Source organism: Myzus persicae, unplaced genomic scaffold (genome assembly GCF_001856785.1).
Source record: "Myzus persicae strain clone G006 unplaced genomic scaffold, MPER_G0061.0, whole genome shotgun sequence".
Taxonomy (NCBI): domain Eukaryota; kingdom Metazoa; phylum Arthropoda; class Insecta; order Hemiptera; family Aphididae; genus Myzus; species Myzus persicae.
Genome location: NW_019103792.1, coordinates 173,615 through 245,703, shown reverse-complemented (window position 1 = coordinate 245,703; position 72,089 = coordinate 173,615). Strand labels below are relative to the sequence as shown.

Below are 72,089 nucleotides of genomic sequence, written 5' to 3'. Positions count from 1 at the left end.
AAGTTTTTTTTTGTGAGTAATATTTTTTTCTAAGTACCTATAACAAATTTAGTTCAATTTACAATCTCTCGAGATACCCCCCATTCAATTCGTTAACATTTTTAACGGTAGAAAATATATTATTTTTTTATTTTTTTAACGCGCTTACCTTTACATGGAAAATAAAAGCACACACATCATTATAAAACCAATAGTTCCGCTCCACTCAGAATATAAAAAAAAGAAACGTCGATATGTGTCGGTCACAGAACATTTACAGACCTTGAGCTCGCAGCGTAAATTGGTTATCGTACATTGGAAATAAATATATGAAACTTAAAACTAGTATTAGCGCATAACGCGTGCCTAACAAGTATACGCAAACTACCTATATGCACTGAGAAAATCATACGTTTTAAAATAGAATTGCTCATTTTTTACAAGCTTTACTCAAAACGAATAATTGTACAATGTCAGTGACTTATTTTTTATAGTTATATACGTATAATATAAAATTGTACTTCAATCCTGAAATTCAATCACGAATTCTGAGTTTCAACTAGTCGCTATTAAAATACGATTTAAATTATTGCTATACGATCAAACGTAATATTATGCATGATTTTAAACTGGTTGAATATAACGCAGTTTTGGTCTTATTGATATTCGTTTTTCGTGTGAAAAACTGTAATTGATAAAACGTACGTTGATTAGGTTTTCAAGGTACATATTATATTATTTCGAGATTAGTTTTTATTTTTATGACAAAACGCTTACTACCCTTCAATCACGCTCACGGAAGTAATGAAATAATATTTATTATTTATTATTATTTATTGTATAATTATACATCCTATAAGTTATTGGATATTTTTCCTATATAATTCCTTTATTATAAATAATTTCATATAATGTGTTCAATAAAAATCACACTTACTGCTACCTACTGTAACAACCGTAACAATCGTAAAAAAAACAACCTACCATACCAACCTTAACCCTACCACAGTTCATAACCTAACAATTCATAATAAAAAAAAAAATATATATAATATTTAACTGAACTATCTCATCGTGTGTAATTTATAATTATAGATAGATTCTATTACCCCGTTGTTTTGCGCTTTCAGTAGTAAATACTTCATATTATTTTTATGCCTAAAATACATATTGTTTTTATAATATTATAAACCTTAACACTATTATCGTACACAATCTATTATGCAATGTGTATTGTTCATTTGACACATCATTAAACCATTTATTGACTGTCGGTCTGTACTTATGATTCTAATGATTTGAGTCTATATAAGTAGCCAAGTATAAACTGGAAATTAATTGGAAATTCAGTGTGGTTGTGATTTGAAATAATATGCAAATATAATAATTGTAGTGCAGTTTTCTCAGTGTAATAATATATTATGACTATTTTGCCTCTTTTACCATGGTAGAGTGGTCTACAAAAAAAATTTCAAAACAAGCATTTTATTTTATTTTTAAAAATTAGAAAATAGCTATTTTTAATTACTTGTGTTTATAATTGATAAAATTGTAGAAAAAACAAGTTGGTTTCTTGTGCCCTGCGGATGTAACAAAATGGGTTTTTTAAATGCGCACCCAATATAGTTAAGTGTAATATAATTTCAGATTTGGACTGCGATTCAAAATCATTTACTTAATAATGTTGAATTATAATTATATACCATAGTATAATTCATGTAATTAAAACCTCTGCATTTTAAGCTCGACTGGCTAGAGAGTAGGGATTACAGCTTGAGCAATCATTTCTCAGAAAAATGAATTGGCGAGCGTGATCTCGATACTTGTCTTGACTCCTAGACATTTTTTTTTCGTATGGCTGCCTTAAAAAATTGTGAATCCTCATATAAAAATTTCGAGAACTGTTATTGAACATGTTTTATGAAATATTACCAACGACACATGAATTTCTTTGCAAAGATCTAGGGCAGCAGGGCCAACAAAATTAACTTGTATACACAGTAGTAAAGTTCATGTGTGGGGATATTTTAAACAATAATTTTTATAATCATACAACTATTATTGTATGAATAAATAAAAGATATTACTAACAGTATAGCTATATATAGCTAGTGTCGTCCTATTATTACCTGTTGGGTCTAAATAGGCAACTGTCTATTAAAAAGTGTGAAAACCCGTTCAATTCTACAATATGTTATATTTTCTAAAATATAAACTGCAATCATTAATTTGACATTTTTTTTCATATTATCAACAAGACTTAACTCGATAAAATGGTTATTTTCCGTTGTTTTTAAAAAAGTATTTTTTTTGACCAAAAAAAAAAAATGTAAGTGTTTTGATTATTAGTCATATATTACATTAAAAAATTGAGCTACAATACCTGCATTATATTTCAAATTAGAGCTTCTGACTTTCCAATTAATTAAAATACATAATATACATAATATCACTGCACAGGAAAATCAATCCGACAAAATCGATCATAATTTAATGAAACCGTTCGCAATAATGAATATTGTTTATTAAAATGTTAAACTTTTAAAATCGCCATCGAACGATATTAATATAGTATATACTATAGTTCGTTGAAGCATAATACATAATATAATATTCTATTAATAATCGTTACAATAACACGTCATATTATAGTTACAGAGTGGGTTCCTGCAGCAGTATTTTCCTGTTTATCTGTGTTGCTAAAAAAACGGTGACTCAGTTCTGAGTACAGCTGTGAAGCATGAAGGTAACTTTATTTTTTATTTGGTATTATATCGACAAAATATTATACTTCTCTTAGCGGGTACTCCGCGAAATCAATATAATATGATACGTCTGCGTTTATGTTTATAATTCTATATTATATTATTAAAGGTATATATGTAATATATTTATACATTATATAAATATTATCGGTAATGTATATTACTTAACGATTTATTATGGGCGAGTGTGTTAGAGCTTACACGGAAATCGGAGACGATTATTAATCGGTCATTGAAATTTGAAACTTTAGTCGGCGCGGGTTCACTCAAATACGTTTTTAGTAAGTCGTCAATTTTTTATATTAAATTCGATTATATTTCTCCCTTGAGGGGACTTTCAAACTTATTTTTTTTAATATTTGTTTTCCGTATACCCGTGCTATAATATTGTAATATAGTATTATATTATATACCAGTTTTCATATTAAACACAAAATATTAGCTGGAATTTAAATCGTGTTGGTTTTTACTTTTTAATTAAAACCGACTTAATTTTTCATCATGAGGTACGATTTGCCGTGGATTATATTTTTTCAGTTGCTGCGAAAACGTTCTAACGGTGTTACGCGTTTAATTATTCCTTGTGTGTAGAGTTTTAAATCAAAATATTATATCTTACTAAATCGTTCAAGAAGATTCCTATTTCCTGTTATTATAATTTTAAGATTATCGCCGAGACCGCATAAAATAAGAATAAAATATGACTGAATACCCCCACCGTATAAAATCATCGCTGCGGCAACTTCATTGCGGTGTGATGGTTGGTTTTTTTTTACATATTTCAGATCATTGTTAAAATTTGTTGGAAATATACACAGAATGTTTTATCAATAAAATAATTTCGGTATAAGTTCAAAAATTAAATATTGTAATTTATTACAGTATTATGCCAAAGCATATTATAATTATTCTTCAATTTTATTGTTTTGAAACTTTTTTTTGTAATAAGTAGATACCACTGTTATCGGATTTCTGATTGGAAAAATAATTCAAATCTTTCAAACTTCGATACAAATATACAATATGTATAAAAAATTGAAAAAACATCAAAATAATTATCATGACTTATTTTTAAATTATTTCAATTGTACTAAGTTGCTAATCTTGTGTACATTATTTTATTATCGATCATAAATATTATACGGTGTTTACAAAATATTAAACGCCTCTTGCAGACCGAGTCTTCTGACCGGATTGCTGGTTTATTTTTTATCATTATATTAGGTATCACCCAATAATGAATATCTTTGAAAGCGTCCTATACATTTTCGAGTTAAAATTTTAAATTAAATTCGAATCGTGGATGAAACAGAGAAGAGGCTATAAATGGTCGAGCGTATAAAATCGATAAATAAACCACATTAATTTTATTTTTCAATTTATCAGCTTCAGCGACAGGTTATTAGCTTTACACATTATATTTTATTTATTATATTATAATATTATAGACCTGACGACGAATATACATTTTTCTGTCCCTCGCAACGGACTTTTACGAAAAAGTTGTAAAACGTGTACATTTAATAATGAAGCTTTTGTATACTCGTAACTCTACCCACACATACGAAAAGTATAACCCTTTAGTGAAAATGAAACAGTATGATTGCAAATCACGCGACATATGTTGCTGCAAATAATGTAATAATATGTTTCCGGAACTGGGCGCAGAGAAGTTTTAACAAGCTCGCAAAACTATATTACGGTACACAATAATATGCACGGAGGACAGTAATAATAATTACAGTTGTTAATAACGATGATTATTATTATTATTATTCTGCAACAGATTAAACTGCAATCGTTGTCGAAGTTTGTTATTCGAAACAACTAAAACGCCATTAACGCCATCATATCGACGCGTGCACACGCATAGACTTGGCCGGTTCGATAATAATATTATAACGCAATAATAGTCTCGACACTCGAGTCCCTTTTGATTGTCGTCTGCTGCAGTTTTACTACGTAACAGACTTCAGTGGCCTAGGAAATCATTTACTGATGGCAAGTTATAACTAGTATGACTAAAACTTTTTTATTTAAATGGCGTTTTAATATCATCACTTATTTAAAGGTTTTTATAATATAATATCACATTTTTACATAAATATTTAACATATTATGCTTATATCGTATTATTATCATGCACAGTCGGTCGAGGTCGAGATATCGACGACTCTATCGCTGACAACGAGCCGACAGTCAAATTAATATTTTTTATTTAAAATACATCTACTGAAACTTCAAAGCCGTTGGATTTAAAATAGTTTGTTAACAGCAGAAAAGCAAAACAATACATGGCTACAACATTGTATTTTTTCAGGTTGTGTCTCGAAATATAGCACCTAATTATAATGGCATGTGTAATGTGTATACTTGTGTAGTTGTCTTTTCCGCAAAAAAATATAACTCTCTACTAACCACTTCGCCTATGCTCTATGTACAATAGTATATACCTAGTGTGACCATAATTGTTTGTCTAAAAGTAGGACACTGTCTGCACTTACAGATAAATACTTATTATAAATGCAATGTTAATACACATTAACATATTTCATTTTTGTATAATATTGGAAAAACAATATTTGAAGTATAATAGGAATTATTAGTGGAACAGTAGGGAATATACCTAATATTAATAATAACAATATAATAATGTAAAAAATAATATGTATATTGATTTAATGTATTTATATTTATTTAGTTTTAACAGTTATATTAATAAATTAATACGTGCTATGAATATTATTAAATTATCATATTTTTGCTGTCCCAGAAATAGGTATCCTAGTACCCAGAACGTCCTCAACGAAAAACTTGCAGAGGTAGATTCAGTGTAGATTTTAGCGCAGGATATTGGCAAGTTGCATTACATCCAGAGGTTCGGAAATTTATTTGTGTTTGCTCGTCATAGTTAATATTTAAGCAATCTTTAATTATTAATTTTAGCAATTACTTATGCATAAAACTGTAAAAGGGTTTCAGTATCTGAGTGATGAGTATTGTATTGGTATGCAAATACTTTTTTTTCTTAATTTAAATGGTTAACGAGACATAACTAAGTTGTATGGTTATACCTTATTACTTCGGTACTTATTACAGTATCATATAGATTATACCTACTTAATATTTTTAAATATACTCCGCAGACGAGGTTCTTATTGGATTATCAAATAAGAAACGACGTTTGGAATTTTTCTTGTGGTTGTTTGCGCCGGAATAGTTCATACGAATTTTTAGTCGACTGCTCCGACTCGCATTACTAGTTTCGAGATGAGTGACCAAATAACGTATAAAACAATTCGTTATTAATGCGCAGTGCGCAGAATGCGTATAATAATAATATAGTTCTCTAGAACAGCGTTTCCCAAAGTGTGTTCCGCGGAACCTTAGGGTTCCGTGGGACAATGTCAAGGGTTCCGTTAGATGTATGAGATTATTGAGAAAATTATGTTTATTTAATGTTTGTTGTTTAAAAAATGTTTGATTGAAAATTTTTTTTTAAATTAAGTTTAATAATGAAAAGTCATTAACAATATCATTAAAATATTATTTGGACTTGAGAGTTTAAGGAATTGATTTTCCTTTTTTAATTTACAAAAATTATAGTTGAGTTGGATTAGGCATTAGGGTTCCGCGAAACACAAACAATTTTTTAAGGGTGCCGTGGTCGTAAAAGTTTGGGAACCGCTGCTCTAGAATAATAAAATACGCAAAGAAAATAATTACTATAGAAATCCTTAATAATAAAATTATTGATAAATAATAATTAAGGCTCTCCCGGTTATGCAATCCGACAAACATATGCATATAATATTATTTAACCACCTCCCCTCCCCCATAATGCGATTGAATGTACGCCACTACGTATACCTATAAAGTAGTGATAAAATACAAATCGTATTTTATGTTACCTACTCTAAAACATCGACGAGCTTGTTTTGATTTGATGACGTTTTTCGAATGAAATACCACTGTAATGAATAATATGATATCGGTGAGTACTCGAATCGGATTGTAGAGTAGGTTCAGTGGTTTCATTCGTGTTCGGCCCATTATGACTACATCGTGGTCAGCTAATATAATATTATGTGGGGTACGACGCGCATGATACATGACATAACATAAAATTCGATTATTGAATTATTATAATCTAAATTCATGTGTTAATTACTAGAACAATGGAACGCTCACCGCGTATTCTATAGGTGCATGATACACATGTACTATTGGAGTAAGTACGGTATATGCTGTGGTAGTGTATAGTGGAGAAGAGTCGATAAATTATTGTACGGTAAACGTGTAAAATATCCTGAAATTGTTGATTCTCAATATCATTATACATTCGCAATGTGCAGCTGCAGCAGCGAACGTTTGTAATAAATAGCACTTTTTATATATCGGTGGCTTAAAGGCCAAATAACATATGTCGCAAATACTAAAATGTGCAAGAAAGCCATTTAAAGTTTTATATTTTTCAAATACCTATAGTTTTTTTTAAATTTAATTTCTTAACTTATGTGTAAACTTGATATGGGGTATAACTTAGTGTAAGACATTAATTTAGTAGCCTAACTCTTTATTTTTTTTTTAAATAATTTTTGAGTTACACTAGAATGGATTTATTGTAAATGCTGCAATTGTTATTATATCTTAGTGCGGACAAACAAATATTTTATGGATATATCTATTAAGTAAAAAAAAAAATATTAAATTGCATTTATCAGTTTAGCCAGGTATTGTATGTTCGGGCAATTTACATTTGTCTGCTTAAAATAAGCACCATTGTTATATATTTACTTCAAATAATTGTCTCTCAGATTTTTTTTGGACTTATAGTTTTGTGCATTCAAAAATATGAACATCTAGAAAAATGTCAAATAATATTAAAGTAAAAATGTGTGGTGCACAATTTGTGGACTCTTGATATTTGATCGTATTTCCCGATATTTGGTCGTAAGGAGCATCTAGTTTTCTTGACTGGACAATTTTTAAAAAAGTGGACATATTAGATATGAGGAATCTTGGAGCTCTTAATCGTGTGCGATGTACATTGTATGGTACATTTACGGTACGAATAGCTATTTTATGAGGCCGCCGCCTCGTGTAAAATGGGGATGGGTTAGTGGGTATTCCAATGACTCCAGTCTCCGGGACCTAGACGGCTAGACTAGTTTATCATTTATAGTATTTTATACCCATATAGTCACATACGACCTGTATTTGAAATGTGTGAAAAGTTAAGTTTAAAGTGTGAACAAATTAGAGGTGGATAGTGGATACCAATTTAAGGTACTTAGTTGTTCATGAGGAAAAAAAGCTCACTCCGCCACATAATATTTAATGCATTTGGTACATATTACAGAAATGACGCATGTCGCAGTGATACATTGTACGTAAGTTTTGTGACTACGCTGCAGTCACTTTGTTTCATATTATTAATTATTATTATTGTGTTTGGATGTAGGCACATTGATGTCCATTCGATATGCCACATCAATAAATGAGCAGTTAAACAGATATCTATAATACCGCTGTAACCGGCTCGAACCTTTCATCGACATCTATTAGATTATCCAGTCTAGACTCTGGACTGTACTTTTATATTATATGGTACACTAAAACTATCGATAAAAAAAATATTATCAAACCTAATAAATGTCGTCTATCAATATAATATACCTATTGGAGAGTTTGAAATACAATTGTTGAACGTGCATTGAAGAAAATATTGTTGTATTGTTTTTAAAAAACAAAAAAATAACCGACTTTATTTTTTATCTTTACAATTGACTGGTTTACATAACTTTTACATTCCATATTATACTATTTTAAAATAAATGTAATACCTGTGTGTATAACACTATACAATATAATATTTATTATACTATTATATTGCCTATCTTAATTGAAAGTATGAGATGCTGTCGGAAAAATCGATTAAAAATATAAAGGCGTTTAGGAAATAAAAAAAGAGTTTCGAGAGACACACAATATCTGTAGGTATATCAACTTCTGCGAAGTGAATTTATGAATATATTTTACGTCCATAACTTTCTATGGACTTAAACTATAATGCTATTCGTGCATTACTCCGACGAGATTAACTTAGTTCAGAAAACTCTCAGTGTATAGCAAAAAAGGTTTATTTTTGAATAAATACAAACGGAATTTAATATTAGGTATATGTAGACCTAGCGACGTAGTTTAGCATAAAAAAAATGACGTTTCCCTGAAGTGGAACACACCCAAACCGAAGTGAACCGGATATCGTCAATTCCGTAATATTTTAGTACTCGAATACCATTATAATTATATTTGAATTTTTTAACAGTCTTGTGGCACATGTCCGTCTATGATATTTTCGTTGAACTCTTCTGTTTTAGACAACGAGTCGACAATGATATTATTATTATACGTCTTTAAACAAGCAACATATTAAATTATTATTATTTTGTGCACTGTTTAATGCCCGAATAATTATTACAGTTTTCAGTGGTATATAATGACGTGTAATGCGTTATTTGTACAAAAACAATTAGAGGAGCAATACGAACCAAGGGTGCTATTCAAAAGTAAAATATTACACCTGCCAATGATTATTTAAAGTTACACGAACAATTAATATATTATTTTATCGTGGTCATAATAGTTGAGACATAATTAAAACAGAACCGTGCCCCGCCTAATCCTCCTGCTCGGGCAAAGTTGCTTAAGTTTATTGTTAAGTGATTCGGATTTATACCTTATAAATAATGTAATATTATAATTAATGTCATATATTATTTACATTCTATTGTGCGTGCATCTGTATCTAAGGATAATACGCAATATATACTGTGGACCCAGAAACGTCTTAGTCGGTGCTTGTTGTTTCTCGTGACACAGGCATAGAATGACATGAATGAACAATGCCCTTGAATTTATTTATTAATTATCAGCGATATTCTTCTTACGGTGCCATAAATGCATATGCTTACACAAATATTATTGACATCTATTATAAGCCACACGGATAATAATTTCATATTGTTTTTATATTGTTTAGTAAACTACCATGTCCAAGCTCTACGCGTACGTTCACAATAATATTACGTACAATACATTTTATTTTACAAATGCAATAAATTGTATTTAAAACCTCGAGTATCATGAACTACCATTCAAATTCAACTCGCAACCGATTCCTGTGTGTGTAGAATATATTTTCTTTTACAGATTATTAACAAGCCGGTTATTATTATTATTATTATTTTTAATTGTATTATTTAAAGTTTTCCTAATCAATTCATCTAACTTTTTGATATTTACAGTATTTAGCAAGCCGGTTATAGAAAACAATGTAAAAGCGGTGAACTGAATACGCTCGGATTTTTGCGTTTTTTTATAAAAATCATTTAAATCAAAACGTTCTACTCGTATAGCATCTAATAAAGTATAATAATAATATCTATTATTATAGTGTGTATTATGGAGATGATTTTCGTTATCTTCGAAAGCCTCTCTTAATGTGCCCATTACGCGTTACGCCTACGGCGATGTTTCGGCGATAAAAAATAATAATAGTATTACTTTGTTACCTACCAGGTTTTTGGGCCATTTAAGCTATTATTACTGAGGACCAAAAAAAAAAATTACAAAAGTGAGAAGTTATTGATTTCTATTGCTCGTCTCGCGTCTGGAGGACTCGGTTTCTATATGAACATGTTATTATTATCTCAAACTGCGCTTTTACTCTGCAACAGGTCACTCTTGCACAATAACAACGTGCAAGAGTTGTGTAGCTGATGGTCGTCAAACAAACAATATTAATTTACATTTTAACATTTGACGCGTGATATACCTAGTCGGTTATATATATATATATATATATACACATGATATATGTACCGTACACCCCCGACGACCTTATGTTCAAGACATGACGGCGGCGGCGAGTTCATAATATTATACAGAGACGGTGCAGGTGGTGCTGGTGGTGGTGGTGGAATTTTCCTTTTACACTTTGAGCGCTTATTACACCCCTATGAGTTACCTACGCATACGTCTTGTGCGTCATAATATTTCCTCGGTCGGTCGGCCGCCACCTTCGTGGGGTGTAAACGCGTATAAATAATGCGCCCTATTAGATGTGTGTGTGTGTAGTGTGTACACAGCAGACGTATAGCTACTGTGCAGGATGTGTGGGTGTACATGACGCGTCTCTCTTTTTATTATTCCTCTAAAAAGTATTATTTATCGCGCGTTTTTCTGGCGACCGAGCACACATTACACGCTCATATTATATTCATATAAATATATATATATATATACACACGCCAACACGCGCGAGTATAGGCATTAATACCTGTTGCATAATGGATCAACCACACATGCCCACGCGATAACGCGGTCGATAACGATGACGACGACGACGACGATTTAATAAACCGCGTGAACTCATAAACCACCAACCTTTGGGTGAATGTAAATAATATATTATTTTCTCGCGATACGAGGGGCGTAATTTTTTCCATCACCCAGTCATATGGTGTAATTGAATTTTAGAAGACTGTACACCACTCAGAGTGGTTGTATAATACAATATTATATTATCTGCAGAAACAACACATAAACCGATATCTTGAGGCCGGTGTCATAGGATTCTATTAACCTCAATAATTTTTACTAACTTCCCTCCCCCCCCCTCCCAGGTAACTTCCAGAGGGGATAAATATCGCCTATTACACCGGGAAGCGCAACAACCCGGCACAATCAATCGCTCTCCATACGCTATTCTCGACACTGTAGTCGGTGCAAACTCGAAATTATTATTTGTTTCCTAGTCTATTATTATCATGATGTACCTACTGATGGAAGCCTCCAATATTATCACACTCTCGTGGTTTTTAGATTTTTAGATAAATTTGGTTAATTTATTCTCAAACTTTGTTTGAATAACATACATTTTTCGTAAATATTATTATTACTGTGGACATAATTGTAATAACTACAGATTTATTAATTTTTTTAATTATTACCTAGACCATTGCCGATACTGTTTTCATTGGTTTTGACCGAAGGTGATTGCTGATTAACGATGATTACCTATACAACATCTAAATCCATAAAATTGTACGTCGTATAATTTTACGGAAAAAATAATACACATTACAATGAACACTCTGAAAATATAGCAATCATCATTCAGCCAACACTCCTCATAATCGAGATATAACAATGCAAACACACAGTATTTTATTACTAGGATAAATGTACACTTTTGTCCCGTTTATAAGTGCCGTTGATTAATTTACGTATGTTTTATTCATTATTGTTTGTGAATTAGTTATATTTTAAAATATCATTATATGTCATAATAAAAAATATTTGTTATTATTTTTACACCACTATACGTCCGTTTTAAGCATACTAATTTGTCAAGGACTCCCGATATCTGATATAATATATCAGCTGAACTTATAAAATATTGTTGAAAAAAACTGCATCAATTGATTAATAGAATATGGGCAGAATGGATAGATAATCGTATACCAATTAGCTACAATGAAACCGTCTCATAAAAAAAGAGACAACTAATGGAGACTGGAGAGTAAAAAATCTTTATAGAGGTGTCCTCTTATATGTGAAATCGGCTTACGAAATTTGTCTAGAATACAACGTCGAAATGTCTCATAACATATTTTGTAACATTTTTCAGATTGCTTGAAGATATTATACATTAAAAAAAAAATTAACTGTTGATAAATTTGTATACCAATATCTATTGTGAGTTCTGTCGATGAGCTCAGTAAATTTGTAAAGAACAAGGATTATAATACATATTATACAAATATTATTATATGTATTATAGTTTTGCATTGATTGTATTTTGTGTTCCCTTCTCGAAACGATAATATTTTATAGCGAGATTAAAGATTAATAAAGATAAATGGACAACTTGATGATAGACGGAGAGAACGAATTGATTTTTTGAGAGCTCCGCATGATCTATAAAAAAACGTCTAAGTTATCTACAACAATAAAAACCTCACGAATGGCGTTTATTACATTTTGAAGTGTATATACACCAAAATGCCAACAAAATAAATCCATAATAAAAAATAAGGTCCCCAGAGGATCGTGTACATAACATGAACATATCTTCGGAACACATACAAAGAGGTACATTTAAGACGCTACATTCGTATTATCTCAATTTTAGTGATATTGAAAAATAAAATGTTTTTGTTTAGTCTGAAAGTCTTATTAAAAGTTATATAGCTCATAAAACTATATTTTTTGTGAAAGATTCTGATGTTTTTATTTCATTTTTTTTTTTTTTTATTATTCTAGTCGTTTTTAGATATTTATACTTACTTGACAGCAGCCAGCTAAAATAATATTTAAAACGGAATATTTTTTTTAAAAATTTTGAAGTATTTGTGTAGTACGTATATGTATATAGTGCATACGTCGAACACATTGGGTTAATAGTTTCTTATATTTTATAGACATTTCAAGTTCAGATAAGGGAGTGGCGACTTTAGTTTAAACTTTAAAAGTTCATAAATACATAGTTTTCAATCTCACAAAAAATTGACAGAGTGCGTTAAAATAGTTGATTCTATTTAATACAATATTATTATACCTACATTATAAATATTATTATACATATACTGTAAACATAGCAGTAATATTATGAGGTGTATTGGTGCATAGCGTGTACATATTGTTGTGACGCAGTAACGACGGCTCGGAGAGGTATATCGCACGCTTAATTTCCGCATAAACGTAATAATAACAATACAACGTGTACGTTTTATGCGAAGAGCACTTTGAAATTATTACTTTTACAGCGGCGACGACGTATTATTGATCACAAGGGAACCCCTCAAAGCAATATTTATAATTTACTCACATTTAATAATTTAAAACGATGACGCGTGTATATAGATGTCATTAGTGGCTAAAAGCTTTCCAATGCTCCGGTGGTTTCTGTTCACGCCTTGATTATAATGAGTATTAATAAAATATGTATATGTGACAACGCCGCGAAAATAAGATTATAAGCTCGTGCGCGAATGATTTCGACAGCGACTCGACTGCACAATTGATACGCACCCGCTACGAGTGAATACGCCATAATTTAGTATGGCAAGTTCGGTGCGTCTTATTATTGCTGTTAAATTGTCTTCCTCTCTTGGCGTAGCTACTCTCTAAAAGCCTAGGCCAATACCGTCAATGTCGCGAAACCTATCAAACGTATGTCAGTTTCTTTCGAATTATAGGTGTACCGTCAGTCCATCTCGGCCTGCAACGTGATCGTTCCCATTTGAGGTAACCATTCAAATGCTGCTAGTCCACATTTTTTTTTCGCCACGAAATATGGACTAGCCAACAAATCAGTTGCCCTTTGTTAAAAATATTGTTACCCGTCCCATTATATCCGTCAACTCGTGCAAGCCCCTTGTATCACATTTACCGACAAACCGCAGCTGTATATCGAGAGCTGGTCCACAGATTTTTCTTCAAACTTTGTTTACAAAAGTCCTGAACTTCTTTTTCCAAACGCTCGTCGTTGTCCAGGCTTCACACCCATAACGTTAGGGTCGGTCTTATTATAGAAACATCCGGTATAATTTTTTTTCAATAGAAAACATTTAAGAATTGAGGAATTACACTAACTCGACGTTCAACGTTTTCTTAGCTTCATTCAATCAGATGTTTATTTCTTATGGCTAGTCATTTTTCAGTTCTTAGAATTATGGCCAAATATTTGAAACATTTTCAAGTGTTAACCCTTCTCTTACTCCAGTGCCATCCTCGCTGTTGATGAGTTCTATCATTTTGGTTTTAATTGCATTGATCTATATTCCTACCTTCCCCGCTTTAGTTTTCAGTTCTATCTCTACATTAGCCATATAGTTAGTCCAGTTTCTCTCTTCAATGAATGCAATAAGTACTAAAGTTAATCATCGATACGTGACCCACAAAGGCCACAATGTGCTGTAATTATCTTCAGTAGCACACACAGGTATTTTTTCAGAAAAGGTTGTGCTAACAACATTTTTCTCAAAATTACATGCTACTAATATTAGTGGGAAAGATTTAGAGGGGAGTGGGATAGATTTCTTGAAATCTATCAATAATAATTACCAGTCACCACATATTTTTTTGATACTCATTTATCAATATCGATATATTTGATAATCTGCTCAATGATCAATTATTCCCACTATTGTTGATGATCTCTCTCTCTCTCTCTCTCTCTCAAACCACACAGATACTCCTTCACATATTCTTCCACATTCAATACAAACGTGGATTTATCTATAAAGTTATTTTTTATACTCGGAATTAAAGACCTGTGGTCGTACATAATATTGTATAGTGTATTTAACATTTTTTTTAATTAATTCAGATTTTTAATCGAATACGTATTGAAAAGTTGATAATGGGCACTTTTGACGACAGTCAGACCTCGGATGTAATTAAATTAAATATTATGAAACGTGAATAAAATTGTACAACATAATGATTTCCCTAATTGGCCTCTCAACTCTTAATTTAATTTTACACCGGTCTGTTAATACCCTTATAATACTGTCGATTTCGACTCACATTTATAATTAAACATTTTTTACTTTACTTTTGCCATGAAAACTGAGGTTTAATGGTAAAAGTCCGTCAAAATAAGTATACTTAATCATACGATTAAGTGAGATATTCGTTTTAATTAAATCATATAGATTTACGTTGTCAAAAATTTGATTAATATATTAGCGTCCAGAATAAAATTTAATTTATATAATTGTGACGATAATAAATGTTAGACCTACTTTTTAGGCATGAACAATTTTTTAAGACTACCTACCATATTGTAATATTTATGCCAAAACAAACCATAAATTTAGTATGAATAGAAATAATAGTATAGGTACGCGATAATGATACTATTTTCATCTTTTTTCAAATCATAGAATATTTTCTAACTTTTAAAAATAATTAACACATTTGAGATTCTTTCAACAAACTTAAAATATGTTTTAATCATTTTTTATATGTATAATTTATTTTCTTATGTAATAAGCTTATGAATTGCCATTAAAAATCTGTAGTCAATGCTACTTAAATTTGTTTATTTATCACAATATGTTATCAACTAAAATAAATAAACCAAGTTCAAAATAATTACCAGTGTATTTTTCAAACCGAAGGATACCGTTTCGACCATTCGTGGTCACCTACACCTCAATGTACCCAAATTGCCTGTACATTGCGCCGACGAACCAATAGAACGTAACATTATGTATTACTTTTTATTATTAATTTGTTTATTAGAAAGCTCGAGAACAACAAATGTTGTCTACTGCATTCCTTTCACTATAGTTGCACGTTTAATGATCGAAACCAATGGAGGATTTTCGTATCAGCTTATTCATATTTTTAGTTTAAATACAAATTAACTTGTACCTATTTCTAATAAAAAATAAATAAAAAATAGATAGAAAATAATTTTTAAATCAAAAATTTCAGGGAGACAAAACGTAAATTAATTAAAATCTATCTTTTTCTTCAAAGTGTATAATAATTATATTATCAAATTCTCAGTTGTATCACCTTCAAATGTTAGATGAGGGTAGGTCTAACCATCATTAGTATACGAAAAAAACGCAGTATTGTCTCCGAGTGATTACTGATTGTCCTGTGTGGAAACGATATTTCATTAACTAGATCATTTTATAGAATTATAACTGTGTGATATATTTTTTAGTGGATAAAGTTTATTATTTAAGACAATCTTTATGAAGAATAATAATATTATTATTATTTATTAGACCTATATATTTTGACAAGCGTTATTCGAAAGAACACTTTATTGTTACATATTATTAACTTCAATAATTTTCTCTGTGTTAATATTCGTTTGATAGAAATTTAACAAAAAATAAATAAATATTATTTTATATTAATTATTTCACTCGAGTCAAATTTTGATGCCATCAACTTTTTTATCCTCTGAAATAAAAAATACTTAGCAAACATTTCCACACCACCGCTATACGCGTGTGGTATAGTTAAGTCGTACGTCTCTGTTGGACCCCTATAAACTGATAAAATGTATGTGTATTACCATGATATGGCGTGCAAAATGTATAATATGACGTATATTATTCAAAACTACGTAATTAAAACGGGTGATACCATCATGATTAATCAATTGTATTATTAATATTTAACTACCAAACCCGCCAGGTTTATAATGGTTTTTTTTTTGTTTCTCGGCCGCAAGTAGATCAAAACGTCAAGACAATAATACAATTATATCGAATAAAAAATAAGTTTTTTTCGTCTACACATTTATTATTTGTCAGATGATTTTTTTTGTTTTGAAACCCAACTGTTCGTTATTAACTATTAGTCCTTCTCTCCGCATCGGGTCGATATCCAATAATAATAATAATAATAATAATAACAACAGAATAGAATTATACGCTGTCGCGTCGTAACACACATATATCAATTTAAAGCCTGTCGATGTCGGCGGCGTTTTGGGACCGCGGGACATAGCGTATTATATAGCATGGTATATATCCGATTTCGCGCGCCCTCGAGCCCGCCTACCGCAGCAGCTGGGGACGCTACAAAGACGAGCACAATAAATCTTGATATTGTAATAATAATAATAATGATAACGAGTACAAAGTCGAATTTCAATATAGAATTCCGAGTTCTTGTAATACAATATTATATTATAATAGTATAGTTATACACGAAAAATAGCGAATCTTCTAAATAAATTGGACATTATATAATAATATAATATAACAGTGACATAGGTACCTTATTGTATCTTTAGAATTATTATAATTATAATATTATGTAATCAATAACTTAATAATGTGAAATGTTAATTGGAATCAGTTCCACGACGACCATGGCCTATGGGTGTGCACTGTTCAAGGAGTGTCTAATTTTGAAGGGGGGGGGTGGGCAGTTGCCCCTGTCTAATTTTAAAAGCAGCTCGATGGGCCGATGCTCTGTTGTTTTCGTTTAACCATTATTATATTTTAATAGCACAAAAACATGTTTATTTTTATAATATTTTGAAAAAATTTCGTTTCGTCAGTACGGCCACTTTCAAATTTGAATACCAAACCCTGGCACTGCAATGGAAAAACAAATCTAATATGCGAACTATGCGTTTTATCAAAGTCATCAAATTTTCTTCTATGCATGTTATAACTAAAACACTCTACAGTATGACCAAAATAAAGTGACAAAAGATTAATAATATCGATTAACTGAGTTTACAGCTGGTGATGATTAAAATTACTTCACCCCTCACTACGCCTTTTCATTGCATATGGTAACGTTTCACACCTGTGCAAACATAATTTTATAATACATGTATAAATAATACACACAGTTTACAAAATTCCAAGTCATTCAAAAACAATGTTTAAAAAAAAAATAAACATATTTTTTCTATTTTATATTGTTATTGTTTACGTTAGTTTTAATTTTTTAATGACTACCAAATACATTTTTAATTTAATTTTTCGAAGCAGAATATTAGAATACGAATTCCAATAAATTTTACTGCTGCTATTCAAAGAAGTAAAATTTAAAAAATTATGACGATGAAAATATTGAAAAATATAATTTTCAAAACTATTGATTTATACATAGTGATATAAAATTATATGTAAAAAAATATATAAAAAAAGCTTTGAACAATTTTAAAAGTTTTAGAACTATAGTGGTTTACCTTTAAATTATGCTAGACCACGTGGAATCTCATGGTGTGTCTATTGTCTAGGTGAGTTGAACCGTTCTTGAGTCCTTCAAAATATTAGCTGCAGTGTATAATATAAGAATTCAATAAACGTCGTTTTATGATATGTTGTACTCACGTTTTTGTTTTTTCAAACAATTCAAATTGTTATTTTTTTTCATTTCGTGACAATTAAAAATAATATCGGATATAATGTAAATAAAGTCGTACAATAGCTGTACCTACATGTAATGAATAACAAGCTCTACGCAGGCGAAGTACTTTTAAGTGCATTATACAACCTCAGCTGTAGTAAACATAATATGCAATATTAGATCTTCTACACACAGGGTACCTATTAAAAAAAGACCTGACAAATAAAATGGAAACATTTGTACAAGTTAAAAACACAAAAATAAAATATTATGAAAATTCTATAGACTGTAAATAATTTAACAACATTATCAAAAATAATATTTTAAAAAGAGCTAGACATTTTGAATTAATTTACTCCAAAAAAATATTGATATTTTAAAAAATTGCAAAAAAATGAACTATTTAAATAAGCGTTGTTATACCATCAAATATTTGATTTGCAAACTGGCTATTTTTTAATTTTCTCAAAAAAATTTAATACATTAAAATTTTTTTATTTTCTGTATTAAAAAATAAAAATATTTAGGTAATGACGGAAATGTACTTTTAGCACAAGCTTCTATAAATTATATATGTATAATGTATATATATAAAATTATAAACCAAATGTTAAATACTGATTAGAACAAAAGTTATTCAATTCAAAAAAAGATGTATTTATATTTTAAATTGTGAACTCATGGGCCCCCACACGAACATGTTCAGTGGGGCCCATTATCTTCTTGAAGAATAAAATTAAAATAAATAAAATAAAAATTTACCATGTCATTATATTACACCTTGCAGAATTAATGCAGATGCAGTCTTGTAAAGCACTTGAGTAAAAGAGTTCTAATACTTTTTTAGTATCCAAATACGTCGTTTTAATACTTTCTCAAAGTATCTGTATTTAAAATCAAATACTAACTTTCAAATACTTACCTATTTGTTTGAATTTATAATACATTTTATATTTTAATTTTAAATTTAATAGCATTAGAAAATCAAATACAGAATATATTTAGTTTTTTTTTTACTGTGAATTTTGCTCAACTCAAAATTGTAATACTATGACAAAAAAATCAGATGAGTATATTTTGATAGTTACACCTAATGATATACTTTGATGTAAAATGTTCTATACAAATAACGTAAAACATGAAAATCAGGTTCAGTTGATTTATAGAGTAAAAAAATTTATAGTAAGTATTTTAATATATCAAAAAATACTTTTTGTAAATATTTGTATTCGCACTTCAATATTTTTTTTTACTGAGTATTCGAATACATGATTTGAATACTTTTCGAAATAAGCATCTGTGTCTGTACTCAAATACTTTTAAAAACTGTCTCGTACAAGATTTATAATTGTAGTATACCAGTGATATTGCTCTGAAGTCTAAATGAATAAATGTTGTACACCAGCTACCTATACGTCATGAATTTATACACCCGCGCGTTATATCAATGTAATGTACATAGTATACATACCTCGGTGTACCTTCTGTACATACGCAACTTTGACTAGGCCCTGGGTAATAATATTATAAGGCACACGTGTGATTTGGTACTGTTGTATGCGGTATACCAATAGTTTTCCCAAAGGCGTCTTCTTAATCCGCGCATCACACTCTCTGCGGCGGTCCATAACGATGAGCATGACGTGTTGCTTATTGTGTGCGTTAGCACACGCGCGCGCACACACACACATGTATTATCCAATGCGTGATTTTTTTAAAAGCCAAAACTTTTTCAATCAGTCGTTTTGCCTAAATAAGTGTATAGACATGTATGGGGGGATATTAAATCGGTTAGAAAAATATATTTAAATAAAAAATTATATTTTTTTAAATATTATTGCGGTGTCGTGCACATCATCTAAAATTTGAAAACACTAATAAGTCGTGGCTTTCAATTTACTAGTTTGAAATTACATTTTTATGTTATACTTAATTGTAGGTATATCAATTGTTAAGGGGACTCTATATCTATATTATATATTACACCGACAATTGTATCCAGATAACATGAAGTTAGTTAACCATGGTATAAATAATCAATATACAAATATACGATATCTACATAGGCAGTGACAATCGCCTGAGGCCTGTCACCGCCACGGCCTCATCACGGGAGCAATGTACCAATATACATTATGTTTCACTTTGACGTCCACTATAACGTGATATATAACCATTAACCATCGATACAACTATATAAATGGATTAACAGTAACCTCTAGAGCAGTGTTTCACAACCATTCTGATTTGGTGACCCACAAATTCGCTATTTTTTGGGTAGGTAATCCCCCCCCCCCCTAAAAAAAATCATAATATAGTAATTTTTATTATAAGCAATTTCAATATAATGCAATACTGAACAATAAATACTTGACTTTGATAAATATTATAAATATTTTCATCACATCATCATCAGATTATATAAAATTGTAATAATCACCTTCAAAGTGTTTAAAAAACTCTTACAATATGTTATATAAACATACATTGTAGAATTATGCAACAAAAATTTTGTTTGAACAAGTAAGATGTTGTTTCTTATTTTTCGTATTGTTGGGGACGATTGTATTTATTTCAACAGAATAATAGCCCATAAAGAATATTGATCAACAATTTGTTTGTTACGTACCAAATCTCAATAAAATATATTGAATGTCTTGGCAACGTGAAAGTATATTAAGTTCACCGTTGTGGAGAGATTTATTCTACCCCAAAATGTAATAACAGACAGAAAAAAACAATTTAAAAACACACACACATCATTGTAAAATCAATGCATTAATTGCTCGGCTCAGCATCTAAAATAATTATAATACCTATAATAACTATTGTTTTTATTGTTGTTGTATGAACACCACATTGTGTTTACCTTTACTTAAAAGTACAGGATCTATGCTGACCCCTCACAAGAGTCTGATGATCAAATCCGCACAATTGTCTTGATGATGACGATAATACATGTTAAAACATTAGACTAATATAGTAATACATTTAAAAAAAAATAAAAACCATACTACAGTAACAGATATATATTTAAATTAAACTCAGGACCGCTATTGAAATACTGAAATAAGCAGTCATTGGTCATTACTAGGGTCTAGGGAACGGATTTATATGTAAATGCATATTTTTATTAAAACAAGATATTTAAGAATCGATAAGAAATGTTCATGATTTAAATCATTCCTATTAAAATGATGCTACTTTTATTTTACATATTTTGGTATAATTACATATTTTTACATATTTCACTAATTTGTAAATATTTTTAAACATATTTTATCATTTCATTGTTTATACGTTTTCAAGCCATTAAAAACAGCCATTATGAACTGTGACGATCCACGTGGAGCAAATATTTAGTATTTTTTATAGTCGTTATCTTATAATAATTTTCATATAGATATAATAGATATCTTAATATAGTATACATTTATATACGATTGACAATCGATAGCAGACGGGTTGACAGGCGATAGCAATAGGTTTTTATAGTTAGTGTTTGGCTGTAACCGTAATCGTACGTACCTACACAAATTTCAAAAATGCCAAAAAGTAGTAAAACTATTTCGCCCAAAGTTCGTCAGTACGTTAATGAATTTCCAAACGAGACATTTAAAAGAGATGGTCAAGTTCTACTGTGTGTCGCGTGTGAAAAACCAGTATCAACAGCTCAGCGGTCTTTAGTTATACAACACATTGCAACACGAAAACATAAAGAAAGCATACAACGTAAAGAAAAATTTAAACAAAGCTTTTACTCGTCAACACCTACATCTAGTAATAGTAAGTCCGTTTTTTATACTGACCTTTATCTTGCACTTATTCGTTCAGATATACCATTATTTAAATTACAAAATCATGATTTCAAAATGTTTTTGGAAAAATATACCGGTCAAAATATTCTAGATGAAAGCACATTGCGAAAAAACTATATTCGAGATATTTATCTAGAAAAACTTTCTTCAATTCGAGGTGAGATTCAAGATGGGCCCATTTGGGTGTCCATCGATGAAACGACAGACGTAGAGGGGAGGTACATTGGGAATGTAGTTATAGGCAAATTGTGCGATGAGCCTACTAATTCAATACTATTTAACTGTGAAAAACTTGAAAAATCAAATCATCAGACAATAGCAAAACTGTTTAATTACTCTATGAGTTTTCTTTGGCCAAGTGGAGTAAAACACGAAAATGTACTTTTGTTCGTTAAAGATCCTTATATGGTGAAGGCAGGGAAAGCATTAAATATTTTTTATCCAAAATTAATACATCTTACATGTTTAGCGCATGGTCTTCATCGTGTGGCAGAGACAATCAGAGCAGAATACCCTATCGTCGATTCTCTCATAGCTAATGTAAAAAAATTGTTTTGAAAGCTCCTAACCGTACCACAATTTTTAAAGAATTATACCCTGATCTTTCTCTACCACCCGAGCCCATAATTACCAGGTGGGACACATGGTTGCTAGCTGCTCAATATTATTGTGAAAACTTTTCGAAAATACAAGAAATTATTTCAAAATTAGATTCAGAAACTTCTTCGCTATTGGAAAAGCTCAAAATATTATGCAAAATGAAACATTGAAAAATAATTTTATTTTCATCTCAGTGAATTTTAGTTTTATTGCACATACAATTACAAAATTAGAAACAAAAAATACGTCCTTAAATGATAGTATGCAAATTGTTGAATCAGCGATTGAAAAATTAAAACTCGTAAGCGGACCAATAGGAGATGTTGTAAAAAAGAAAATTCATGCAGTTACAGAAAAAAATCCAGGCTATATTGATTTTAAAACAATCAACGACATAATGAGTGGCAGACACACTTCTAAAAATTTGGAATTATCGCCTTCTGATATTATGCGCTTCAAATATTCTCCAATTACATTTGGTTGACGTGGAACGATCATTTAGCCGTTTTAAAAATATTTTGAGACCTAATAGGCGACATTTAACATTCGAACATTTAAAAGAAATTGTAATAATTCAATGCAATAAATCATTTTGATAATTTAATAATTTTAATAATTTCAATAATTTTAATTGTATTTTTTTTTAAATTTAATTAAATTTTTTTCCCACATATTTGGATGTTATTAGCACATATTTTATAAATTATACTTCCATATATATGTATATATTTTTATATTTTTATTACATATAAATCCGTTCCCTAGTCATTACCTACTCGATATTGTCCACTGTTATTATTATTAAAATGCAAATTAAACTAATATAGCTTAATAAAATTTGTTGGTTTGGCTGTAACAAGACAAAAAAGTTGTCTGTATTTGTAACGCCAAAAGATCAAAGTGAAAAGGAAGAATGGTTGAATACTTTAAAGTTTAAATATTGAACACTTGGACAATGGACACAAATGATGTTATTTGCGCACAACATTTTCCAGTTGATGCCATTACAAAACAAAATGATTTAATAGTGAATAAAGTAGGAAATATTGTATAGTACTATTATACTATTATACTTACTCAGTAAGTAAAATAATAATTTATCAATTTAACAATCGATGTTCTTTTTAAAATTATTGAATTACTCAAATAACCCATCAACATTCCTTTAAAATGTAAAATACATGACTTACAATGCAATTGAAATGAATTTCAAGCTTACTTAGCTATTAATGATCAGTAGCCGCTAGTGAGTTTATATTCTGGAGAGACTTAAATTGTATAACAGACATTTTTCGGTATTTTTGCATTTTTAAAATAAGAACAAATATTTTAAAAAATGTCAAAAAGAAAAAAAAATTAGATAGATAAATATATAATAGTTATTAAATAATGATTAAACAGCTATAAGCAGCGGTACGGCAATGAAAGTCAGAATGTGGTGAACCCAGAGTCAATAGCGTCTACAATACGCGGCTTATTCCTTCCCCCCGACCACCACCGTCCAACCAACCATTCCATTACATGTTACGATTAAAACTGTCGGGCTTCTGTTTCACTGAACCGGCGACCGTCGTAGAAATGACTAAAATAGTATTTCCGTCGATATAACTATTAATAGGTTTTCGATTTTGTGACCTTCAATCTCTAATAATAAACAATGAAAACGATAACATTTATTTTCAATTCAAATAAAAATATTTCTATTTATACATTATACGTTATTATTTACAAATAGCTGGTTTTTTTTCAAGGGGAAATGCAGTCTCAAAGTCTCCCCTGACGAGCCGCCCCTGTAAAATAATAGCTCAAACAAAAAAAAAACATGAAAATGAAACAACTTCCGGATCTGTAACTTCATATACCAGTATGTATTGTTTATACTATATGTCTATATTATATACTATATGTCTATGTTATATACTATAATGTAACATAATGTAATATTGTTCTGTAATTTTAAGTTTTAACCTAATCTTAAATACGTTTAACTGGCAGCGCTCAATTGTACAACATTTCGAGCATATTTGCATAATTGAGCGGAACACTGATAAGGTAGTTTTCCGACATTATCTTCCAAGACCGTGCTGCAGATGTTGCCTGGTAGTGGTACGACAACGTCAACAACAACTGCGACAAACACGGTAACCACGAGCCACGATTTAAGATAATGGTAATTCGCGTCATGATAACGCCATTATCGTGAAATAACCAAGTACGATCGTCGTATGAGCTTACAAAACCTTTTTTTTGCTGAGATCCGCGCACAAGACGTCTGGTGCCAGCCTATATAATATTACCAATGATTAAATAAATAAATAATGCAATTATTTAGTCATGATATTACCTATTAAGGTTCGCGTCACGAAAAGTGGCGGCTGGCCGCCGTCGTACCCCGAACTTCACCCATCGCGTAGACAGTGGTTCTCAATTCACATTCTATTTTTGTGTTCCGGAACGGAAGCGGCGCAGCACAAACTATTGGCGCTTTGATAACCACTACAACAAATAGTCCGCTTGGATCGTGGCGGACAGCCACCACTTTTCGTGACGCGGAGTATAGTAACGTGATTTTGAATTAAGTCTCACGTCACGCCCTACCGAAAGCTCAGACCCTTCAAATCATGCCGTGTCGATGTGGTTTATAATGGTCAAGCTATGTTCGTATTTGATGACAAAATTCAACGCTGCGATTGGCTGAATATGGTGGTTAGTATGCGATATGCTACCGTGTTACCGTAGTATTTCTCACATACCGGAGTGAAGAGTCATGATAACATTATCTATTCTGTAATCTATAGTGGAATTATAGTAGATAGTAGAATCCAATTTTACTCATGGCATAATATTATATTATGTTATACCAGCAGTGGTTACGGGAAGTTGTTGACTACATTTTTTGTTTACACTTTACACCACGGCCATGGTTTATTTTTTATAACACCTACGCTATTTGCTACTGTTATTGTTTAGTAGTATTATAGTAGTATCGTGGCTATTGGAGTTTGATATTAGGAATTCGAAGTCCCGTCCACTGGATAAGGAGCATTGTTGATCCGTTTCGACGTTTGTTCAGTAGTCCAGTCCACAGATTAGTACACACTCTCCAGTCGTCTACGGTCCGTTCGTAGGTCACCACCCACCTAGTGCTATTTCATATTTTTCGGTCAGAGGTCTCGCGGTCTCGAACTTCTAGAACGAGTGATCTGCTACGACAACTCGTAAGACCTTCTTTTATAGGTAATATCGTTGTGGAAAAATCGGCCATGTACAACACTAGGAGTTCAAGTACGGAAAATCGATTTTTGTTACTTAATTTTTAATCTTTTGCTGCCCTGGTGACAGACAGGTTTCTTTGTTGTAGGGTCCAGGGGGTCGTGGCCCTATCTAACCTACAACTAAAGTGATTTTTTTTCATCTTATAACGACTGAAATATTGTTCTTCTATTTCTTTTTACTTCTAAAATATCTACCATTGCTATGGCCTATTAGTTCATGCACTAAAAAAATTCTTCAATATATTGTATGTACCTCAGCGCCTGTGCTAAAATATGAAGTAAAAACCCTTTGACTACTTGATAATGACTTCTAAATATTGTGTATAAAAAAAAATCATATTCATTTATCTAAATTTTATAAGTTAATACATTTTTTCAACTTACAGAATAAACTTTTAAGATCTTATAATTTCTTATGAGTAAGTACCTTATTTTTGAACAGTAAATATTATGTAGGTACCTAACCATATTCTTATTTGATCCAGTTTTAAGCTGAAAAAATTTTAAAAAAATGGTAGGTAGGTAGGTAATATTGGCTTCTTTATTTCAATATATTTTATTTAGGCCCCTACCTAAAGTAATGCATTGAATTATTATAAATGCTTTTTTAATATTTTCAAGATTGAATGAATAACGGTTGTTGGTGATTAAATTCTCATTAAAGAGATCTCCCTGTCGGCAGAGCTAATATTATATTATCATGTTAAGCATTGATCAATGACAAGTTAATATTTTGAAGTAATAAATACTTAATATTCTATTTTTGTGTATACAACATACCTATAATTGATGGTTTTAATAAATTAATAATTAGTTAGGTACATTTTGTATTAAGATAATATATATAAGGACATTAAGTTTGACTCAATAAATTGTAAGAATCATCTAAAATAAAGTATTTATTTTTCTCTGATTAATTTAGTTTATTAAACAAAACAGGTATGAAAAACACATAACGATAACAATAACAATATACTGAAAATAATAATATCTCATTAATATTTATCATGTACCTAATATATGTAAATTGTAAATTTAATTAATTTTGTTTAAATATTGAAAATAAAGAGAAAAAAATATTGAAATTATTGATAGAATTATGATGGGATTATTTTCTACTTGTGATTTGGTTGAAAAATTATGTTCTTAAAAAATATAAACTATTGCCTAGTCTGGTGAGAGTAAAACTAGCGACTATTGCTATAGTCCAGTTATGTATAATGATTGAGTAAAATATGATAATTGTTTAGCTATAGCTGATTAAAATAAGGTTCCATACAATTTGATGATACATCCTATTATTTTAAAATTATTTTTCTACTATCTGTACTAAAATTGGTAAATAGACTTCTTGTAATATACAAACTGTGAATGATAGTTTAATTTCATTTTAATGCTTCCTAATAAATGACTAATATTATTTTTGTTATTTTTTAGGTGGTGGTAGTCCCGGTAATCAGTATAATATCAGAAAGATTGAAACTTACAGACAACCACAGCAACAACCACAGCAACAACAACAACAACAACATCAAAATCCAACAATGACTCATGTGGCAAATTGTGTTACACCAGTAAGCTTTTAGATTTTAAAATTTAGTTTCATTGTTATTATCACTATTTTATTTTGTTAACTATTTAATATTAACTATCTACCAATCTATACTTTGTGATATACATACAATATTAGTCTTGTTAAGATGTATAATGTGTACTTTTTATAAATTGAAACTTGCCTATTTTTACACAGTTTATATTGATCACAGTTTTAATTCTAAAATAAATAAATGGTTAAATATTATCATAATGTATAGGATTAACATTTGTAAAGCTCGTGTGTTATTCATTGAGGGTAGGTTATTTGCAATTTCGTTAAAAACTAATCCTACATTTTTACCTCTGTAAAGTAGGTACAAATACACCATACAAATGATAACTATTTAGTATGTTAACCTTTTATATACTTATATAAAACAAATCCTGCATAATTGAAATGGAAATTATTGAAATAAATGTATGACTTGTGTGTATGTGTATACCTTACAAAAAAATATTTAGATCAGTAAATCAAATTAAAATATGATAAGACATTTTACTCCCTGATAAAAATAATTAGTACCTAACCATAATAATATTGAGAATTTTAATTTATTTATGAGTAAATTAATATAAGTTAAGCTGCTACGTTTGCTGTCAAATTTTTAATAATTGGGTCTTCCAAAAACTGCAATAAATATGGACTGAAATAATAAGCAATTTATATACATTTACTCACAATATTATATTTATTTAACTTAAATATTCTAAATGCTTATTGATATTAAATGTATAATGTTTTATTCATATAGTTGACACTTGGTTATCCACTATCTATTAATTAGCTTTTTGTTTTCTTGCTTCAAAAATGGTTGTGATGATAATAACATATATACTATTTATTTCATTGTATCTTATATTATAGTTACTAAACTTGCTTTTATTTTTAGAAACCAACTAGTTCAATGAAAAGTCAAATTCAACCACCTATGCCCCTGCATGATACACCATCAGCATGTCCTAAACCAGTTATTGAACCTCAAATACCAACAACCTCGGTTACTCAGACGTCTCCAGTAAAAGATTTTGAGGTATATATGGTTTTACATTTAACTATTGCAATAGTCACAAGCTCATACTTAATATACCTATACATCAAATCACTATCATTACCAGTCTTAAAAACTTATTCTATGTACATTTATTTACCATTGCCTTGAGTAATATAAAATTGCTTATAGTGTATACTAATTACATTTACGAATTTAAAATTAAAGGTTTATGTAATATGAATGACACCAAATCATTAATACTTGTATTGATTTAAAATCAAATTACTATAACATTGAAAAAGAACATGTCTATATATTCTGACAGATTTAAGTTTCCCACTCATTTTAAAATTACAGTACATCTATTTCAGAGTCGTAGTGCGGATTTGGTCAATCCATATCATTTTTGGATTAAGGATTGCAAATTTAATTCCTGGGGCATCTTGCATAAACTTGAGACAGCTAAGCTTAAAATTTGTTGCGGCGATGTAAATTCAGTATGGTTGAAGCTATTACTTGTTGCCAATACTTATTCTTTTCATATAAATATAACTTTTTTAATATGATTACCTAATATCAATATAATTAAATTTTTCAAAACAAAAAAAAATTGAGTATTTATAAGTTTATTAGATCAGTAATTTTACAAATTAATCATGTTTTTATAATTAAATAACCTATATTAAACCATTTTATAATTTAAATTTATTGTGATTGGCAACTTGTAAACCCTACCATTAATTTGATGGTATTTATCATATCATCTGACAAGTAGGATTCTATATATACACAAATGTTGTGTTTATTTAAAATCCAAGTCAGTGATATTTTGTCATCATTTGTGATGGATTGTGTCATAGCTTTTTTGGTAACTACATAGACCTTGGCAGATCAAACGCTGTCCTCTTATAATAATAATAATGATAATTATAGTTAATACAATTAAAATATTATTATTATTATTATTATTATTATTTATGCTAAACTATTTTGATGTATCATCTGCTAAAGTATATGTGTCTTGTGCTAACTGAAAATACTTCCTCGCCACGTTTATTAAAATTGCTTATGTTGTCTCATTGTCTATATAGAATAAACGGATAAAACTTGAAGAAGAAAAATCCATTAATGAGAAACCAGAAGTAAAATGGCCGGTCAAACGAAGTGTGTAATTCTTTTTAAATTAAGTTATTGTCATTTTTATTAATTGATTTTTTAAAATGTATAAAAAAAATTTTGTTAGAAATTAATAAGAAAGAACGAAAAAAGCGCCTGAATGCTCGAATGCGTCGTTTAGTATCTCCCAAAAGTCCATTAATGGTATTTTCTGAGTTGTTTAAAGATGTACCAATTCAGTTACAAGAGCACTCAATAAATAATGTTATGGGTTACACTGCTACACTTGAGGTAAGATAAATGTTGAGATATAATTGAATTAGAAATTCATTTCTTCATTTTTTAGAGTTTTTTTCTTGCTTATTATAATAATTAATAATGTATTCTTTAAAAAAAAAATGTAGATTGATGGACATATGTATACCGCAAATCACGTTTCCAAGACTCAAGCCAAACAAAAGGCATGTGAAAATTTCTTGCGCATAATGTTGGCAAAAAAAATTAGTGAGCGATCTGGTAGGTTACAGGTGTTAAACTACTTAACTTTTAACATTGCGTCTATAGTATACACGTATAAATGAATACTGTTATATTATATTTAATTAGAAAAAAAAGAAGAATCTCCCATGGAAACCGAAGTCGAAGATGGAGAAAATGGTATTGTTTCAAAACCTAAAGGACCCCCACAGGAGGATTTTCCATGGCCACATTTTGCTTCATTAGCTATGCATAACTTAATACATCAATGGGAACTGCAACCTGTTTCTAAAGCCATTAATTTACAAGAAGAACTACCAAATGTCATAAAATCACCACCAAAAGTGAAGGTGAATAATCATTTATTTGCTATTTACAATTTATTTTTAAATTAACTGTAGTTACAGGCCCAATTGTGTATCTTTAACAAGGGGCAATGTTTAGGTAATTTGCAATTTAGTTGCTGTTGTCCATGGTGTTTGTCTTAGTTGTCAATGATGATTAGTGCTTATGAGATTGTCTGTGCCCTGTGGGTACCGAGGTATCTAAGCATACGTGTCAACAACACCACTGACCAAAAATTAAAAGCGTGATTTTTGGTTAAAAACACTCAAAAACTCACAGATTGTAATGTGGTCTGATTTGATTATTAATTATATCATTAGAAAGACTAATTTTTTACATATCCTGATATTTTAATTCATTGCTCAAAACAAACACAGTAAAAATAACAAAAGCTTTTGAAAATTGGTCACTTTTACGATCGTAAACATGGTTTAGAAACAGAATTTTGAAAAAACCAAGTCCTGTGTGCCTGTAAGAAGTAGTATCTTTTTTCAAAAAAAAAATTGAAATTGGATCACTTTACACAGCTTAAGAGTTTTTCCTGTAAGACATGTTTTTGAGCAAGCCCTTTAATTCAAAATGATTAAATTTGGTAGAATTGAAAGAAGTATGTTAAAATTAGGACTTTTAATCAGTCAACTTGATGGACTCTTAAATTTATTTAACTGTATATTTTATGGGCATGGATAAAAAAACCAACATTTTTTTTTACATTCATTTTTAGTGACTTAATAAGTAGATAATATACAAGTGTACAGTAGCGTACCCTGAAATGTCCAATAAGAGGGGGGTTAATATGTAATAATATATTTAAATGATTTGTGGTGGTTGTACCAAAGCCACAAATAATGGGATTTATGAAACAATGAGGAGTGGGATACCACTACTCTACGTCTTCTACTTTTACCAAGGAATAAGCTTATTTAATAAAAATAGTAAATGGGATATTATGATGTATACTCTAAAACAACTTTATCAAATATTTGATATTACAACATTAATGGTTGTACTTATTAGTATGTTAAAATATATTTAAAATGAATATTACTTAAATATTGAATAAAGAAAGGCTGTGTCTGGAGTCTAGACTCCATGTTCAGTGATGTATAGAAGGACTGACAAGTGTCAACAACTTACATACATAAATTACTGAATACAATTATATATTTTTGTTGTATAAGGTATATTATCTATACTATAATATAAAATGGTAAGGGGTTTTCTACGACCGCGCTAACCGAGAAAACTACTGAACCTATTTGGCTGAAATTTTTTACTGTTATACCCGACACTGCTCAGAGTTTTAGTACCACTTTTGTCTATTAAAAATAAGTATAAAGTTATTATTAATTAAAATAAACGTGTAAATTACCTATACCTTTTTAGTAAGAAATAGTCACTGGCTGAAAATAAATAACAATCAAAATCTCTTGCATTACCCGGCACGAGCATGAAGGTTTTATTGGGTATGCTTATAGAGTTAAATTTTGGGTAAGTTGCCAATTCATCATCATGCCGAGAGCGCCAAAAGCACAGATTGGCAGAATAACTGCCAATGCTACTCGAATGTATAACAGAAGGCAATAAGATAACACACCAGAACGTTCTCATACATGTGCACAGCTTTGTGTCGCTTTGAGTCTGAAATCAGTGTTTAAATATCAATCAGTGATTGATTATTTAAATATTACAGTGCTTCAAATAGGACCAATGGCTACATTATGTCCGAAGTGCAATGCAAAAAAATGGAAAAATGAAACCCATGGACTTTGCTGCCCTGACAGTAAAGTTGTTTTACACCAGTTTGAGGATCCTCCAGACTTAATTAAAAACTCAATTAATAATTCTCACCCTCTATCAAAACATTTCTTGTGCTCATTTCACAGTGGAATCAATCTGAAGATTAATAAATATTTATGTTGATTTTTTGATAAGTGTTAGTTCATCAGGTTAGTTTAAGCAATCACGCTTAAAATATTAAACAAACTTAAGTCACCCGTGGGCCGCCGTGCCATACTATATGTGTATAGGTATATAATTTGCATGTATATTTTAATTAATAATTAATTTTTCAGTATAAATTGGTTTTTTTTTTAATTTTTTGGTTGCCATTGGTTAATCGGGCAGATCAGGTTTAAGTATGCATCAAATTGAATTTTAGTTCATTGTCTAACAATGTTGTCAACTGAGTTACACTTATAGCCGCTCATCGCCGTGTACACAATCAAAATAATTAACTACAAATTATAGTTATAACTATAAAATCATTTTTTGAAAGGATTTTTCAAAATTAGACCTCTAAGGTGTTAAAGGGAGATTTTTTGTATAACTATATAATATACGGGCAATGCCATGGCAGGACAGCTATTACTTATATATTTGATTTTGTGGTATCAACTTATAACTAAATGATTATTTATTCAAAATTCACTAGTTGTTATTGTGGTTCAATATTTTATGTAGTGGAACCATTTTCATTTTTAATTTTTAATTATATTGTTACAACTAAAAAGTTCATATCACAAAATTAAATAAATAATTGGCCAAAATAATATATAATTGTATTCTGTTAATTTGTAAAGTTGTAGTCACAGGTCAGGTATCTAGACAGTAATAAAGAAATATAATAACATATATTTCCTAAAACTGTTAAGGTTCAAAAGTGAGTAAAAATATGTAGTATTTAGTAACTTATTCATATTTTGTATTACCTTTGATTTTTTTAGTTAATATACACAAGTAAACTACACCATATTATAATTTTATTACTTAAGCCTTTTTATTGTAGGCTGGTGCTATGAGAAAGTTCCCCGAAGACCCAAGAAACTGCAATCCAATACAGTTGATAAATCAAATGAAGCCCGGTGTCAAATTTATAGAAACTATTATTAGTTCAAAAACGCCATCAGTTTTCCAAGTGAAATGTGAAATAGACAGCATTCCATTTACTGGACAAGGTAATATTTCTTGTAACAATATTATATTGCTGTTTTACTTGTTAAACTTATTTTTAATTGAAAATAGATTTCCAAATACCTACCTATGCAAATTCTTACAGTATGATATTATGATTTTTTATATAATTGTTTTACCATATAAAACAAATATAAATAGAATTATCAGTCGATAGCATACATAAAAAAACTTAAATAAATTATAATAAATATTGTATATTTATACTATAATTATTTCTTCTATTAATTTATATTTTATAGGATCAACAAAAAAAGCCGCTAAGAAGGAATGTTGTATTGCAGCAATCAAATATTTCTGGCAATTCGATTTCCATGCTATAGAAGATGATTTACTCACTAAGAAATAAACATATTTGTAATAATATACGTTTGTGTACTAGACAACTTTATTAGTCAACTGTAACTATTTTGTTTTAATAACGTTTAAGGATATTTAGTGGTTATTATTGTACGAACATAGTATTAATTGTAATATAGATATTTGTTTTCGTTATAAAAATATCAACTTTTATAGTATACTTAATATATTATAATTGATCAGAACCCCCAATCCGATAATAATTTAAACCTAAAATAAATAGGTTATGCATGTATTATATGTCAAAATAAACATTTTGGCAATTAATTCTCTTTAAAAAAAAAAACAACTTTATCATAAGATATACTTTTATCCTTCCTTTTTTTTTGCAAAATTCTAAGTGTAGAACTGCCAATGCACTTAGAGAAAAGATTGGTCAGGATCACTCACTCGCTCACACTGTTTAATCTTAGGTGGAAGAGGGTGGTGGGGAATTATCCAGTACTCTGGACAGTATCTCAAGGTGAGAGGAAATTTCCAAACACCAATACATTTTAACAATAATTTGGTTCTCAGTAATAAGTTAAAAATTGTATTTTTTTTATTATTAATTATTAATTAGAAATTGGCTATTTCGTATCATTGTGCAGTTTATTAATATTTCACCTTTGTGTAGAATGTATAATTTTTAATAATTATAAATGTTTGTATTTTGCAAATTATATTTAGTATGTATATTTCTTAAATAATATTGTTTTATTTTGATTGAATCAAGTATGCCTGTTACCTATTATCCTAATATAATTTTAAACACATTATCTTAGTTTTTTTCTTGTTGTGAAATTATGTTTTATTATTAATAAGTTTCTATAATATCATAATTATAAATTATAAGTTTCTACTTTCTATTTAGCAGTGTTAACCTTACACGCTTTACCTACAGTGCTTCATTTTGAGGGAGGTGTTATCGGAAGATTGAATACCAGTACTAAATTTTCAGATATTTTTTAGCATACTCCTAATTGTTGGAAATTAAAGCAATTTAAATAAAATTTATGTTTTTAATTATTTTTCTTGACCACCTTAGATCTATTTATATTGTCATGTTTTTTAAATAATATGACCATTTGAAGAATTGCGATCTATATGTAGTGCAATAAGTAATAATAAAAGCCCAGAGGTTACACCGATAATGTTAAAAAAATATTAATTTTAATGGAATTTAATAAACCGCTTTTTAATAGTCATAGTCATATGACAATATGACTATATGAGTGTTTATGTTTTCATATTATTAAAATGACTAATACATAACATTTATTCTGACCGTTTAAGATACTGAGCATAAGCGAATAATGATGAATATTATATTGATTTTACAATGATGTATATTTTTCTTTTACTAAAACAACAATTCTCTCTGTTTATCAACATTAGCGGATTCAATCGATCAATAATTACATGACACACACTGCGTAGCCGAGAGTCGGACGCACGAATTGAGAATTATGATACATCCAATGTCGATTCGTGGTCGCGGACGTCTCGTCCCGTGTGAATCCCACCCGGAGTCCGTAGGTATTTTGGTCGCGAGTCAAAGATCACGACTGCACGAGGCGTACCCTCCTCACTCTACTCACGAATGAACTCGGACAGTCACCAGTTAAAAAAAATATTTACGAAACCAAAACGTTGTGCGCAAGACAGCCGACTGGACGAACTGCGGTGGGCAGAAAACTGGACCGTCGACATAATATGATACCTACCTCCATTGAAATTGTATTTTCTTCGTATCGCTTTTATATAAAGATATTTTTGTATTCTGTTTCCCCTGGACCTCATCTATTTATTATTTTAATTTCCCGGACACCGATAGAAATTATACTATTGCCTCCTCCGAGACCTGCAGAGTTAATATGCGTAGTTGAGTGATATCTATAGCCATAATGTTCGATGTTGTTGTCTTAAACATAATATTATAATATTATTTATAATGGTATTGTACCTACTGTTGTTAATTTTACGATTGCCGGGCCCGGGGCTGCAGTGGCGGCGGGATATAATACTATTTGAAGCAATTGCTTCATAGCTTCAACATAGTAAATTACCCATCATTCCGATGTAATAGAGGGGATGGTTGGTGGTAAAAATATTTAAAATGTACAATTTACTTCAAAGGCTCGAAAAGTTCGCGCCGCCACTGCGTACATCTACTCGTCCTCGCTTGTCGTTGTTGCAATCATGAAGGCATCGTTCATCGATGAGAATTCAGTAGGAATATCCATGGGTGTTATTTTTTTCAATTTTTGCTTCTTCACGATAATTTAATAAAATAACGTAATAAATTATTATTCAAGATGCCGTTAAAATATTCAATTTTACTGCCGACGTACAGGTATAATGACAAATACATTTACCTGTTATAGTTTATCTAATCCACAAACACTAGGAAATCATAGGTAATACATTTTATTTATTCAATAAGTCGTGTAAAATAAGATATTATTATTACCTATTTATTAAGAATCATTTTTGAGATGAATATTGAACAATAATAAGATTATATTATGTAATATTTTTTATAATTGTATAAAATATACCTATACTACATTTAATATTACAGTAATTAGTTTAGTTCTCGAAGATTACAATTTTATTACTCGTCATGATCAGTGGCGTAGTTATGAAGTGGGGGATCCAATTTTTTTTAAAGTTTTAATGGTGTAATTAGATGTAAGATGTATGACGACCGTAGCTATATTTTAGTTGTCCATAAAAATTAAAAACATTGATGCTTTACGGTCATTGAATGAGTTATTAAGGAGTAATAAATTGATGGTCGATGGACTATCAAAAATTAGATCTTGTTGTATAAATTCCGAGTGTTAAAAATTTAAAATTCAATGTCGGGCTGGCTCATAATTGGGCATTTGGGTCTCGAATTCAGTGATTTTTAATGGGGCCCAACGCCACATACAAAACTTAAAAATAAATTGAATTGCCACTTAATTGCAATAAAATATTTTTTTTTAAATTATTTTTTTTACGTACTTATTTACAATTGGTACACGCATAAAATAAACAAAAAATTCAATAAACATAAAAAGTTCGGTACTTATTTTTTTTTGAAATTTATTGTTAGAAGACCCTATCACTTATATTAATAATTTCATCTTTGTTTATAAGTTGAATGATGTCTGCTTCAACAAACGGATAAAATAAAGGATCCAGATATTGATGGCACTCCCAGAACAATATCATTATTATGCCACTGATCATCATGTACCTACCTATATTTCTCATAAAATATGTTTGACATTTTTTTTTTTGGTCTTGAATGTATTTTAGGAGTTTATTGTATTTATTTTATTAAATTATGTAAACATAAATTAATATTATTATATATTTGAATAGATACTACAGCTAGATTAAGGCAAAGTTCTCATATTTTTTCAGACATGTAAATTTGCAAGTAAACTCAAATACCTACCTAGTACCTACATACAACTGAAATGATAAATTGTATGAAGATCTTCAACAATAATATGTTAGTATGCATATTTTTCATTTCAGTTTGTAAATGATGAACGTTAACCATAATTCTCAATCACTATTTAAATCTATAGATGCTTTAAACTGTGAAACCAGTAAATCATCAATCAAAATTAAGAATTTAACTCTCAATACAAATAAAGCTGAAAATTTAAGTAAATATGAAACTTTAAATCAACCAACTGATCCAATAGACTATTATAGTTTTTCTTCGGACACAAATGAAATGTATTATTCAGATTCTGAAGGATCAAAATTGTTGATTTTACCTCAACAAAATACATTTGTACATAATATGCCATCTGCCTTACGTCGACTTTCTGATTCTGATTCTGATATTGATTACTGTGAATTGATGGGTAATAAACCTTTAGCAACCAGCAGTCCTCTAAGCAAACATCAAAATAACATTAAAAAGAAATATTATTGGAAAAAAACTTCTAAAAAAGTATCAATTCAACTCAAAATGTCTAATAATGATGATATTAAATCAAAATCAAGCAAGGTTAGTAAATTTAATGATAATTCTAATACTACTATTACTTCATATACAGCATGTACTACTGATAAATCTAATTTATTAAAAAAAAAAGCCTCAACAAATTATAACAATCTGTTAGTATCTGAAAATCAAGAAAAAACTGACAAACATACAAAACATTATACAACTTTTAATAGTATAAAACAAATTTCTCAGAAAACATTGAATGACGTGACAAACATATTACACACAAATCAATCCCAAGTAACTTTACAGAGGTCTAGTTTCACAACAAACATGACGTTGAATAAAAAAAGTAAAAACAATAATTCATTTCAACAAAATTTGCTATCCAATAAAACAGTAAATTTAAGTCTAAATGAATCAAATAAGATAGGTCTGATATATTCATTGGAAAATGGAAAAAGTTCAACAGAAAATAAAATTGAAGAAAATCAAACACTTCATAAAAATACAACAATAAAATCTAATAAATCACAGATGATTTGCAAAATTAATGAACATACAACATTTGATGAAAGCTTTCTGAATAACACTGATGTATCAAACATTTTTCAAATGGAATTGAGCTTAAAAATGTTTTCTGGAAATATTGTACCGTACTTGAATAGTATGAAACATGAGATATTACAAATAATGAATAAATGCATGTATAAACCCGATGAACAGAAAGGATCGAAACATGTCAATGAAATTATTAAAAATATTCATAACGTTATGAAAGCAAATATATACAACAATTGCATTGAATCTTTATCAAATAAAAAAGATTATTCAACTATACAGTTTGTAGGTGTTGATTTCAATAATTTAAATGTGTTAAACAATAAGTTGGAATGTCTAAATAAAAAACTAGAACAAGTTTAATTCCCATCATGTGATAATATAATATCGAATGAGCAAGAAGATAGATCTACGGATCAGTTTAATTTGCAAAATTATTTTTTGGAATTTAACAAGTCTTGTGACGATTTAAAATCATTTAAACCTGCAAATGATAATACCAATGATGAAATGTTATCAAATAAAACTGCAGCACTTGATTCATTTAGTAATATCAGTAGTATTAGAGAACTGAATAAATCAAAATCTTTACCACAACCTAATAGTGATTGCGTCAATACTAATGAATCGTCTAAGAAACAGTTTTTAGAAAATTGTAGTTTAAAAAGCGTAAATGAATTGCCAACAAATGTAATTTCAAAAAACACGGAACAAGATTTAAGTTATATATCTTATAATGAACCTTTTCTTGATAAATTGGCACCTATAAACAATAATCTTTCGTATAATTTTGAAGGTGTTAACTGTAATGATAATCCGGTGGAAAAAAATCGAAGTCATTACTGGTTAAGAAATAATCCAAAATCGACTGAACATTATTTTTCACCTTTTTTCAAAAATCCTTTCAAAACTCCAAAAAGATCATGTATTAAAACAAGAAAAAATGATATGTTCATTTGTAAAGGCACTGGTAATAAAAGAGTTATTCATCAGTATAAACTTAAATCAGTGTTAAAAGCTAATTCAGACGAATGTATGAAAATAATATGTCCTGAACGTAAAAATAAAAAGCTTAGTAACGATAATCAAAGTACTACTGTGTTTGATGTTTCACATCTGAAACCCAAAAAAATTGAAAAACCTTGTCCTTGTGGAATATTTCCGTCTCAAGTTCCTTCTTCTTGGAATGATTCATTGCATAAATCTTTACATACAAATTTACATAAGCTCCAGTTCAAGAGCCAAATTCATGTAGACGTAGCAAGTACAATTAATTTCAATGGATTTCTTTTAGACATAATAAAGGTTACTGAAAACTGTGATGATTTAAACATTAGACTTACATTGAAGAATATACACGATTTTATACATTTAGAACTTGATTTTTTAAAAAAAAGTATAAATAATTTAAACCATACAGTATTTTTAGCAGTAGATCCTAAATTAAAAATTATTGGATATTTAGAAATAGAGCCATTAACAAATGCATGTATCTATCAAAATGGTCAGCTTTCAAAAAATTTAGTTGCAGTAAAATTTGGCATATCTAAATTATGGGTGATGGTTAAGTATAGAAATAATGGAGTAGCAACAAAAATGTTAAAGCGATTTTGTGATGAAGAAAATTTAAAAACAAATGATATTGCTTTTGCATTTCACGGAAATCATGGAATTTCTTTTATTAAAAAGTATTTTGCAAATAATTCTGTTTTAATTTATTAAAATTAAAATGTTTTTTTTCTATACATTATATTTACTGCCTATATTTTTTATAAACATTTTTTATAACTGTCATTTATTATAAAATTAAGCATATTAAATTATAACTGTCATTTATTATAAAATTAAGCATATTAAATTATAACATTATTTTTTATCTCATTATACATAACTGTTTTAAAATAAATGTTTGTCTTTTTTTGTTTTTTTCTGAAAAACATTTATACAATGAGCAAACTCGTAGAGGTACTTGAATGAATAATTCAAATTTACCTCATGATATCCACAACATGTTTCATTTATTGGTAGTTGGTACTATAATAATATAAGTAAGTAGGTAAAATAATTGGTAAAATGATTGTTGGCCAGTTGTCTATAGTCTACACACTTATATTATTAAAAATGTAACATAGTAATAAATTATATATTAAATTCATAATTTATGTAGGTACCGTGAAACGAGGCGAGTAGAAACGATGGTGTAAAACAAAACAAGGAAAGTTATAACTTTGACGTCTCCACGACATAATATTCATGTTATATTGATATGAAACTTTTGCTAAACCTAATACACATCATTAGCTGTGGCAAGATTATTTATAAAATAAGAATAAATAGATATATTATGTCGTGCACATTAGTAAGTAATTTGTCAATTATGAACTCCAAACAGTCTAAACTCTCTGTTTATTTCTACATTTTACCTCCATACGGATCACAGATAAACATTGAGAAGCAACAACTGATAATATCATCATAATAAATGATTACAAAAATCAACGGTTCTTGATTTCATGTAAAAAATGTTATTTGTTTTTACTCATACAATTAGATGTATACGATAATAAAAATAGCATGATATATAAAAAAAGTTTAGGTTTAGTATACATATTTTATTAATGCGTATACCCATAAATATATTTTCCAATACACCATTGGACAGGCTAACACTGATTGGACCCGAGCCCATATTGTAATTGAACAGATTTCAATCAGTATTAGAAACTAACAATTTAGATGGAAGGAGATACAAAATATAGGTAACATGGATTAAAATTAAACTTACCTTGCATAATATCATAATAATTGTATTTACATTAACACTGAAAGAAAAATAATGAGATCTATATGTAACAAATTTAAATTATATTGTTTAACATAAATAACTTCTTTTTTTTTTGGAGTACAAAATAAGTATTAACAAGTTGTTATTGTTCTGCAACAAGTAAAAAAAAAATAACAATCAATAGCCATTAAAGAAGTTACTTAACTTACAACAACTTACAAATTTAGTTTTTAAATCAAAATTAATCTAATTGATACATGAACAGTCTTATTAGTTTTTTTTTTTGTACAAATCAGAAAACAATAGGCACCTAAATAATGTATGTTAAATGTAATTAAATGATAACTTTTTCTTTTAAATTAAATTACCTTTAGAAGTTAACCAACAGGAAATTAAGGATGAGAATACAATTGGTGAACTTAATTTCAAAAATAATAAATGGGAAATTACAGATTTAATAACAAATATATTAAGGATATAGGTTAGTGTAGCTAAGTTTGTTCTTGATGTCATAAAATACACAAAAATGCATAGCATCAAAACATTTTAAGTAGACACAGTTGACAGTCATCGAAGTAGAAAATTTCAAAATAACATAATATACTTTATGGCCAAAGTTATAAAATGCTGCCACTTCTGTTTTGCTGAAGAATATGGTTGTGAATATTTACATCTGTGACCAACATATAAAAATTCATACTTTGGTTAAAAATTAACAATATTCTGTCCACATATAAAATTGGCGTTACAAATTTCAAATCGGTATTACAATTGTAAACAAAATAAAAATAACATAAATATAATATGATTTGTATTTGTAAGCCCTATACATTATAATAATATATGGGTCAAACAGTTGCAAAAGGTACAATGTCCATTTAAACAAAACCACAAAAACAATGACTTTTGATAATCTTATAGTTAATAATTATTATGTGCTATAAACATTTTAAGTTACAGAAGCGAAGTAAAAATGTGATATAGTTTCAAAACAGTGTTTGACCAACCACTCTTTGACACATATAATATTATAAAAAAATAATGTACATTATAATATAAAATTAAATTAAAAACTTTTTTAAAATTAAATAAATATTATGTCATAACAAACGAGACAAACAAATAAACAAATATAATAGAATAAAAACATTAATGTATAAATTATATTAATAGTCATAATAGTTAGGGCTATAGGTGATTACTAGTAAGTATAGTTGGCAAGCTATTTAAATAATAACTTATACACAAATTAATAATTATGATAAATAGGTAACTATAAATATTATAATTATACTGAGTTGCATGAAAAATGTATTAATATAATAGTTCAATAAAATTTAATGGACAATCATGGGCCACCAAATTTCACCATTTTCAGGGACCATTGCTCACTATTGATTTTTTAAATTTTAAGTGATTGTTCATGCAACCCTTATCATAGCCCAAGTATTCAAGACAGTATAATATCAAACAATAGTAATAAATTTGCAAATTGCATTCAAATAAATTATACTAAAATATGAATTAATTACTTACAAAAAAAAAATATAAATCATAAATATCAATTAAAAATATCAAATTCATAAAATCATTTTTTTCCCCAATATTTTTAGTTTATTAAATATAAACCAAATTATATTAAACTACAAAATACCACATATAAGATTATTATTTGCTTTTATTTTATAACCATAACTGTAAATGTTTCAATACATAATTTATTCAAATATGTATGTAATAAAGAAATGATTGGTATTGAGTGTATTATAATTTATAAGTAAGTAATGCATAACTAGTGTTTGAAACGTTTATATTTTTATTACAAAAAGAATACAGTAAACACAATAATACTGAAATTGAATGACTACTTCTTTTTGAGCTATTTAATCTTTTAATAACTACCAAATTAAAAATGTTTTAGTATTGGTAATTGAAATTATTTTTGAAATATCTCATTAGTAAAAATAAGTTAATATTTTGTAACTAGTAAGAATATGTTATCAATCAAATAAGTTATGAAAAATGATATTCTGTAGTTTGATCTGAATTGGTTATAATTAAAAACCTAAAATACAATACATTTTAAATCCAGAGATAAAGTAAAATAGAGTTAAATGGTTGTAATTTAACAAATGTAAAAAAAAGTTGCATGTGATTAGGACATCAAATACCTGATCTATATCTGTAACATTAATGTTTTGCCTAATGATCTTCTTTAATCCTATTTGTTTCATATTATTATTAGAAACACCTGTAACCCTGAGATGAAGTGGAACTTTCTTGTAATTTGCTTTTAGTCTCTTTGCACTTGAATAATTTTCTACTTCATCATTATGATTATGTTGATCTAAACAAAAAAAATATTTTATTTTTAAAAATTATATCACACACTATTAATATATACAATTAAACATCCACAACTGAAACCAAATATTGAAAGAAGAAAAATTTATCTAAATTTACCAAAATACTCAATGATGGGAGTAATAGTATTGTGCTAACAGTTTATTCTCATACTAACACCACTTACATAAACTGTAAGGAGGATTTTTAGGAAGTATACTAATAGGTTTTTTATTTATAACTGCCATTTCATGATGTATAATTGTGCAAGACTGTATTGAATTAAGCTTATTTTTATATTTTTGTATTATAATTTTAATACCAGTATTTTGAAGTCTTGTTACAAAAAAATATGTGGAGTAGTTATATATTATGTATCTTATTTAAAAATCTGCTTAAATATACTAAATAAGCCAAAAACATCAAAATAAGTAAAATATTTTTTTAAATTATTGTGGTATCTTGAATGGTTTTCTATGTAACAGGAAACTCCTAGTATTTAAATAATATGATACAATATTGATATGTAAAACAATGAACTTAAAGGGCCCGGTTGACTATCAATTAGTCTATATTTATTTAATAATAAGAAAAAATAAAAATATGAACATACTTCCTGAAAGTAAGATGACTCTTCGGCCATTTGAATTACCTAAAATAATAAAATAAAATTGAATACACACAATCAAAATGCAATATAATATCTCAATATATCCACTAAACACATATAAATATAAACTGAGTTGTTAAAATTATTTGCAGGATTCAGGGCAAAAATAATTGCAAGGCCTAAAATACATTTCTATTTAAAAGTATTTTTAAAATACTAACATTTTTGGATGTTTATAATAATTGATACAATAAAAACAAATTTTAGAAGAAATGTATAAACCTTAAATAACACCAAAAAAGTCATAGTAGTTGGTATATTATATAATATTTATATGATATTAAATTTACAAGAAGCAAATTAAGGCTAGAAGTGTGCATAACAAGAAAAAGCTCTATGGATTTCTCAAAGTATTACTGTTCTTCGTGGTCTTATCTTACTATATTCAACACTCACTCCGTGATCAAACGTTTGACCAACTGTAACAGTAATTATTATATAGTAATTATATCAGGTTTAATTCTTTATGAAACATCCAATTTTTAATGCTATGAAATAATAAAAATTTTATATTTTGTTTATTGATGAGACCTAAAATCGTATTTAAAAATTAAAAATAGCAAGCCCAAGCCCCCCCCCCTCCTAGGACAGCTGACTCCGAAAACTATACTAGTAGTACACAATAAATTTAAAAAAGTATTTGATGAACAATTTAAAACTTATTGCTCAAATTAATAAAACTATAAAATAATTACATACCCTCAGTTTGTACTCTTATTTCTGGTTTGTTAGGATAATTTTTTCTTTTCACTCCATTAGTACTGTAAAAAATCATTATTATTTAATATTTATTTTGTTTTTTAGACTCGTTTCTTATGAGTTGAAACTCTATATGAAATAAGTAACTAACTTCTTCAAAATAAAGGGGGTATCATGAAGTTCTGACATTTAAACCGTTTAGGCCATATGTCAGAACTTTTTGATACACTCTATAGATCATTTTTTGCTTATGGGTGCTATGGAAAGATCAATCTTTCAGTAAAACACAAGTACTTTTATGTTTAAATCTGTTAATAAAATATTGACTATTGACTACATTAAAACCTTAGAACCGCTAATCCTTTTTAATATACCGTCATTAGAAATTAAAATAGGTATTATGAATTTGAAAATATATTATAAAAAAATCTTGTTTTACAACTGATATAATGTAAACCATGAATATTACCTTGAATCAACAACATCTCTAATTGCAGACTGTAATAATCGAGTAGGATAAAAGGATTCTGATTTCTTCTTTGCATCCAATTTATTCTAGACAGATGATTAATTTTTTTTTTAAAGCAGCTTAATTAAATATCATTAATTTGTATTAGTTACTTTATTCAGTCGAAGAGCTCTCCGTCGTTTTAGTTCTGTTCTGAGATCAACAGAATCAGTATATTGTATGGATAATTTTTTAACATCTAGCACCTGCTGTTTTAAAAAAAAAAAGAAGTTAACTCACAAACCAGTGGTTTCAATGAATAAAAGGATTATGGACCTTAAGGAATATTTAATTCATATTTTTGATTCAATTTAAATAACCAGAAAAAATATTATTTTGAAGAAAACTGATTTAGTCCAGGTAAACATTTACATTGAAATTAAAGAAATAGACAATAAAATAGATTTTAATGTAAATTGTAAAATATATTTCATAAGTAGCATTTGGTTTTAATTTGAATCAATATTTTAAATGTCTACTTATTTGATCTGAGTCTAAATTGCCACGAAAAGAAGTTTTCTTTGAAATATTTTTTCCCCTAGTTTATTACATTGTTTTAACTTTGGTATATTCAAATGTTCTTTTTCTTACTTCTAAAAGAGGATCAAATGTTCTAATTTTCACTTCTTTGTCAACAGGTTTTAGTTGAACTGTTTTCGGTAAGTAATCATTATTATTAGCACATTGAATAGTAGGAGATATTATTTGCCTTGGTTTCATCAGTTTTTTTATTGGGCTATTTGATTTGTTATTAGCAGAGCTCTTATCTGGTGATCTTGATTTTCTTTTGAGGGAATTTTTTCTACTAAATGGAGGATGTTTTCTATCATTAGGCAATATTACTTTTGATAAAAAACTAAATGTTTTTTTTGTAGATGTTGAAGTATTCAGAGATTCTGGAGGAGAACATTGTATTGGAGAAAGAACTTTTTCTCTTATTGGTGATAACCTTCTGGGAGATAAAGATCTATGTTGAAGTCTTGAATGATCAACTGTAGTAGAACATTTATTTAAATATTTAGTATAAGGAGAGATTGATCTCTTTGTATTAAACGGTGTTGGAGATTTCAAAACAACACATGATTTCAATACAGTACACTGAGATGAAGAGTTTGTGTTTGTTTCAAAAGTAATTTCAGATTCAAGTTTTTCTTTAGGTGAATTTAACTGTGATTTAGAAACTTCAATGATCTTGGGTTGATTTAATGCAGTAAGTACATTTCTGTTAGGATCTATGTTAGCATTCAATTCAGTTGCATTTTTTACTACATAATCATTGTTCATTTTTAAATTTGAAGTTTCTTTGACATCTTCACTCACACCATCAGCAATTTCAGCCTCTATAATATCCATTAATTTGTCAAGGTCATCTAAATCTTGATCTTTTTCTCCCAATGACAAGATATCACAATCATCTGATTCTTCTCTTTCATTTATTTCTGGTTCACTATCTTCACTTTCTTCAGAATCAGATTCATGTTCTAATCTGCTGAATTTAGTGGAAACTGGGGAGAAAAAAATTTAACACATAAATATATAACAATTAATATTTTTTATTATTGATATATTAACTTAAGTCATGTATAAATATTCATTTAAAAAACAACTATTGATAATTAAAAAAAACTATTACTTTATGGAATTACCTTCATTACTCGAATCATGAGTATTCGGTGACTTTTTATCATCAGAATCAAGCACAAGGGTAGAATTAGTTAAATCAGAGTTAAAATCACATTCAATATCAGATGGTACAATAGCAATCAAATTTCTATTGGGATAAACTGATTTTTTTAAATTTACCTGTAAATTAATGTAATTATAATATATTAAGTAATAGTATAATACAATGTATTTTAAAATTTAAAAAACTTACATGTCTTAATGAATGTTTACTGGATGGTTTATTTGATAAAGGAAACCATCCTCCATTGTTTCTTACAGGATTATTATAGGAACTACCCTCGGAACTATATGCAAACATATTATGAGGCAAACATTTTGCTGATTTACTACTTCCTGTATTTATTGGTAAATATGATTTATTTTTTAATGTCATAAGAGCAGCTAGCCTTAAATTGTCAACATCGTCTTCATCAATGCTCTAAAAAGTACATAGATATTATATTTAGTAGTCATATACAATAAAATTATGACATTTAATATCGAACATAAAATACTATAACCAGTAACAAATTGAATTTGTATTATTATAAATAAATATTAAATTGAACTATGAACTTGGGGTTTTTTTTAATTAGGTAGGTGCCCATATAAATGTATGTATAAAACTATTCAATCAAGATGGTAAAACAAATACAAATACAATATTATAAGTAAAAAAAAACTGCTATATTCAATCATAGTTTTGAGCACAGGTGATGAGGGGTGTGCATTTAATTCCCCTGAGCCCTGATCATCCCAGAAATGATGATCCAGGCAAGTTAAAACCGCTAAAAATTACTACTCACTGACCCTATAACGAAGATAATAATTTTTATTAGAAATGTGTAAACACATTACATTTCAATAATTAAATTGCAATTGATAATCCATAATCTAAAAATAAAATGCATAGTAATTTTTAAGGAAGTATGTAGGTACCTAGGTAGACAAATAGTGCATAAATAATATAATAGATGCCGTCTAGTTTAGAAGTTAATAAAGGTAGACCATGCAGGGGCCATAATTGAATATTGCATTGGACAGATGAGTTAGTAAATCAGGAAGTGGGCACATCTAAAGTAGGTAGGTTAGGTACCTTTATTACATAACTAGTGTTTAACATGAGAAATATAAGTACCTATCTAAGATTAATATAAAATGGTTACGTAATTTTAATATAACATATTAAAGGTTAAAGATAATAAATTATAACTAAATGGTCCAGATATGAGAAAATGGGATTGTTAAAATGTTTAATGCCCCTAACTTGAAACTCTGAGCAAGCCTAGGTATGTTTATAAAATAGACTTGGATACGGCCGGCCACATATCAAATCATTGCGTTTATACTTTTAATTTACAAAGTATTCAAACATACCTATTACTATACCTAATCACAAATTGTATCATTCATTAATAAACACCATTAATAAATTATCAAAAATGCACAACGTTATACAATATACAATGTAAAATCTGAAAATATTATGGTACCTATCGAAATTAAAATGAATCTCCAAGTTTTCAAAAGTTGCGAAAAATATGCCCCAGGAAAATCGTGTTATTCTATTTGAGAATTCATGAAATGTATGAAATAACAAAATAAACATTTAAATGCAACAAGCAAGTTTAAACCTAAGTGTCTTCCCTACAGACTAAATTACACAGCTAAAGTAGGTACTTAATTACCTACCTATATTAACTGATCAATTATAAGTTACTAATATATTTTGTTTTTTTACTCACGTTATAATCCATATTTCGCAGTCGTTTGGATCGTAAGGAAATGAAACAATACCGCCAATTCCTATGTATGGTGATTTACACCGGAAGCGATCTTGAATCAACTAACCGTCTGTTTGAAAGAACACAAGAAAAAAATCAAAAAAATTAGCACTCGCAAAGATTTGTTTTCCGTTCAGGCGTTCCATTAATCAATTGATATTAACACAGAATATTAATTAATATAATTAATCCGAGACCATTTTTGATTTGTAGTCCGCTCGGTGGTTTAACGGCTAATAGTAGGTACTATAGTACGCGGGCGTTGAGTAAGTAACGCTCCAATGCCCATGTTCCATTGCTCCCAAAAATCACAATATTATAACAATTTAATGACAAAATATTATTTTGTCATGAAGCCACGGTGCCGCAGTGGAAGAAATCAAAGAAAAAAAATCCAACCACGAGCGCCGTAACTGGGTATACTAACTAGTAACTACTAACTTGTATAAGCGGTCAATGGTCATTAATTATTATTTATTATGGATGACTATTTTTATTATTAGCTACAGATAGATATACGCTGCAAAACCTACTGTGGAATTTGATATAAGATAAGTAGATAGCAGATACCTACTAGATAACTATTCAACTATAATATTATTGTCTATACCTATTACCTATGCGTTTATGCACCGAACTGAATATTATTCTATGATAATATTATTAAACAACAATATTATTCTCTACACAGTTTAGCGGTACATATTTTGTCGTGGGACTATTATGCCACCGCAGTAACGCGAATCGTCAGTAGGTACTGATTACTGATTTCTGAATTACCAACTTCATTGTAAATATTATTTTGTTTGTATACAATAAACCCATACCTACCATAGAATATTTATATAACTATTTTCATGTTGTCTGACCTCACATCATAGACCAGGGGTCGGGAACCTTTTCGTCAGAAAGAGCCATTTTTTTTAGAAAAATTACCAAACCATGATGTCCAGTGACCCGCACAGGTTTGAACAACCTTCTTTTTAGTTGAAGCTGTTAATATAGACTATAGATAATATATTTTACTATTTTAGTATATTAGAATAAGATTGTATTATTATTACATTAAACAATTGGCAGGCATTAAAAGCATAATGGATACGTCTTAAATTTAGAAAGTATAGAAATACTTTATTTCATTAGGTAATTCATTATTATTATTATTATTGTTTATGCAAATATAATATTTAAATAAGTACAATAACACACACAAAAACGTATCTACTTAATATAAGTAGGAATTTCCCAAAGAGCCGCAGGTTCCCACACCTAGACCCACACAATACATTTACGTATATTAATAGTACCCACTTCGGTCTCGTGCAAGATCGTGGTACCCATGATAGAAATAAGTTACATATTTCTATCACGGTGGTACCGACTGAGTACTCAGTGAGTACTGCTTAAATCTCTTTTCTTTGTAACTGACCTTGACGTTATCTTTATTCTACGAGCTGACCCTGACCATAGACTAGTACAGTAACAGATTATACGAAAATATTATAAGTTTAATCTGTATTCTGTAATAACGAGCAGTGACGTAGACCCCTGGCCCCTGGGTTTTGGAACCTTCCCCCAAATGACATTTTTTAACTTATTAACAACTTCAATTTATACAGTAAACGGAAAAAAAATCCCCGGAAAAAAATGTTTCCAGAAAAAACTCCCCGTTAATAAAATCAAATAAAAAACATAATTGTACATACATAAATTGTAAATTTTTTTTTATTGAAACTAATTATTCAAATTTCAAGCAATTGGTAATTATTACTTTCAATCAAATTTTTTCATTAAAAGGTTATAATATGTATACAAAACACACAAAATGTACACAGTTTATTCCGCAGAAATGCGTGAAAACTAGTCCATCTACTAGTACCTAGTACCTACCAATACTAAGACATTTTTAATTTGGTAGTTATTATAAGAATAAATGGCGCATAGTAGTCATTCAATTTCAGTAATATTGTGCCTTATGCCCTAATGTATTCTTTTTGTAATAAAATGTTAGTCTCGAACACTGGTTATGCAATACCTACTTATACATGATTTAGTGACTTAGTGGCCATGATTGTCCGTTAAATTTTATTAAACCATCAAATTAATAAATTTTCCATGCAATCCATCATAATTTTAATTTTTAAAGTTATTTAACATACAATTTGTAAAAAAGTTATTATTACCATTGATTTTAGAATAATTTATTCTAAAATCAATGTTATTACCTACTATACGCTTACTAGCAATCACTTATATATAGCTCTAACTTGTATGACTATATTCTATACCATTTATGTAATAATGTTTTTATTCTATTATGTTTGTTTATTTGTTTGCCTCGTTTGTTCAATTAATTAACATCAGTACATCACCATTTTTACATGCGCAATTGGCATGGTATTATTGTACTATAAGTACCTAGGTACCTCGTAAAAAGTCTAAAGCATGACAATATATGTATTATATTTCATTTAAATGTATTTATATGTATTTTGTTATGGTAAATATAGTCGAAGTGACCCAAAAAAGTGAAGGGGTGGAAAATGTGAATTATAAAAAGTGGATGGGATGTCATCCCACTTAACCCCCCCCCCCACTATGACCACTGGTCATAGTTTAAAGAAAGAGTAGTCACTAATAGTTAGTCGAATAATAATTGTCATCTACTCGCCTGTCGGTCAAAAAAAGTAAATACCGGTGTGCAAGTGGCGTTAAGCCACCAGCCGCTAAGACGCCAAGAAAAGTGAAAACGACAAGTATAGGTACTTACTGAAGGTCTGAAGAACAATATTGCAAGCTGCAAAATAATAAGATACATGTCATGACCAATGTAATTATGTATTTATGCATTTAAGCGTCAGTTGGTATATTGGTATACTTGGTTTGGTAGTTGGTAATTTCGTACCTCGGTTCACGATGTCTGGTGGATGCTGCACTGTTGCACATAAACGTGGATTATTGTGTCAGGTGCCAGTGCATTTTGCAATTCTGCATTGGTACAATACCACAATATCGTATACTTGGAAGACAAAATAATAAACAAATAAATTCTATTGCGAAGTAGGAATACACCAAAAACATCAAAAGTTCTAACAAAAGTGTAATAAACTAATAAATAATAATCATCAAACACCGTCGTCGTGCAGCCAAACATGTTTTAAAATTCATTTCAATCGACTGAGATCATACGATTTTCGTTGCTATACAGTACGTTGCAATGTTGTGTTCGTCTAAATAATGCCTATTTTAGAAAATACAATGTATATGCATTAGGCAACTCAATCACCACTCGACTTCGTGTAATTTGGGAATCGGGAGCATAGACCTATAAACAGTGTACAGTGTATACTAGTATAATACTGAACTATACAGTATGCACTAATAGTTAAACTCTTTAAGTTTATAGGGCTATGGTTTGGGAGGCTTATGCCAAATGGGAATTTAGCTCCACTACCCAAATTATTATGTATACACACCTATGAAGCATTATTTTATAAATTGGGTTGTATTGATTTGTATTGATATTTATTTATACTACTAGAAATTTAATAAGCTATAAGCGTATAAATATTGGTTTTGAAACTTGAGTTGTAGGTACTTGTACATAATATATACATGCACTCAGTCTTGTATAGAGAACACTATTATTTTGAATTCGAACAAATGAGTAGGCATACTAAAATATTTAAAACACGTATTCAAATATATTATACACGAATAGGTACTTGTAAAATATGTTATTTTCTCCGATAAGTTTTGTGAGCTTTGGAATGTTTGGAAATCAACGTGGGTCGATTATATTCCATTCATAGAGAAAAACTATTGTTCATGAACCATGATTTATAATTTGCTCAATTTTCAAGAGAAAAATCTGTTTTTTCACAAATTTCCTAACTATTTAGTGAGCTCAAAGGTGTTTTAAATGAATAAAAAAATTCAAAATAAATTAATCAGAATACGTATTAGAATAAAAAAAAGTATTTGAATACATGCATTCGAATACTTTACAAGACTGCATGTACTTATCAGGCACGGATCCAGAGCAAAGATCTGGGGGGGAGGGGGCAACAATTTTTTTACAACACAAATACAATTATAATAAATTATTATCCTTTATTCTTAATTTAACAATTTTGTTATAATAGTAGGCATCAATGTGATAAATAAAATAATATTTTTATATTAAATAACAAAGTCTAAACGCCTTTTTACATTGTCACTTTTTCCAAATCTGTCAATTATTTGGTCAATGCTTATTTCAACTTCCCTATGAACATTAAGTAAACACAACGAAGTTATGCGATCCTTTTGCATTCTAGAGCGTAGCCAGGTTTTTACCCGTCTCAGGGTAGAGAAACTTGTGATTTTAAATATAGTAATATCAGGATCTGTAGAATTATAAAAATATATGGATATGTCTTATGTCAGGGGGGGCTGGGCCCCTAGGCCCCCCTTGGATCCGTCCCTGGTACTTATCACTTTATGTAGTTATATGTAGGTACCTAAGTACCTAACACACTATTGTAATATAGATGCACGTTATTCGTAGTGTCTAATTATTGTTTATATTGGTTTCTATGTAAATTAATAATCATGTTCAAATAGCTATAAATGTACCATTGTATAATTATCAATAGATGTAGTATGTAGATAGCCAAAGCTAGGAGCATCTTATTATCTTATCTCAATAAAAAAAAATAAAAAAATATAGATGCAACTATGCAAGTTGCAATTTGCGTATCGTGACGTGACGTCGTCACTTCAATACCACACACAAAATTATACAGCAGTGGGCTATTTGTCGACTACAAGCAGGACATTTTGCCGCCTTTACATTTTCAACATTTTTTTTAAAAAACAAAATATACTTAAAGAAATATAATATTGTTGGTTAAATTATTCTTTATTATTTTAAATTGAATAAAACATTACAATACGATTTATAACATTCGTTGTAAAGCAATAGATGAGTCTCGAAAATAAAATATAGTTCTCGGTATGACAATGTCTTATCTCATCCATAATATTTAGCTATAATTTTACATAAATAACCCGTTTCCAGGTTTCCTGGAAGAAACATGGTTTCGCTTGTAACAAAAATTCGAGTTGTCCGCATTTACCAAATCTATTTCAGCGAGTTAATAACCAACTAAAGCTAATACCTATATAAATCGGACTGTAATATAGTATTGGAATACTTATATTTATATTTTTTCAAGTGCGGCAAATTTTCTACTTCAATTACCTGCTTACTCTGCCCGGTTAGGGTAACCTGACGCTGATATTAGACAGATTGTGAGAATAAAAAGTAGATAGGTACCTACTTATCAGTGGTAGGCCGAAAGATTCAATGTTGATGCACCCTCGTTAACTTTTCAAATTCAAAGGGTTTGTGGTAGTGGCGCTGAAGTCTATATTATATACTAATAGCTCAGGCCACGACACGACCTCTTCAGTCACATTTTACTGACATCATATACCTAACTTTGTAATAAGTAAACAACGTGTATTAGAGAATATTGTATGGTGGTGGTGGTAAATACTTAAATATGAAATTGCTTCATTTCGAATTTGAGTTTTGTCTACTAGTATGAATTGATTTCTCTCACTAGTTAGGTATATAGTATCTGAAGTTCGCTTTTTTGATTTATGTATGATTAAAGTTCTAACTATTAATTCTGAAATAAAAGAACGAAAACAAATAGTTTTGAAATTATATTGAGGATTGCCCCGTTACCTCAGTGTCCCATAAATAATTGTTTATATTATTCTTAAAAATAAAAACAATTTGGACCCCGACACCCCGTTCACATAATACATTATTTATATAACCTGAAATTTGACTGTTGAATAGTTACAATAAATTTCGTATGATTCGTGTCTAATTGTGCAAAAATCGTTATGATTTATTATGAATGATGATATAACACATCATATCCTACATTCAGTATACTCTATAGTCTATAGACTACCTGTAAGTACAAATATTATTGCTCGAAACAGTGCAATACGCACATACCTACATCGAAACATATCGATTAAACTAATACAACGTTCGAATATTCGAAAGCGAAAAGCAAAATCAGAAAAGATTATTTTATAATGCATTTTTAATAAATTCGTATGTCGTATGTCGTATATTGATATTGTATACTCATTTCTCGTATTCTCTTCGTGCTTGGTATGGAGTATGTGAGTTTTAAATTACGCGCTGATAGCTGCGTTGCCAACTACACGGCATGATTATTTTTTTTTCGAACGACCATTTGAAATTAAAAATGTATTCCTAAAAACGTAAGAATTTTCTAAATTAAAAATCTTAAAAATGTCTGTGATGAATGTGTAATGCTCTTGATGAAAATCTACCGATACTAGTTTTAATAAAAATAATAATACGCTATGGGTCGCGCGACGAAATTTTATCACCAACATAAACATAACCTCAAATAATCGCGCTCTCTCCCAGTTCGCCCTGCTGACAACCGTTCGCGATCTCAGTCTTTTTGCTTCGGGCCCGCAGTCGGTGTAATGTTTTGAGGTCTCTGATCGCATTATTCATCCATCGTAATCCCAGGTAATTTTAAGTTTTCGCAATCGCAAACCGACCGCTTTCGACCGTCAACTAGTGTATTTCGACAATCTGTTGGCAGCCCGACGATTCGTCGTCGGACTTGTCCGGATTTCGAGACCGCTCGTTTCCGGTCAATAATGGTCGAAGTTTTTCCGCTTTGGGTCTTCAGCGGACGCCGGCGACGGTACCACAGTCGATTCGGGCCTGGATCGTCGTCGCCCCCTATAGTTTGTCGAATGAGAAATTATTATATCAATTTTTTCAGGTGTTACAAATAAAGTGTCAAGATGGTGCGTATGAACGTATTGAGCGATGCTCTTAAGTCAATAAACAACGCCGAAAAGCGAGGTAAACGCCAAGTCCTTATTAGGCCGTGTTCCAAAGTCATTATCAAGTTCTTGAAAGTCATGATGAGTCATGGTAAGTTTGAGCTCACGTTACCGTAAATTATGTCATGATATACATCACCAATGAGATTTGCTCTGTGTTTTTGTCCAACAAAAAAGTTTCAATATCTTGGTTTTTTTCTACCGTCAGTCTCGCAGTATTATAACATCTAGTTTGTTTCAGAACTCTAGGTGTGTTGCCTTTTAATTCCAATTTCTGAAAAACATTAACATTCATAACAATAATTTCATCAATTCATATTTTTCACAAAATACAAAAAACTATTCAATTGTACAAATTGTTTTGTTCTCTGAATCTTAATAATGTTGTATATATTAAAAAAGAAAACTATTATTAATTATTTAAAGTTTGCATATGTATCTACATTTCATTAAATTTTGCTAGTAGTACCTACCTACTCATTTTTACGCTTGTCTCTAATTATCACTTGTTCGGTTGCGTAGTATGCTTATTTAAGTACTACAGTGATATAGTTACACCGTTACCTGCAAGTTACCTGCAGTTCATAAATTACTTTTATAATTGTGAAACTTCAAGATAGTATACTATGTGTTATCTGTAGGTTTGTTATTATAATTATTATAATATGAAAATGCAATCAATGCTAGTTCTTAAAAACACTGCCAAGTTAGTATTTATTTGTAGTACCTTTGTGGGTGTTATGAATACCAGGAACATTTTACATTTATCATTATATTACGTTTGATTTTTACTTGTAATATTTGATCAGAAATCTAATATTTATTTTATTTTTAGGTTACATTGGCGAATTTGAAATAGTCGATGATCACAGGGCTGGCAAAGTTGTGGTTAACTTAACTGGTCGTCTTAATAAGTGTGGTGTCATTTCTCCAAGATTTGACGTACCTATTAGAAATATTGAAAAATGGACTAATCAGCTACTGCCATCCAGACAATTCGGGTAATTTTGAGATTTAATTTAATTGGCTTGTTGGTTTTTTTAAGTCATGAATTCAACATCAATAGTTTTATTTTCATATACTTATTAGTTATTATTAATGATTATGTTCTAGTATTATTGGTTAAGTTCCTAATATGTACTATTTTATTATTGTTTTAACCTAAGTTTATTCGATTATAATATGTAAATTTAAAATAAGAGATATTTAGGTTTGAAATTACTGCTGTCATAGGGGGATAATTGTAGGGCTTTCTGTGAATTCTTAATACAGCCAGTCTTGCATTTATTCCACTTTGACTGCAGAAAAATGTTTTTCAAGCTGCCATATGCATGGCTAATACAGAAGAATTTGATACTAGAGTGAATCGACCTATTATCAAACTTTTAAGTTAGAACCTGTGTTCTCTGTGGTTTTTTAATGAATTATGATCATTTTTAAATATTTAATTCTTCACATACTCATAACAGTCATAACTAACCATCGAAAACCCACAGATAATATTTGAAAAGTCTGATAATAGGTCAATTCACTCCAATATCAAAAATTACAGCACAATTGAGACCAGTGAATGGAAATGTGTAATGCATGTCGTACGTGTTGAGACAACATACATGTTAAAGTAACTCAAAAATAAAATGTTATAACAGTTAAAGATTTCAAGACAATTATCAAATACATTTTGTATATTATACTAGTCTTAGGTGACTGGTATAACAATTAAAAATAAATTAAAAACGTTAAAAGAAATGTTAATTAATATCTTATAAATTATTAAATTGTCAACAATTTTATTGCTACAGTGTACACCATTTTATTATATTTGTTGAGTTATTCAAGTTTTTACCTTTTTTGAAATTTTGAAATTTTGAATTTGATTTTGATTTTGATTTGTCAGTGGTTTTTCACTAGGAATTGTTCCATGTAATTATTACACTTCATTTGTTCATCATTGATTAAGTTGTTTAACAGTCATATAACCACTTGTAAACAGTGTGGTATTTAAGTATTTTTTTTATTAACAAATTTCTGTGAATTAATTTTTATTTTTAACTAACTTTAAAAAAATAATATGATATCATAATATTCTGCCTAGAAGTAATTTTTATATTTTGAATCATAATTTTAAATAGATCTCCAAGCTAAAAAATTAATTAACTACTTATTTTGATTGTTTCAATAATAATTTATAATAGCTAAATATATTACAAATGTATTTATTATTTAACAATTATGCAAACTTTGGTAGTGGAACTTTAAAATTTAATGTAATTTTCCTTAAACCTTAATTAAATGTTTGCAAAACTAAAACTTACATTATTTTCAGATGTACTGTACTTATATGTCTTTACATTGCTAGCTTGTATAAACAAATTCATTTTTTTTATTTTACATTAAGATGTACACTATCTTTACTTATTTTGATTGTTTCAATAATAATTTATAATAGCTAAATGTATTTATTATTTAATAATTATGCAAACTTTGGTAGTGGAACTTTAAAATTTTAATGCAATTTTCCTTAAACCTTAATTAAATGTTTGCAAAACTAAAACTTACATTATTTTCAGATGTACTGTACCTAAATGTCTTTGCATTGCTAGCTTGTATAAACAATATTAACTACTTAACTGATTTTGTAATTAATACAATAATTGTATTAATTACAAAAGGTTAGGTTAGGCCACAACATAATGACTGTCATTATGTTGTAGAACTTGTATAGTTATTGATATAGTTTTAAGATTTTAAGTTAAAAGTATTAAAAATAGTAAAACTACTTACCTGTTTCAATATAAGTATAATGCAAACAATGGTCCTGGAAAATTACAGTTAAGTGTAATTTTCCTTAAACCTAAATGTTTGCAAAATGAAATCTTACATTATTTTCAGATGTACTGTACTTACATGTCTTTACATTGCTAGCTTGTATAAACAAAAAAATTTTAAGTACCTAAGATAAAAAATAAGTTTCTTGAGTACATTAATCTATAAATATGTTATGTACATATAATTTTTACTATATTAAGTTAATAATGTTTAAAATATTTAACTGTTGGTTTTATATTACCACAAAATCTGAAGATAAGAATAGAAATAAGAATATCCGAATTTTGATCAAAAAACCCAGATGGTCTTCATATCCAAATTTATTCGACATTTTAAATTGTATATTAACTAGTCATACATATGATATATATTCTCTATACTTGTATAATATGTTGATGATTAAGTATATTACCCTTAGAGCATTTTTTAATTCACTTTGTGTGTATTAAATAATTATAATAATCATTATAAAAGTAATATGGGATTTGGTATAGATATTTTAGCTGTTTCTGTTTAATAAGTGCAGCATAGTAAAAACCATACTTATCGCATCCATCAGAGCAATCAATTATTAAAAAATAATTAATTAAAAAAATTGCCTGGCAACCAATTTCATGTATACTTTGTGCTGATTTCAAACCTCTTTGTACAAATTACATTAATTATACTGATAGAAGCATAAATTGATAGTTTTTAACAAATAAATATCAATACCAATCCAGTGCCCCTTCGTAAAATTAGTGAATAAACTACTTTAATTAATCACTTATAAGCTACACATTTATTATTTCTTTGTGCAGATAATCAACACTACTGTAATGTATTTTTATATTTAAATTTAACAGAGCTACTAATTTTTTTTACTAAATTCCATAGTTGTGTTGAACTCAATTTTGGTCATTCAATAAAAAGTATTAGATGACTTTTATTTATATTATTACAATATATTTTTGTGGGGTAAAATATAATATTTTATTTATTTATTCATTACTGATATGTTTTGTATGAATTAATGATTACTGTTTCTCAAAATTATGCAAGTTCCGACAGAAGATATTTATTGTTAAATAACTTCTCATGAGCTTGCTAAATAAAACAATTACATTATTTTCAAATGTATTGTGCCAAATGCCATTACATTGCTAACTTGTATGCACAATTTAAAAATACATGTTAACTTAAAATTAATTTTAATGTATTAATATTTTAGATATTGTTTTATTTTTCTGATTTAAATTGTATTTTACTTAAAGGTATTAAATTTAATATGTATACTATAACAAATAATTTATACAATATGAAAGTTGAGTTATGAAACGTTGATTTTTTTTTTGTTACAGATTTGTAGTGCTGACCACCAGTGGTGGTATTATGGATCACGAAGAAGCCAGACGGAAACATTTAGGAGGAAAAATCTTAGGATTTTTCTTTTAAATTGTACGTTTTAACTTTAATTTTTATGACTAATAAAAAAAATGTACCATTACAAAACTATTTTTTTTTTTTATTATTATTGTTGATTATCAATAATGATGGGAAATTCATAAATTCTTGCTCAGTTTGTCTCTAACTCTAACCTCTAAATTATATTAAAAAGTGTCTTCAGGTATTCTTATTGATGTATTTACTATTTTGTATTAAAAGGTATGATATAAGATTGTTTTTGACAAAGCATAAGTCATGTTATTTCCCTGACTTACATTTCTTTTAAATCTAGCACTGAATATTTTTGGTTTTTGCACTATGTAGTACATTATAGTTAGATGATGCTTACAGATATGTTTGTTTGATTTACAGTTATTGTCTAACAGATTATTTTTAAGTGTAAAAAAGTAGTCTTATGTACACTTGCAAGTTTTGAAGGAAGTTTTCTATTATTTGTATTGGTGTATTTCTGGTTTTTACTATATAAAGTGAAACTCAGTAATTGTATTAGAAGTTTTTTAACATATTCTTATTAAATGATTATGTTTTACTACTGACACTTAAAAAGAAAAACTGTTTATAAGATGTTACTAACTATAAGGGCTACACGTGCAGTGATTTAATATCTTATTAATGTCATGTAAGAGTACTTAAAAAAATATTTGTTCAAATCTTTAATAAGATAACATGTGTCCTTAGTTAAGAATCCTGGTTGATGACTGACTAACAAACATTTTCTGGTCAAACATAAACTCAAAAGTTAAGTATTGGCTTGTAAATGGAAATTTATTTGAAGAAGATACATGCAATATGTAATAGCAGTACAACACTAATGATAAAGATACGAAGCATTGTATACAAGCAATATACAATGAATGTGCATTTCCCATTGTTGCTTGTTAGTAGGTATTTAAAATATTACCATTCTAAACTTCTAATTATAATTAATCTTGTATACCTATGAATATATTCTAAGCAACTACATATTGCAGTGGCTAAGCGATTTAATTTAAATTTCACGTGAACGATTGTGCATACATTAATTAATACGCTTTGAAGTCTATAATCATCACCACAATGGTCCTTTTTCTATCTTATTTATGAGATGCAGACGTTGCCTCTAATGCTATGTACAATATGCAATTGATGTAAATAGTTAATCTGAATGCATTAATTGGAAATTAGCAACTTAGGGCGACTATTATCCTGTGTTAATACTTATGGGTCTGCTATACCACATAATCTATCGATGCAATGGAAATCATAACGCAGTAGTAAACATCTGTTTGCATAGGTATTACAATAAAACCACCTAATTTAGATCAACCTTTTATTTATCTTTTGAAAATATATTAATTTTAATTAGGTACTTACCATAATTTAAAATAAGTTTAAATATTTTGAGATGATTAAAATATATTCAAGAATCTGATAAAAATATATGATCCGGAAATGTATTTCCATTGTGTGTTTTTCGTACTTAATAAATAGAGAACTTATCTGTTTACACTAAAATCTATCTGCAACTTATGTATAGTTAATTGTAAAGTTGCATATATTTTAGATTTCTTGATGTTTGTTATTAAATCTCATTTTGGTAATAGATTACCGATCATAGATGTCGGTAGATATAAGTAATACACTACACGCACAGTCCTCAATTGCAAAAAAAAAATTAAATTTGTCAAAAATTTACTCACAATTGTGAGAAATCACCAACAATGACAAAATGTTTAGTCAGAATGTAGCCGACCGATAAAAATAAATCGAAAATATTTACTATTTCTTTATCTTGAAATTCGTTTAGGTGAAAAAATACATATAATACCACACTCTTTCAATAGAAAATGCTTTTTGGCAGTCTGTGATTCAAACCCATCGGACAATAAAATACTATCTGCCTTGAAAAATATTGCACCTACAATACCGTCCTACCTACATCATCGCCAATTTATCAAAGAGAATCCATTAGTCAGCACACTATTTCTTTTTCTTTATGATTTGTTTAGCCTCTTTAAACTACTTTGACTTCCACCGTCCACCCGTAAAGCGCGCCACCTCATATTTATTTTAAGAAAATTTAAACTTTTTTAAGATTTTATTTGGCCGTAACGACGTCTACCAACCTATTCAGAATTTGTAGGTCCGATGATTTGTGCGTGTTTCCCAGTAAGGCGGTACCTATCTTTTTGAAATGCCAGTTTTTGTTTATATACAATTCGTTTTATTGGCAGTTACCAAAATTATTATGCCCCCCCCCTTCTCAGACATATAATCCAAAAAATATTATTTAATATTATATACACAGTACCTGATATATTTTATCTAAACAAACATTCAGAAGTTATAAACTTATTTTATAATTATTAATGTGACCGTATGACTCCATAATGGATGCGTGAACAGCCCCTTCCCCCAAGTTGTATTTAAATATTAAATTAAAACACCCTCCTTTTAAAAATCCTTTATACCTACATGATACGTGCCTGTTTATTAGATATATTATGCACTAAGATAATTTTTATAAATTGTATATTAATATTAGCTATTTAAATGTTAATTGATTATTAATGAATGTAAAAAAATGTTTGGTTACGCTTACGCATGAATGCTGCTCGAAACTATGAATATCCAATTTAATGATTTAAGATTCTCTTTTTAATATTTTATCATAATGCCGTCTACAATTTATCCGTTCTGTATGAAATCAATCGATTTTAACTAACAAACGTTCGATCCCCGGCTGATGACAACATTTTTGTACTATTTTTATTTATTTTATTATTTGTTCATCGATTGACATAAAAAGTATTATTAGCTTATTAGTCATTATATTTATTAAATTATTTATTTTTATCTATATAATAATGACAAACCGTTTTTGGTTTGTTTTGTAAACAGGTTTTGATACATACACACGAACATTATTGGAGGGGGCTTATACCCCTTAAGCCTCTCCCCCTCGGCCTATTTTATTGCGCCTTATGATAGTGTTCCCTACTAGGTATTGAGCCGTTGAGGTAGGTTTATGTACTCACGAATGTTACTTATTACACAGTAGAACAAAAGTAGAAGTCCGTTCTCGCGTTTTTTGTGGACATTTTTACAGGGCACCAAAATTGTTATTAATTGACACCAGTTTAAATCATTGATTTGTGGATATAGTGGTCACTATTTGCAGTGTTACTAATTTAAAAATCAACTGTTTCCGTAAAAGCTCATTCAAAGTATATCTTTACTGTCTGATATATTATCTAGGTACATACCTATTCTGTAATTATTAATCATAAACAGTAGAAATTGTTTGGAATGGTTATGACGTTGGTTGTACCTAGTAATATATCGGGTTTATTATCTGCCTAAAATTAAAAGCCCCAGCAAAACTCATGTTTTATACGCTAATTTGTTTTGGTTGTTATGACGTTCATTTTGGTGATTTTGGACAAATAGCATAGGTATAACTTATAATAACCATGCAATATAATATATTATACATACGGTTCATGTTATCGACGGTGTATGACAATTGACAATAATCAATTTCAAGATAGGGAAAAATATCAAACAACCAGTTTCAAACTTCACAGCTTTTACAGTAATATTATAATATCAAAAACAAATTTTGAAAAAATAGAAACAAAAATAATAGACTTTTCTTTCAATATGTAATGAATACGCGTTCCAGTTTAATAAAAACTTTTATTAAATTTTGGTTGTTATGACCTTTTTTCCTGGTCCCTCGAATAATAAACTATTTATATTAGTTAATGGATATATTTAATCAATGTCTGTAATTCAATTATTGTAAACTAATATTAACTGTTTTGGCTGTCGATCTGTGATAGGTGAAGGTAGATAAACATAAAAAATAGTGCTCTAATAGCGTGCCAATCCCAATTGGCTCTTCTCTAAAATTATGGAGATATTATATCGGTGTTTCGCGGTTCGAGTGAAAACCGAATTGGATAGGCATTGTTGTTGTTTATATAGGTATATCTACCCTTATCACAAAAATAGGCCACGTGTCTCTAAGTACCCACACGAGATAGGTAGGTACAAAATTACAGCTGCATAGTTTCTTTGTGGGTAAAATGCGCATGCTGAACATCCTTTGAAATTGTTTTTGTGTAAATTATTTACAAGTCAGCTATCAATCACTGGGTGTTGTCATACCTGCGTTGTTTGTATATTGTTCATAAATTACAAAAATACCTACCACTGTATAATCCACAAAATATACATTTTATCTTATTAATATACAGCAGGCGGGTGATTCGTCAAGTATATGAATATATGCTCTCCCCAATTTGTCTTCATTAAAAATTATTCGAATTCTAATTTTTGGAATTTAAAAAAATACTAACCATATTTTAAAATGAAAATTTTTTTGTAGTTGGTGACAAAAACTTTTGTTTTCAAAAAAACTGGCGTCCCCCCCTTTTAGACTAAATTATTTACCTGGTTATTTTTCTGAAAATGTTGACGTATCAGAATTGAAATTCGAACGAATAGTCTTTTGGTTATTTACTTTTGTATACCTACTGAGGATAATTATAAGCACATGCCACATGATGGGTTTGGAAGATATTGCTATCGTGGTTATGGTGATTAATATTAATGTAGATCCAATACTCTGCATCTGTTCTATAATTCTGTAAAACCTCTTAACTTTTTTTTACTACATTTTAACAGTCATAATATATGTGAGTCTTCTCGCTTTTGTTGAGTATTCATTATTTTCATAAGCTTATTAAATAATTATAACAATTTATTTTATATAGGTGGTTGCATAATTTTACCACGATGTGCAGCTGGTCACCACATACCTATATACATTGCACATAGAAAGAGGGGAACAATTTTGATTCCTCTGCAACTCAAAAAGGATTAAAAATAGTTATTAAAAATTTCCTTCCTTCTTCTACACCTTTTTTTTACATTAGAAATTAAAATGGTTTATCATGGGTCGGGCCACCCTTGTCTTCCACATACAACATATTATACACATACAAAACCATTCCTCCGCATTAATTAGTGTTGATAAAATAAAACGCAGGAACCAGAGTACATACATATTATAACATCAAACAAATGGTTGGGGCTTTAATTTTTTATTTAATTTATTTAAAAAATACAAATAAAATATAATCAGTTTCATAAATAATTAAATGTAAATTACTCTTGACTTATATTATAAATAAATTGAAAAACATAACAAATATGTTTAAGCTGGAATAACTCTGAATAAACAACTAAACAATTTTACCACAATATACCAGAACAAAATAGTGGATACCTGCATTATAGTACCAATTATCAGTTTTTTTTTAGGTGAATGATATTTTTTGCAATAATTATTACCTATTAGGTTATAACTTACAATATAAGTAGATACCTGTGCCTAAAAATATTCTGTTTACTTTTTGAATATTATGGACAATACATTAATACAGGTTTTCTGATTTTGATTTTTTATGTTTAGCCTTTAAAACATATTGTACTAACAAAAACAACGAATATACAATAATAAAATTACCTATACATATAATCAGTTTTTTCTTTTTTATTAAACAAACTATCCGCGGTGTCTGTGGCTATTTTACGAGATCAGAGTTTTAGTTATACCTAACTCAATAACAATACCTACCTATATTATGTTAAAATAACTTGCTGATAATTTTTTAGAGTTCATAACAATAATGATGTATAGGTAGGTCGTTACAGGTAAGTATTATGCGTTTTTAGTATATTATATAATAGCATATTTGATATATTTTTCACATTTCGATGTTATTGTAAAACAACATTTTTGAAAAAAATTCTATTTTTTGAATACCTATAGCCTATAGGTATGTTTAATTTCGTATTTTGAAATATCATTTTCTTAGTTGACTTCAATAATATATATATAATATAATATAAAATATATAGTATAAATTATTTTTTGTTACTTACTTATTTTTTTACTTATCCGTGGTTGCAGATGTATTATATATTTATATGTTGGTATAAATTATAATGATTAATGAATATGCATTGAAACACCCATCATGGAATGGAATGCGAAACAAATAAAATATTTTTCATGTTATCATAACGATTTGTTAATTAGCTTTCGTTTGATATTTATTTAATAGTATATTAATATACCTACCTGGCTACCTATCTATTAAAGAATTCCGTTAAAAAAAATATTGATTGTTAGTTTAACAAAAATGTATTATTACCAGAATATACCAGGCACTTTACACTATTTTAAAAAAGGGTGTCGTAAGAGTAGCAAAGCCATAAGTTATTACTTAATACAGATATTTGGATGTTCCTATGTAATTTATTATTAAAGAGACGAATTGTTGCTGACTTTGCTCTTCTTACGACACCCTTTTTAAAACAGCTTAAGGTATATGGTATATTCTGGTAATAATATATTTTTGTTAAACTAACAATCTATTTTATTTTTAACGAAATTATTAATAGCTAATTAAGTTTTTGATGCAGTATTGCAGATCCCCTCCAATACCGAATACGGATCTGGCCATTGTATTGCCATTGTATTCTTTTTGAAAGAGATAACAAAACAAAAAAATTTTTTTTTTATAATTGTAAGTGAAAATGATATACTATCTGTATTAATTAAATTCAAATTTATTATTAAATTATAATTATATATCTTAGTTACATTTTTAATTTTTATACTTGTATTCAATATTATTTGGACCGTACCAATATGTATTATTTTAAAGTTTAAAACTGTAAGCTATTTATAAATAAACATATTTTTTTATAATCAACATCATTTTCTATGAATTATTGTTGTCTCAAATAGATATTTCTGAATTTTAGGGGCTCCGTAATTTTTTTTTAGGAACATGAGAGCTCCGCGAACAAAAAAGTATGAGAACCGCTGGTATAGACTATAAATCAAATACTTAAAATGTTTTTTGACACCATGGATATTATGCAAAAAAAAATTATTTCTTAACATTTGAAATTCATAGTGATCATTATAATCCAAATACGATAGGTATTAAATTATTTACCTATATGGACAATATTAAATTACGAATTTATATCAAACGATAATATTTGTGAAAGTTTAATAAAGTTATACATAAAAGACTTGCTTCAAATTATATTAATACTCTAAGAACATTTACTGATTTAAATTTAATAAGAAAGAATATTCACCGTGTCAGATTTTCTTTAGTACTAAAATAACCTAAAGGCACGACATTTTTATAATTATATCAATACCAAAGACCCATAGAACTGTGTGAATAGTTTCGTGGTATAAATAGCTTAAAACTACTCAAAATAATTTGAAAATTTAATATTGAGTAAAGGAAATAATAATATAATTAGGTAATGGGGAAAAGTTTCAAGTTCCTACGATGAATATCTTTTAATTAAAATAAAATAGCAAAAAATCGTTATTTTTATTTAAATATCCAGTTTCGTCAAAATCAGAACTTCAAACGCTCATAAATGATGCTTAAATGTTTAAATTTATTTTTAAATTCCAGTGAAACAAACTGATGAAGACCTTTTTTTTTAAATTTGAACTTTAAACGATTATTAAAAAAATGTTAGGTAAGTACTGCCATTTGGTATTTTTAAATTACAATTATTTTGTCGGAATCTACAGGTTTTGCTTAAATTTTAAATTTTTTATTTTTTCCCCGATTATTTTGAAAAGTTTCTACTGAAAGAATTTGACCAACAAAATCCTTACCACAGGTCATACAATACGTGTTCCAAACCAACCGTTTCCCCCTACAAACAGCTAATGGCCATGGTTGCCGGGGCTTTAGATCATTAAAAAATAATAATTTTACCCACCAAAGTATGCTCTAAACACAAAAATAATTATTAATACAAAGAATTAATTATTATAAAACCAATACATTGAATTATCTAAATCTTGAAAAATGTGTTCTATCTAAGTTATAGGTAATCCAACTTATTGTTTCTACCAATGATTGCATATTGACATATTGTAGGTATACCGGTATACGGTTCCGTATCGATACCAGCTTTACTGCTTCTCGTTTCACTACAGGTTTTCCAGTTATATACAGTATATACCTACCGTTATTTTCAATATTTCAAATGCAATTCTATAAAAAATTCTTATACCTAAGCCCGTTCTTTCTTCCGGACCGTTCATTCGTTCTTACGGAAAATTCGCCATTGAACAATAATGAAAAATCAGTTATTGACCATTTATTTCGTTTTTATGTTTAATAACTGTTGATTTAATGATATTTTTGTAAAGATTTTTTTTTACGAATAATTCTAGTCAATATTCAACAACCCCACAAATACAGATTGAACAACTAAGACCGGTAAAAGGAATCTGTCAGCTTCCTCCAACCCGAGTTCTCCGGATCTTGATCCAAACAAAAATAATAAAAAACTATTCATAACTGCAAATCGATACGAACTGTTAACGCAAACTGATTCTGATAACTCACCAGTTAACCCATCATCCAAAACACGAATGAGAGCATCGTAGATAGACAAAATTAAACTACCACCACTAATTTTTGTAAAAGGTGTAATAAACTTTCCAGACTTATTTTCAGCCTTAATTGAGATAATTTAAGTAGTTAACTTTTTCTGCAAATCCTCATCAGATAGCTTAAAAATCCAAACCAAAGTCGAGCCTGAATTCCTGTCCCTGGAGATTTTATGTCTGCAGTAGTTATTGCCGTATTGTTTGGTCGGTCCGGTTTTCACGATAGGCGTTCGGTGGTCGTTTCGTAGATTCTATTCGTTTTGCACGTTTTGAGTGTGCAATTCCCTGCAGTACCTACTCTGAAATACCACCGTTTTAAGTCTCGGTATTGGTGGTTAGGTGAAGGGCATGAGTTTTCTGGTAAAGTATGTGTCTTGTCACACCATCGTGGAGGATGCTAATCCTAACTACTGACCTGGGAAATCGGTGGTGTCGCAAACTTCACGTACCTATTTAAGTATGACGAGGTCGTCCGCACAGATGGCGCTTCAAAGATGACTGTTGAAGACTCCTCGAAGGCTCTCGTGGGTAATCCATGTCCATCATTTTTGGATACTCTACGACGAGACTACGGAAGTCGAGATCTCCGACTGGTTCTCAACTAGTACTAATAAGTAATATTAAAGAATTATGATCAATTGAGCCCGGAACCGGACGACTGCATCAAGAGCACCCTTATGGAGCCGCAGACTGCATATGACCGTCAAAACCCACACCCTAACTACACCCACAGTAATTTATATTCTATTCATATTTTATTTATGCTTATTATAAAATTTTTATATTATTACATATAATTTAGTTGGTGTATTCATATATTTTTCCACGTTTGTTGAAAATAATAAAATTATTTTATTTAAACGATAAATGTTAAATCTCAATAAAATATATTGGAGGATTTTGGCCAAGTAAAAGTATAAGATTACCAATATGGTATCATTTTCCTATCAAAAAAAGTAATGACAGACTGAAAAAAATTTAAAAACACACATACACAGTACACACACACACACACACCATTTTAAAATTCATATATTCATCGTACCGTTAGGAATCTAAAATTAATTTTAAAAATATTTCGAAACATAAGTTATTTGCTATAAAGAAAAGAAAAATCGTTTTAAGTAAAATTAATCATCCTGTTTATAATATAAAATAATAATATAATTGGATACACACGTGTTTTAACATTAATGTATTAGTTAAAAGCAAGAGTGAACTTTATTAAATTATAATTGTAACTTTATTATTTATAATTTTTAATACTAATGGATTTTATTCATCTGGAGGATAACGAATATTAATACTTTAAATTTGGATACTATTAATTTTGTATCATAAATGCATCAGAATATCGTAATGAGTATAAGATAGAAATTATAAAAATGTGTACACATAAGCATTATAAAAGCGGTCGTAGACTAATACAGACAAAAATAATGTTTTATATAATAAATAATAAAAAATCGTAAAAATATTTTATATAATAAATCTATATTATATTTATACAACTTTAAGTTAGATTTTATTTATTCTTAGTATATAAACAGCAAGTAAAGCTATGTATAACATGCGTTTATGGAAAAAGCATAGAAAAAAAAATTTATTAAACTATTCGATTAAAATGTTTACCTTATGAAAAGCTTAATACTTCACTTCTATATATTAATGTTCGAAAAATCGTGCAGAACAATTAGCTATTAAAATGCTAACTTAATAATAATAGCTATAATAATAGTAGGCAGAGTTACAACAGGTGCAGGTGGGTTCAAAAATCGATAGGGGAAATTGGAATGTGGATGTTTGTTATAGATTTATAATAGGTAGGCGTATACCTACCGTCATTGTAAGTTGTAGCTTCTATGTGATTCGCTTTCAAAGATTTGTTATTTAAATTCCGACGGTATTATGATAAAGTTAAATATTTTCTCGCAAGTTACAGCGAAGTAAATCGTTTTATTATCATTGTTCGAAATAAGGGAAATTAAATATAAATTGAAACAAGGCGCTTTTTAAGATGATTTGGTTATTACCGGGTGAATAAATACGACTTGTGTCTTCGTTTCCATAAATATTAAACGCATCACATTTATACGGACAATTAATAGTAGCTACTATAGCTACTTACCTATACCTAGTACCTACCTACCTACATAATACATACAAATCAATGAAAACGTTTGATACAAAATGTTTAAAAGTAATATAATATTATTATTTTATTTTGTTCTCAGATGAGATTCGACTGGGGAATTGGTGAGTACCTACCTACATAGCGCACCAGTGTCGATTGATTATAAGAAAAAAATCAGTTTAGCATTCACGGGGAGTATTCGGAGTGTATATTTATATGCAGCAGAAGTGCAGCAGAACACTATATTATACTACAAGAAAACGAATCGAGCGTATCGGAATAATATTATAATATATTATTGTGTATAGGAGGCAAACAATAAACTATTTTGTAGCTCATTGTGGCATAATATACGTACGGTAGCGGTAATAATATAATAATATTATTATACTAATACTTCTATTATCTACTTACAGCTAGGTACTGTGATGGGTAAGCCGTTCAATATTGTTCGAGAAGTGATCGCGCATTGGCGCTCCGATCAGTGTAATAATAATATTGCATTCATTTGCAAATTGCAAGACATATTTTAGTGATTAGTAAAGAGAAAAAAAAATATAAGAATATCATCTATGTGTTTTTAAATACTGTTTTTTTTTTGCCCCGACGCAATTTCAAATACGATCCGATCGACTTTTGGGTAATGAGAGTAAAAGACTAAAAACAATCGTGTTGAAAAATAATGGTGGAGGGTTAATCAATAAGTAAGTGTAAGTCGATTGGATTTACAAAAGTAATAAACACTATTCAACTATACAGGTAAATTACAATTATGTGTATAAACTACCTATAGTTGTAGGTATAGTATAATATAATATATATTTTATATTTATTTATTTATTTATACTCGTACTGTATAGTAACTTATCATAGAATAATACAGTACTCAGTAACGGCAATAATATAACAGTGGCGTAGCTAGAGGAGGTGCTGTTGAGGGGTTGAACCCCCCAACAATTTCAAGAAAGTTAAAAAATAAATGCTATGGTCTATAAAAGTTACTGCAAACACAAATTTGTAGAGCCGTATGGAAACCGAAACCTAAAAAAAAAACTACGACATCAGTGTGCTATAAATTTATGGGAGATACTAGTTAAACCAACCCTGTGTATTCACATTAAAA

General features: G+C 28.9%; 3 protein-coding genes across 7 annotated transcripts; 2 read left to right on the top strand and 1 right to left on the bottom strand.

Moving 5' to 3' along the window:
* The first annotated feature begins 25,670 nt into the window (after positions 1–25,670).
* Positions 25,671–34,966, top strand: LOC111035307. 3 transcript variants are annotated; one of them, XM_022316872.1, is made up of 10 exons: positions 25,936–26,359; positions 26,736–26,768; positions 27,787–27,923; positions 28,836–28,976; positions 30,029–30,101; positions 30,181–30,344; positions 30,458–30,569; positions 30,660–30,880; positions 33,664–33,832; positions 34,091–34,966. In XM_022316872.1, the coding sequence occupies exons 2-10, from the start codon at positions 26,765–26,767 to the stop codon at positions 34,195–34,197; spliced, it is 1,128 nt and encodes a 375-aa protein (XP_022172564.1). In that variant the 5' UTR covers positions 25,936–26,359; positions 26,736–26,764; the 3' UTR covers positions 34,198–34,966. The 3 variants fall into 3 exon arrangements, with proteins under 3 accessions (XP_022172565.1, XP_022172564.1, XP_022172563.1); XM_022316873.1 differs by lacking the exons at positions 25,936–26,359; positions 26,736–26,768 and adding an exon at positions 25,671–25,780; XM_022316871.1 differs by lacking the exon at positions 26,736–26,768 and having other exon boundaries at positions 25,937–26,359.
* A 6,658-nt stretch (positions 34,967–41,624) lies between these two features.
* Positions 41,625–49,728, bottom strand: LOC111035312. 3 transcript variants are annotated; one of them, XM_022316879.1, is made up of 10 exons: positions 49,122–49,720; positions 47,588–47,815; positions 47,358–47,514; positions 46,303–47,216; positions 45,825–45,920; positions 45,673–45,758; positions 45,204–45,265; positions 44,448–44,486; positions 43,663–43,838; positions 41,625–42,164 (listed from the first exon to the last, which is right to left on the bottom strand). In XM_022316879.1, exons 1-10 carry the CDS (start codon positions 49,131–49,133, stop codon positions 42,159–42,161), a joined length of 1,776 nt encoding a protein of 591 aa, XP_022172571.1. In that variant the 5' UTR covers positions 49,134–49,720; the 3' UTR covers positions 41,625–42,158. The 3 variants fall into 3 exon arrangements, with proteins under 3 accessions (XP_022172571.1, XP_022172570.1, XP_022172569.1); XM_022316877.1 differs by lacking the exon at positions 41,625–42,164 and having other exon boundaries at positions 43,237–43,838; positions 49,122–49,230; positions 49,358–49,723; XM_022316878.1 differs by lacking the exon at positions 41,625–42,164 and having other exon boundaries at positions 43,235–43,838; positions 45,825–45,917; positions 49,122–49,728.
* A 5,870-nt stretch (positions 49,729–55,598) lies between these two features.
* LOC111035310 (40S ribosomal protein S15Aa) lies at positions 55,599–60,383 on the top strand. The gene is made up of 4 exons (XM_022316876.1): positions 55,599–55,734; positions 55,997–56,151; positions 56,896–57,061; positions 60,230–60,383. Exons 2-4 carry the CDS (start codon positions 56,019–56,021, stop codon positions 60,321–60,323), a joined length of 393 nt encoding a protein of 130 aa, XP_022172568.1. The 5' UTR covers positions 55,599–55,734; positions 55,997–56,018; the 3' UTR covers positions 60,324–60,383.
* Positions 60,384–72,089: the final 11,706 nt, after the last annotated feature.

Coding starts and splice junctions, on each gene's coding strand:
- LOC111035310 (XM_022316876.1), top strand. CDS start 56,019: ATGGTGCGTATGAACGTATTGAGCGATGCTCTTAAGTCAATAAACAAC. Junction 56,152..56,895: donor GAAAGTCATGATGAGTCATG/GTAAGTTTGAGC, acceptor TTTTATTTTTAG/GTTACATTGGCGAATTTGAA. Junction 57,062..60,229: donor CTGCCATCCAGACAATTCGG/GTAATTTTGAGA, acceptor TTTTTGTTACAG/ATTTGTAGTGCTGACCACCA.
- LOC111035312 (XM_022316877.1), bottom strand. Junction 47,515..47,587: donor GTAAACATTCATTAAGACAT/GTAAGTTTTTTA, acceptor ATTAATTTACAG/GTAAATTTAAAAAAATCAGT. Junction 45,921..46,302: donor CATTTGATCCTCTTTTAGAA/GTAAGAAAAAGA, acceptor TTTTTAAAACAG/CAGGTGCTAGATGTTAAAAA.
- LOC111035307 (XM_022316871.1), top strand. CDS start 26,338: ATGTACAACACTAGGAGTTCAA. Junction 26,360..27,786: donor GTACAACACTAGGAGTTCAA/GTACGGAAAATC, acceptor GTTATTTTTTAG/GTGGTGGTAGTCCCGGTAAT. Junction 30,102..30,180: donor AAAATGGCCGGTCAAACGAA/GTGTGTAATTCT, acceptor AAATTTTGTTAG/AAATTAATAAGAAAGAACGA.